Genomic DNA, 72,089 nt, shown 5'->3' with positions numbered 1-72,089 from the left:
AAAGATGTTCAATGATTCCTGGGACTGGCGAACTTTTATCGGAAGTTCATTTCCAATTTCTCCCACCGGATAACACCCATTACCACCTTACTCAAGAAGTCTTCCAATCCGTTTTCCTGGTCCAACGAAGCTGAAGACAGTTTTTGCAATCTTAAGGAAGCTTTCTGTACCGCTCCCATCCTTCAACAGCCAGATCAAGATCGACCCTTCATTGTTGAAACGGATGCTTCTTCATCGGCCATCAGGGCCGTACTTTTACAAGAACGTCAAGGAGTGGAACATCCTGTCTCATATTTTTCCAAAACACTCAATACCAGCCAAAGAACTACTCAGTCATAGGGCGTGAGCTGTTGGCCATGAAGTCAGCCTGTCTGGAGTGGCACCATCTTCTACAGGGAGGCAAACATCCATTCTCCATAAGAACCGATCACCATAACCTACAGGTCCTACGACAATTCGAGTGCTACAACACGCGTCAAGCACGTTGGGCCCATTTCTTTGCCCAGTTTGATTTCGATGTTACCTACATCCCCGGGCAACAAAATCTTGTTGCGGACTCTCTATCTCGTAGAGGAGACTACATGTCCGGACCAGACGAATCACACGATCTGATGTTTCCACTACCCAGACGAATAGGTGTTCTGTCCACCTTTCTAAAGCAGGTGAAAGAGGCATCTGAAGGCAGTTTCAAATCCGAGAACCATCCTCAAGACATCTTCTACGACATCAAGGAAGGGCTCTATTTTGTGGAAGGCAAATTGTATCTACTTACCCCTGAGTTCCGGAAATTGGCAATAAACTGGTGTCACGACTCAAAGTTGGCAGGTCTTAGAGGCACCAAGGGCACTTTGGACTATCTGCAGAGACACTTCTATTGGCCAGAAATGAAACGAGACGTGGACTGTTATGTACAATCCTGCACAAGTGTTCTCGTCTCAGACCATTAGGACTTTTGGAACCAAATTCTGTTCCTGATGGTCCTTGGGAAGTCGTTTCCACGGATTTCATCGTAGATTTACCTCCTTCCAAGGGTTCATGTGTATAATGGTGGTAATCAATTTCTTCACAAAAATGGCTCACTTCTCTCTGTTACCAGGGGTTCCAACAGCGGCGGGTATGGCCGAGACCTTTATCAAGGACATCTTCCGCATCCACGGAGTTCCTAAGAAAATCATCTCTGATCGAGGTAGTCAATACACCTCTCGATTTTGGAAGAGTTTATGCAACCGTCTAGGCATTGAGAGAGCCTTAACGTCTGGGTTTCATCGCCAGTCCAATGGACAGACGGAACGCCTAAATGCCACCTTAGAACAATACCTTCGATGCTATGTGAATCTCCAACAGGACAATTGGGTCTCTCTACTTCCCTTGGCTGAGTTCTCTTATAATAATTCCTTTCACTCTACTCTCGGTCTCATCCCTTTTTTCTGTAACTATGGTTACCATCCGCGGTCCATACTGCCCGTTTCTGGCATCACCACCGGCTTACCTACTGTTGATTCCGCTCTCACCATATTGCGAGACGTTCACCTTCAGGCTAAACAAAACCTTAGCGAAGCACAAATGAGGTACAAGGTTCAGGCTGACAAACACCGTAAGCCAGTCCCTGATTGGGGGGTAGGTTCTAAGGTTATGTTGTCCACAAGATACTTACCTCGATGGGCACACCCTTCCAAACTTTCTCCTAGATTTCTGGGTCCTTACGAGATCTTACAAGCTATCAACCTGGTGGCTTTTCATTTAAAACTACACAAAAGTCTTCATAGGGTTCACCCCGTGTTTCATGCTTCACAACTAAAACCTTTCCATGAATTTGTGATTCCCGATACCGCCGGGGAAGACTGGAATACCTGGTGCGATGGAAGGGATATGACTGGTCGGAAAACTCTTGGGAACCAGCCTCTCATGTCCATGCCCCACTTTTAGTGCGCAGATTCTATCACTTTCACCCTGGCAAACCTGGGGGGAGCCCCCCTAGGAGGGGGCATACTGTCATGCCGCGGCAGGGTTGGCGGGTGTGGAATCGCTGGCGTTTTTGTCCGCCATAGAGTTTCTCCTCACTGCCAGTCACCGCACCGTTCTAGTCGTTGCACGCGAACGTGACCGGAAGTATAAATTACTCCGCTTCCGGGTCGCGTACGCGTTGCAACGTTTCCAGGTTCCCTCCTGTGTTGCTGCCGCTCCCGCTACTGGTGTTTACTCCGCCGGCTATTTGTTGCCTTTTATTCCCGTGCCTTTCTGTTTTTTCCTACTTTTCTCTTGCCCTTGTTTCTGTGCTACTTAGCCCTGTTCCTTCTTTCCTTTTCCTTCCCTGTTCGTCTTCAATTTCCCTCTCTCTTCTCTGGCTGTATCAGACCCTTGCCTGCTTACCGGACTGCCTGTGTTTTGCCCTTGTACCTGATTGATCCGCTGCCTTCCAGACCCTTGCCTGCTTACCGGACTGCCTGTGTTTTGCCCTTGTACCTGATTGATCCGCTGCCTTCCAGACCCTTGCCTGCTTACCGGACTGCCTGTGTTTTGCCCTTGTACCTGATTGATCCGCTGCCTTCCAGACCCGTGCCTGCCAACTGGATTGCTCTCCCATACCGAACTTCCTCCAGCGCACTCTATCATCTTCACTTATCCTACAAGAAGGACACCTTCTAGGGGTTTTTTTGTGCCTCCTGGCTTTTTCCCCTGAGTGGCGCTCCCGGTGGGATAACCCCTGTGCCCCTATTTTTAGAGGCACGGTGGCATCCTATCGAGGGCGTCCTTACCTGCACAAAAAAAAGGAGAAGCCTCCAAGAAGCAAAGAAGGGAAACCCAGGAAGAAAGTGGAAGGTGAGGAGTTGGGGGAAGGGGGAGAATCTGTCTTTTCGTCCGACGAAGAGGACATCACCGACCTTTGTGACAACAGGTGCCCTGCTGCATCAGTCTCCTTGTAGCACTTGTTTTTCAATGGCACAGGTCAGGTTCAAATGTTGCAGGTGCCCTGTTTGACTGCTGTGACACCAAAATCACTGCTGACAGAGGTTGATTTAAATAAGTACCTATGATCAAAACCATAATAGTTGTGAGGAACTATCTGTCTGGAGGCAGGATAATCTCTAGCAATAAGTCATACCCGGGTTATGGTATGGTTACTGATAGTACACACAATTAATTAAAGCCATGGAGGTCATTACAACCTTGGTGCTAAGTGCACCAACTTTACCACCATGGTGTAAACTCTGTTTACACCATGGTGGATGGCGGATTTACCGCCCCATTCCAAGGTGAGTGGGGCGGTAAATCCCCATTTCCCATTTTCCCTTCCCCATTCCCATTTTTGCCCCATAGGGCATAATAGGAGGGGGGAAGGCGCTAATTACGCCGCCGTAAATTACGGCGGCGTAATTAGCACCATGGCGGGTTAGCGCCATGGATTTTAACGCCTGCTAAAAGCAGGCGTTTAAATCAGAATCAGGCGTTAAGGGTTAACGGTGGCGTTAACCCTTAACGCCTGAGTTGTAATGAGGGCCCATGTCTGATTTGTTCCATTCTCATGTCACATGATTTATAAGCAGTACCACTTGCAATCTTGCAGTGGTTTATCCACATGTAATCAACCCGGTTCTTGTAAAGAATTTGCTAGAGTAATTCCGAAGCATCAAAGGAATGGTTCGGTCAGAAAATATTATTGGCCCAAAGATGGACAATAATAAAACAAATAACTAAAATTTATATATTTTGTAGTCCCTATGCAAAGTTTCGAGCAAATGAAGCTCAAACTTTAAAATTGCAAGCACTAGGGGGCATCCATTTTGTGAAATGGATGCCGCCTGTGCTTGCATTTGCGGCACTAATGAAGGAAAAGCCAGCAATCTCTAGTAAATAAAAGCTACCACTGGGTGGCTTTTGCTTCATTGGTGCTGGACTCGGAGGACAGGGACCAGAGACTACAGGCAGGAAAGCTGCAGCTGCATCTCACTAAGAGCTTTTTTTTTTTCTTAAATAAGCACAAGCTGTGGTTTTTTTTCTATGTTTTCCAGGCTGGAGGAGCCCGGTAAACTTAGAAATAAAACCGCAGCTTTTAAAACGTTGTATTTATGTTTGCGGTAGCTTCAGCTTGGAGCCCTCTCGGCTCCAAGCTGAAGCTACCGCAAACATAAATACAACGTTGTTGTGTTTCAAAAATGCGGCGATTTTTCTTTCTAAGTTTCTCATGCTCCTCCAAGCCAGAGGAGCCTGAGAAACTTAGAAAGAAAAACCACAGTGTTTTTTAAACACAACCGCGTTGTGTTTCTGCCTGCTGTGGCTATCACTTTGGGTCTCTGGTGCACTGGATACCCAAAGTGAAAGCCAAGGCAGGCAGAAACACAACGCGGTTGTGTTTCCATGCCGCTGCGTTTCTGCCTACAGCAGCTTTCACTTTGGAGCTCTCGGGCTCCGCGTGGGGAGCCCGAGAGCTCTAAAGTGAAAGCTGCTGTAGGCAGAAACACAACGCGGGTGTTTAGAAATGCTGCAGTGTTTCTGCCTACAGCAGCTTTCACTTTGGGACTCTGGGGCTCCCCGCGGGGGGGCCCGAGAGCCCCAAAGTGAAAGCTGCTGTAGGCAGAAACACAACGCGGTTGTGTTTCCGTGCCACAGTGTTTAGAAATACGTTTTTGTATTTGTAAATGCTGCAGTTTTTAAAAATCCAAAAACGTTGTTATTCTGAATGCTGCAGCTTTCGCTGAGAGTCTCCTGGACTCCCTCAGGGTTGGGGGAGCCCAGGAGATTCCCAGCGAAAGCTGCAGCATTCAGAATAACAACGTTGTTGTATTTGTGATTGCCGTGGTTTTCCAACCACAGCAATCACAAATACAACGTTATATTTTTAATTGGTGCGCCTCGGCTTTTTGCCTTCATTTTACGTTTTCTGTGCTTCCCTGGGCTTGGAACATGAAATGAAAGTGAAGGCAGCCTCCTCAGCTCTGCTTAGGCTGCAGTAAGCAAAAGCTTCTAGTAGGAGGTTTTTGCCGCTTGTTTAGTGCTGCAAAGGCAGAGCCGAGGAGGCTACCTGAAATCACAAAATGGATGCCCCCTAGTGCTTGCAATTTTAAAGTTTGAGCTTCATTTCCTTGAAACTTTGCATAGGGACTTAAAAAAATATATATTTTAGGTATTTGTTTTATTATTGGCCATCTTTTTGGCAAATAATATTTTCTGCCCGAACCATTCCTTTAAGGGACTCCTTGAGGTACAAGGGAGATATCAGGGAAGGTCCACAAAAGTATACATTGAATTAGAACAAAATATATAACTGAGTATTCTTTCAAGGTGGTGCCCGCTCCACACTTCCATACTCACAACAACCCTGTGAGCTCAGACCTGCTATGTGGATTCTAGGCTCAGCCAGCAGAACAGTAGGCAGGACATCTGTGTCTCTTTGATCCCTTGGGAGGTTGAGTAACACCTCTCCTGCAAAGGAAACGCCAAGCAGGAGGACTTCTGGGAACCATGCTTCAAAGGGGCACACCGATAACATAAGGGCCAGCCTCACACAAGGGTGGTGCATACCAAAGGTCCTAGAACAGTGAGACAGAGCAGAAGGGACTAGAGGAAGGGTTCCTCAATCTTAGTTTTCTGAGGGATTTTCTTTCTTTTCTATTTCACTTCCTGTAGAGCAGAACACTTTGGGTATGGTGCAAGAGGGCAAAGGTCACTGGTTACCTTGACAGGGATTGGACCCCTTAAGGCAAGCTTGGTTTTATGCAATCCCATGTGACCGTTTAACTGTATAAGGAAGGGGTCTCCCACTCCTTCTTTGATTTCCTTTTGGACTTTCAAGACAAGAAGAATATGGGTTGACCCTATTGGAAAGAGCAGTTCTTTCCAAAGTCCTCCAGTTGTGAGGTGAAGGCAGGTGTTCCAAGGCAGGGGCAAACTCTGTCCCCTTACCATCTCCAGTGAACTTCGACAGCTGTTGGATGAAAACCTGCACTCTCTGCTAGCTGCACCAGAACCCATACTCCTCACGGGGGTTGAAGGACTCCTGAATTTGCCAGCTAGCCTCCCTTGTCTGGGAGGGATGAGAAAAAGTACCTATCTGGCTATGGCCTATCCTGCTATGTGGATTCTAGGCTCAGCCAGCAGAACAGTAGGCAGGACATCTGTGTCTCTTTAATCCCTTGGGAGGTTGAGTAACACCTCTCCTGCAAAGGAAACGCCAAGCAGGAGGACTTCTGGGAACCATGCTTCAAAGGGGCAAACCGATAACATAAGGGCCAACCTCACACAAGGGTGGTGCATACCAAAGGTTCTAGAACAGTGAGACAGAGCAGAAGGGACTAGAGGAAGGGTTCCTCAATCTTAGTTTTCTGAGGGATTTTCTTTCTTTTCTATTTCACTTCCTGTAGAGCAGAACCCTTTGGGTATGGTGCAAGAGGGCAAAGGTCACTGGTTACCTTGACAGGGATTGGACCCCTTAAGGCAAGCTTGGTTTTATGCAATCCCATGTGACCGTTTAACTGTATAAGCAAGGGGTCTCCCACTCCTTCTTTGATTTCCTTTTGGACTTTCAAGACAACAAGAATATGGGTTGACCCTATTGGAAAGAGCAGTTCTTTCCAAAGTCCTCCAGTTGTGAGGTGAAGGCAGCTGTTCCAAGGCAGGGGCAAACTCTGTCCCCTTACCATCTCCAGTGAACTTCGACAGCTGTTGGACGAAAACCTGCACTCTCTGCTAGCTGCACCAGAACCCATACTCCTCACGGGGGTTGAAGGACTCCTGAATTTGCCAGCTAGCCTCCCTTGTCTGGGAGTGATGAGGAAAAGGACCTATCTGGCCCTTGAGCCTCTGAATTGGGAGACACAGCACCAGAGAAACAAAGGTAGCTGGATTCCTGTGTTGTGCGACTTAGAATCATATTTGAGCTAGAGCTGGACGCCTTTGAATCCTCCATTGCCTGTGGTAATGCCTTTGGCAATAACTTCGAACCTCAAACCTCTGTGTTGCAGCATTGAACCAGTTACCTGCATCGAGCCAGTAAAGCTCATCACCTGCCCAGCTCGAAAAAAGAAGCTCATCACTGCGGAAGTCTTCAAACTGACATGTCTTAGAAGAGCACCTTGAACCACCCAGAAATTCCGATCAAAACGTCCCTCTAACCGGCTTGACCATTGAACCTAACCTGGTGGACACTTTGTACCACACCATTCTGATGCTGCATTGATTAACACAGAGCTTCACATCGAGCCTGACTCAAAACCAACTGGCTGCCTGGGTCGCTGCGACTCGTTTAATTTAAAACTGATTCGACCCATACCCACGTTGCTGCTGAGAAGAAGAGACTAAGACACCGTTTAAGAAGTCTAACCCCCATTGTCCACTTTTGGGACCCAGAGACTGATAAGCCACTCATTTGCATATTACGTTCAAATGTCTTTTTAGAAGTGACAGTGTTGCAAGTTCTTGCTTATCCCCCACCCTGACTGGTTCATTACCTAGTGTGCTTTCACCTTCTCGTTCTGCATTTTCTATTTTCTTTCCACAATGGTGGGTTTTTGCTAGTGTTTTTTATAATCCGTTATCTTGAATATTGGTATGTTTAATTAAAGTATATATTTGTATAGAACCTTGATTGGACATTCCTTTTTTCTGGATTCTTGAGCTATTGCTTCTTGGGTTGCTACTGTTAACACATTCACACCCCTCTTAAGAGTCTATCTTGCCCTCGGTCGACATTCCCACAAAAGGCGAAGGAGGCATGTCTCTTGACTGTGCCTGTCTTGCTTTTGTGCTTGGGATCACTCTTGGCTTGTAGTAGTGTGAGGGCTGAGTAGCCAGTTTAGACACTATTCGTCCGTGTCCTCCTGCGCAGAGGTCATTTCAACACAGTGGTTGATAAACCCTTTCATTGGAGGCCCCCCCTTTCCTACACATGAGCAGACTGAAACCTTGGAGAAGTGTGGTGCAGCCAGGGTTGGTTACTGAAATCAACCCTTCACACCAAGATATGGAGGGAGCCAGCTGACACCTTTCTGCTTCAAATCAAAAGGGATGTGTCCCAGCCTAATCCAATGGGAAAGCCAGTGACCACACAGGGAGTCCGTCGTTGTTCAAGACAAAGTTCAATGCCCATGTCATTAGAATTACACCTGTAATGTAATGTAACCTCGCTATATTGGCGGACTATGTATCATGTTCACATCCTGTAAATAAGTTTCATGTTCATATCCTTTAAGTAATCACTTTGCCTGCCCGACTCCGGGTTACATGTAACTGGTTCTCTCCAGCGCCCTGATGCCTCAGGGCTTGTGTGCGCTATACAAATGAAATAAATTAGTAAATGCATAGATAAACAACATGCTGCCTCACACACATCCCAGATAAAAACACACACATGCACGATAGATACGTCTGTCCTCACCTCGTATACGAGTTGCTTGTTGCCTGATGTAGAATACATTTTTGCGCGCACACTCACTCACAGCCCTACTCCTCTGAGAAAAGAGTATGGAAACCGAGGAAGAAAGTGCACATCAGGGACAATTGATACATATATCTAAGAGAGAATATCATCTTTACAAATCCAATACTGCCACATTAACTGCTAAAGACAGGTCTCACAGAACATGGGGCCTCATTATGAGTTTGGAAGGAATTTGGTGGCAAATATGGCAAATTCCTGCCAGATCTGATTACTGTTACCACCACTTGGTCCCGTGGACTTACCAAGGGATTGACAGTGGCGGTAGGGCAGTGTAATTCCCCATTTTTGGAGTCCATAGTACTCCATGGGGATTTGTGATGTATTTACGGCTGGTGGAATTACCGTGCTGTAAATCCACTGATTTTTGGAGGAAAAGTGGAGGATTTACCTCGAGCAATAAACTGGAGATCAATCCGTCATATTCCTCTAAAAATCTGGGGTTTTACCACACAGTAATTCCACCAGCAGCAAATCCGCCAAAACGTATAATTTGGCGGTGTGAGCAAAACAGTGGTAATTCCGTTATCGCACAAAAAAGTGTTGGTTATGTAATTTCTGCCACTTTTTTCCTGCACTGCCAAACTTGTTATGGGGCCCCTTGTCTGGTGTTTGGTGCTCGAAAATAATAAGTACAGCGTTACAAGGAGATTTGCATCTCCCATGCAGGTGAACAGCTCAATTCCTGCCCTTTCTCAATACTACCCCTAGGGCTGCAAGGCAGCAAGCACAAAAGTCTATCCACACCGTGAATCACAATTTAGCAATGAGACGCGCCTTATCTTCGCCAGGGCCTGTCCCCTGTGGCAGCCAGACTCTACTCAATATTGTCTTAAAGAATCGACCATTCTGATGTGCTGATGGTATTTATTTGAATAAAAATCCAATCTGCAGACGGGTTCTGTGTGACGCCCTCCCCACTCACGTTATTCCCTGTGACTCCCCTCCCCCACTGACAGATACGCATGTTTCTATTGCTGAATCGTCCGTAATCTGCATCTATTATGCAGCTTTAAATTAGCCTGCAGTTACCAGTCTTTGTTTTTTTTGGATCTGCGGGCTTTTTTTTGCGGAGGCCTGCAGGATTCGCAACCCATTCGGTGGCCACAATAAAGGTCGGCTTCCGTGCTGCCCGGAGTGACAGAGCGTGTAGTCTCCACTGAGCACGAGAATTACCCTCAGGGCTCCAGCGAGAAAGCGGCCAAGGTCAGGAGTGACTCATGTCAGCGTAAGATGACAGGAGATCGATTCGCTCTGTGAAATGAGTGTTCGGCTGCCAGATCCCCAGAAACCCAGCGGGGCCATTCATTTAATTGTACAAACCATCTCACACCTGAAAGTCTAGCACCCTTAGCCTGAGCTAAACCAGTCACACCAGAGAGGGGTATATGTTGGTAACCAAAGTCCAGTACAAGCTTGGAATTTAACAAAAACACACACCGGTGCAGCATAGCTTGCACAACAGAAGACTGCATATCACGAGGCAATCTGGCAAACAGAAAATGGCAAGCAAGAGCTTGCTGCATATTGCAATCTTAGCATGACTGAAATGTGATAGCTGTAGCTGGAAGGTTTTGAAATAATCATAACCACCAGCATGGTTATGGCCAAACCACCAGATAATTGTTTTTCAGCCTGCTAGACCATCACATAAGGGCAAAACCCTTATGCAATTCAGGCCTGGCTCCACCCAGAAAGGGGCAGTCCAGCTCAAAATGCTAGTCCACACCCCTTCTGCACGAGATCACAAGCAACCTCAGGCATCTTTTGGCCTCACTGGTCATCATCAGTGAGGCGTTGCTTTTGGCCGCTTTCGACACAGTAGACCACCAGGCACCTATGGACAACCTACATTGGCGCATGGGGATCAGCAACCTTGTCCTACACTAGTTCAAGTTCTACCTCACCAACCGCCAGCAGTTTGTTCAGATGGACTCCTCTAGATCGCCAATGCTTCCCGTCACCTGTGTAGTCCCGCAGGGTTCCGTCTTCTCCCCAGTGATCTTCTATCTGTAGATGGAGCCGCTGGGAGCCCTCATAGCCACACACAAAAGCCACATCCACCAATACACCAACGACACACAGCTATACCTCAAGATCGACTCCATCAAGGACAGCCATTGGCCCAAAACCTGCCTCTCGCTGATACAGTCCTGGATGTCCAGTGCAAACTTGAAGCTCAACCCCTGTAAAACCGAATTCCCACTCCTCATCAACAACACCGAACACTGAGACATAAAGACCTGGCTATCAACCATAAACTCTGAGCGCTTCACACCCAAACTCACCTCCTGCGCCAAGTCACTCGGTTTTCCACTTCAACAAACACCTTTCCTTCAAGACACGAATAGCTAAGAATACTCAGACAGCTTGGTATCAGCTCTCCCTCCTGTTGAAAGGCAAGCCCTTCCCCCTTCGGGAGAGCGTTAGATCCCCCGTTCAAGCACTGGTCCTATCTCACCTGGATGGGGGCAATTCACTCCTCAAAGGTCTCCCATCGTCCTCCCTTATGCCCCTGAGACGTGACCTACATGCAGCTGCACACCTCTCCAGAGGTCTTTGCAGAAATGACTACAACACCCTGGCCCTCATTGACCCTAACTGGCTCCCACTGCGCGCACAAATCACTTTCAAATCTTGCTGCATCAACTATAAGGCAGTCATCCTCAAGTCCCCCAGATACCACGCAGAGAAACTCAGCATCTCTGGCAGACAGCGCACCACCAGAAGCCAGGACACATGAAGACTTGAAATCCGCCGCTGCAAAAAGGAAAGGACCAGAAAACAAGCCTTCTCTTCCTACACCCCAAGACTATGGAACCTCCTCCCATCAGTATCAGACTCGCCCCTACGCTCCTACAATTCAGAAAAGAACTCAAGACCTATCTCTTTATGGAGTCTCTCCTCCTCAATACTTAGGCTGTCACGTCGCCCCTCCAACACCTGACTCTATAGTCGCTATCTGCCCCTCTCCTCCCCGCCACCAGTTAGAGCTGTACCCCTCCTCTGTGCCCCTCAGTATTCTACCCGCTGCTGTATATCTGTTCTGCTGTTACCTTTGAAACGTGCTCTGTTATGTATCTGTATTGTTGTATACCTCTATAAAGCACACTGTTGCTTCTCAAAGCGTGGTCTGCACTAAAAACAAACATAATAATTATAAGAGCTTGGGTCTCTGGGCAAAGCACTTGCAAGAATAAACACTCTGACCTTGACTAAGTATAGTCCTTGATCAAGGACCAGAAACTGACACTGATACGGAAGCCAGACAATGGAGATTCCAGATAGTCATCACCCGGATCTAGACCAGACCAGCACCTAATCTAAACACCAGCTGCAAACCAGAGAGGGGCCGAGAAGAATCTGGTCATGCAATTGATATTGACACTTCCCTACACCTGCACCAAAATAATGATGCATCAAGAAGAACTTAGGGCATAGGTGGTGGGAACCACCAAAAAATCAGAACCCTCTGTGGGAGAGGGGGAGGCATTACTGGTTGGGCAATGCCTTGTGGCGATCGTTAGAAGCCTGAGCAAAGTACCAGGGTACTAATAGTACATTTTCGTGAATTTAGAAATGGCATTGAGACCATTTCTCAACTCGAGAAGAAAAAACAGAACAAAATGGCTGCCAGGGATCAAGGAGACTGCACATAGTCCCTTCTCCCTTGCTATGGTGGCCAGACAGAGAACATTAAGGAACTTCCAGGGACGAGGCGTGTGTCCCTCAAAGTGAGGTAAGTCTTTGTCAGCCAGGTACTAATATAAGATGGTTAGATGTGAGGAGGTCCAACCAAAAGTTGAAACAATGGCTTTGACCAAAAAATATACTTGTCAGGAGCAAAGTATTGCCATGTGGCTGAAATCATGCAACCCAAGCAGCATGGCAACACACTGAGGTGAAATTAGAAAACCTCTGGGGATCTTTGACACAAATGCACCCAATGACAGAATAGACAATAGTTTTAGAACCTGTAAGATCTGCATCACTGATAGAGGCTCAGGGAAGGATCCACAAAGCCGAAGACTGAACATGGCCAGGGATAGACTAGCAATTCTAATAGTAGAGTATTCATAAGGGACTGGACACAAGTCTGTCATCAACAAATCCCCATCAATTTTGCAATAGAAAAAACAAGCCCAACGATACTCAGTCAATAAAGTCTAAATAGGAAGAGAAATGCTTCTTGACGACCCACGCAGACCATTGTGTGTCAAATTACTGAAACAATCGACACAGTGTGTGCCTATAGTTTAATACGGACGGCTCACAACTACGAATTTCTGCTTGCCAATATATGAAAATTCATCCCCTACCAGTGCAAGAGAACTAAAAACAAATCTGCAGAAGGGCACTTAAGCAGTAGTTATTGATACATAAACACATGCAGAGAAAAGGGCTGATGCCATGTTAGTCTGTTTTTAATAAAGCAACAGAACCCAAGGAGTGGGGGGGCATTACCGGTTGGGCAATGCACCTGGAGTGATAGTTACAAACGAGAGCAAAGTGAGAGCTTTAACATATCCCTGGGAGCATTAACCAACTGGTAATGACCCCCCTGCGGGTTCCATTGCTATTAGTACCCCCAACACGTGTTTCTCAACTCGAGCAAAAAAAGCTAAGAAAATGTCAGCCAGGGATCGGGGGAAAAAGGGACTACACCTAGTCCCTTTTCCCTTTCCATGGTGGCCATTAAAAAGATTTTAAAAAAAGAAAACAAAGAAAATGGCTGTCATGGAATGGGGTGAAGGGACTACAGGTAGTCCCTTCTCCGTTTCCATGGTGGTCTGAGGAAGAAAGGAATGGAACTCCGAGGGATGCAGCACTGCAAACCTTGGCAGTTGAGTCTTTGTCAGTCTGGTAGGGACTCAGCAAGAGCTATTCAGATCGATTGGTACAATCTGATCGTCCCTTGCCAGGTACTAATATGAAACAAAATCCACATTTGTATATCTTTTATTGGACTTACTGAAAACATTATGCTGAAATGGTATATGCATTAGCTTTCAAAGTCCCATAGACTTCTTCATTGGATGGTAGCTTATCAGCACAGGTCAATTTATCATGTTATCACTAGCTGATGAAGATGTCGATGGGACTTGGAAAGCTAATGCATCTACCATTGTAGAATAACATTTTCAGTTAGACCAATAAAAGGTATCAAAACGTGGATTTTGGTTTGATAAACAAACATGAAACTCAGTTTGCCAAGTTTGCTTTAGATTAATTAAACATGTATAAATGACAGAAATGTTGCAATGACGGGCATAGGCACCACTGAATCCGAGCTTCGGAAGTGCACAAACTATGCCTGAGCGAAGAAATACCCTTGGACAGTTTCAATCCCAGCTGAACACACCACATCCATGCACATTGTGAGAACAAATAGAGAGTGGCGAGAGGTGTGCAACACAGAAGACTTGATCCAGCAAAGAATCAAGCCTGTAGGACAAATAGGCATCGGCTAGCCCAAGGACTGGTAACATTTAGCCTGGGGGGCAAGTTTAGTTTTCTGGCCCATAGTGCAATGGCCCAAGCTCACAGTGCAGCGCTCCCAACTTGCAGAACAAACCTCAATACCAACCTGTCCCCCACCCACACATTCTCAAGTGTATATAGAAGACCTTATTTACATCACTTTCCTATTATGCAACATATTTTTTAGTAATGTTTTTGGTTTCTTAGAGACCCGGACCGCTGGAAATTCTCCCACTTACCAAAAATAGTAAACTCATTTAACCAGGAGAATATAATTGGTGAAATGGGAAAGCTTGGCTTTTATCACAGTTTTTAATGTGCTACAGTTTGTAATTCGACAACAGGCTACATGTCCTTCTATCCCACTTTCGTTGTAGAACAATGTAAAGAGGTGGCAAAGCTAGACACTGTATTGGTAGAGCAGATCCATTGCTGAACCAGGGGGTGTGGTCTCACAGCCAAACAAGAGCTGACATGGCAAAAGACCCATACTCGGTTCCTGCCGCCTCAGACCACAACAAAAAACCCATAACTGGCCCCTCACTTGTCAACTTCCCTCTTCGCAAGTATGCTGAACATACATTGCTAAAATTATAATTAGCACTTTAAAGTATAAATTCATATAAGTGATACTTTCTCTACATATAGTTATGGAAAATATGGCAAAGTGATTCGCCCAGGATCACATAATGTATTAAGTGTGGGTTGTGGGGATTTGAGCCCTGTCTTCCTGGTTCCATAGTTTCCAATTTAGACTCAGGGGCGACTTCATCTCCTTTTATTCCATCTTCAATATTAGAAACAAAAAAATGCTTTCTATAAAGTTGTTTTTCAAGGGCTGAACTAGCATACTGTTTAATGAATCTGTTTTAAAATCACCAATGTATTTCCAAGAGGGAATCCTATTAATCGTCTATATCCTGAGGCAAATACATCTGAGAAACCGACTAAGGTTGTAATTATAATGAAAATATACTATCATTATAATCTTAGTCCGTACAATAGTGTGTACTTCCAACTCACCAAGTCACATGATAAAGCATCCTGAAAAAATATAAGAGAAGTAGTAATTGAAACATATGTTCATAAAGCAAGTATGCATTACCTAGAAAAAAGAAAAGGGGGTCAGGCATATATCTCAGAACAGTCAACCTGCTGACCTGCCATTCCAGATGTTTACCTCCATTTCATTTACCCTATTACCCTTACCCATGATCCTCCAGTGTCCTTTCCTTGCACCACATTCTCAATGCCCAAATTGCTCAGTCAACAATTCCTTGCCCCTCATGCCCTTTAATTGCCCTTCACACCAATCCCATTTGTTGCCCTTCATCACGTTCCATTGTCCTTGCTCACAGTTAGACAGTAGACCACTATTATTTGCCAGTGAACTTCTGCAAAACGTGACAAGACGACGTGGTCAGGGCTTGCTGGTAATTGTGTCTATGGGGTCTGCAGTTGGACAAAGCAGAGTGAAAGACGGCTAGGGCACGTGGCTTTTTTGTGCTCCCAAGTTGCACTTTCTTGGAAAGACAGCTGCATATTTGAACTCACAGAAGAAGAGAGGACGGCAAGTGAAATATGCCTTGGACCTGGTGATGTAGCGGGAGCAAGAGCTGCCTATTTCTTTAATGTGTGTTTTGAGATAAGGTGGAATGAGTGTGTGTTTCAGTTCTGAGACTGGGGAAATGTGTTTGAGTGTATTTGTGACAGTGTAATGTATAGCTGGAACTGTGACTTTGTATCTAAAACTGGCCCAAAATGTTTAAAATCTTTCTTTTTACTGTATTGAACCGAAGCACAGTTGTTTCCCTTCAATAGAGTGACACAAGGTTTTACAAAGGGCTTTAATGAGGGGGTAGAAAAATGAGCCTCTCTGATTGACTGCTCTCATCAACATAGCCATAGAATGCACAAAAGGGCCAGCATTTAACTTTTTGTACATATATAGAATCAACAGGAGTGATATGAGCCACTACTGTACATAATCCATTTCTCCCGTCACATTGATGCTGAAAATGGCTGGAAGGAAATGTTACAAAAAACCTTTTTACATTACCACCATCGGAGGTGGTATTCCTGAAATAGTATTTGTATTTATTAATTTTTATATAGCACTGGAGGTATTCATTTTGAGTAGAGCGGATTTTCAGAAATATCCCCGGGGAGCTGGTAACTATCTTCAGTGGCATTAAAAAATCCTCCCAACTCTGAATGACCCCCTTAGTCCGTAGTCTTCTAATAATTAATACATGAATACTATATCTTTGTATAAGTGTTTTTCAACTCTGTCCAAAGGTAAGCACCACAAACAGCCCAGCAGCCATTTCTATAACCACTATATAAGTAAGATTTAATGGTGCTATTCAGGGTGCTGTTAAACTGTTTTTGTTTGAAGACACTGGCAATCTGAATTTCTCCCGGAACATAAGGGAAGCATTCGTACAGAATCAAACCGAGGACAAACTCTAAGATATGGACGCTTACTTCCTTGGCAGGTAGGAGTTGTGATAATCTGCCATGGACTGTTACAGACCATGGGGAGCAGTGGTGCCAACATTATCATCCAGGGTCGCATAATCTGTTATTTAAATGCATACATTGCCACCGGGCGCTATGAACATGCCCCTGCAGCGTAGACTCCTCTCCCTCCACTGTGGGGGCCCATGTGTGGGGGCCGCCAAGGCACATCTACAGCATCGCTGAATTCAAAACGAATGCATCGCCCCATTTACACAGAATCTGAAGAGGCTTTGCAGGACTAGGTTCCTTTGTGGCAGGTTAGATTCTGAAGGATTTTGCCTTTTTCAATATTGTTTTTTGCATTTCTGAGCTCTGGCCAATGTGGCAAGAGCCCAGCCAGCCCACAGGGCAATTGCCCCTTTGCCCCCCTTGCCAGTCCACCCCTGCCATTGCCCTTTCCCCAACTATCCAGGATTCACCGGAGCAACAGGTTCTTTCTAGCATGTGTCTGGCAAGGAGACCATTTCACAAAAGTGGAAGAAAAGGTGACGAGTGAGTGATGGAGAGTTCTTCTCCCTTTAACTACGCCCCTCTACACTTTACAAAACAAGTGCAAAGAGCCTTTCGCAAAACACCCAGCAACTGGAGATAGACTTGAAATCAAGCAGCCACTACAGTTATGCTTGAAATCGACCCAGCCCAAGAGATTATGGAGGTAATTCTCGTACATCCTCATGTAGACATTGACTACTTTTCTGTTTTTTTCCACTTTTCACATTCTGTCCCCAACTTTCGGGCAGATGTGAATGAACGGCTTCGACTTTATAGAACGTAAACGTGTCCCTTTTGTTTCTTTTCGTGTATCATAGAATTCATGGTTTCTTTTTTGTATTGATGTGTAGTGTGAGGATGGGTCCTCAGGATGTTTCTGCCTATGAGAGACTGTGACTGCCTCTGCTCTGAGAGTGCAGAAGGGACAGTGTCTTGTAACATGCGAAGATGCTAATGAGCCACTAGAGGGCGCGCTTTAGCAGAATTTAGGAAACTGCCTCTACACGTGGTGGTTAAACGTGTGCCTTCTTGAATACATCACGTATTAACCGACAACAGAGACGTTCAGTGCTTTTAAATGGATTCCCGCAGCAGAACAGCCTTTAGGAAACATAAATAAGAAGCTCACGGTGGGATATTAATCCAGAGGCAAGTGGTCTATTTTAGCTTTATTCGCCTCCCAATTTGAGAAATTATAAAGCCGAAGGCAGCCCGAAGCAGCGCGTGAAAGGGGTTCCAGTGCCAAAGCCCGCCAAACCTCTCACCCTTGAACGGTGCTGTGAATGGGCAGGCCATGCCATTCTTGAATACCTGCACTTCTTCTATTTGAAAAACATAGTACCAGCACTTCTCATCAGGAAGCCAATCCTTGTATTGGGCGAGCACCACCACTTCTCAACAGTAAGTAGAGACACTGGGATAATGAGTGCCCGCACTTCTGGCTTCCCATTTCACGAACTGGCCCTGAGTGCAGAGTATTTAAGTGTAAACAATCAGTAACAGGTGGCAGAGGACAGAAGCCTTCCTCTTTTCCCATGTATACGCCCCCATGACCAATAACGTACCCGCTTTGCTACGCTTTCAGGTGGCTTAAACCTCCCAATGATCACCATCTCTTTGTGAAACTAAACATCCTCTGAATTGGAGTGAACGGTGGATCTAATGAGCCTAATCGATATTCAGTCTTCTGCTCTCGGAGGGCAGAGGGAGGGGAAGTTTGACCACACAGTGGGTTAATGCACCTACTGCAGATATCTATGCGTAACACATCTAGTACCCGGTGCGCTACGGGTGCAGGTTTGTGTGATGACCTCGAGAAGATGCCGTGTTCCATTCGCAGCACAAGTCAAATGTCTTATCATCAATGACCCATCATTGCTACACTTTTGTCAGGACGTTTTGGAGTAGAGACGCTTTATGTATGAGGGTTACCAAGACCAGGGTGCACATAGCAAAGGCACAACGGATACTGGGCGTGCAGGTGTTGAGCGATCACTCAGGGCTCCATCCCAGTGTATTCGGTAAAGGCTTTATGCGCATAGAATCCAAAGGCATGAACGGTACAGCCCCAACACACAGATCTCTACGCTCTGGGTTGGCTACTTGGGTTGAAGCAAAAACCAGACTTAAACCTGTCCTGCATTTTCAGAAGCCATGCCCACCCTGCCACCGCGCCCCCCACCCCCAGCACACCTCTTTGATAGATTGCAATACCGCCGGTCAATAGTAAGGGGACTGGACAAATCAAGCTTGCACTGGCTTTTTCCTTTAACATAGCTATTTTTTAAGCAATCTGTATTATTACAATACAAAAAATATGTAAGGGAGAAAAGGACATTTCACTAAATGATAGACTGTACAGTTTCTGCTCTTGGAACAATAAAAAGGTACGCTGGTTCTAACAGAAATGAATGCAGCGGCCATCAAGCTGTTCAGATTGCAACAAGATGTGCACTAACCCACTTGCTCTTCTTGCCTGATCAATAGATGTCACAGATTATTTATTGTGTGAAAATGTTATTAGTTGTAAAAGCAGCTGTAACCATCTGTATAGAAGTTTTATTTTATGCTGTGAAAGCTAGTAAATCCTTAGCATAGCTCAGTGGGTTCAGAAACTGCAGCAGAGAACTAGATGCAGTATTCACACAAATCACGGCAGCAGATATTTTAACCCACTAGGCCCACATTCCAAAAGAATGTCACAGGGAGAAAAGGCGAGAGCGATTCTTTAACCATTTTATAAAGTGCACACCAATGAAAAAATGGTTTATTGCAATTTTAGAGAAACATTGCCATTTTTTCCAACTGAATTCATTTTATACGAGCAAAACATATTGAAAGGTGGTTTAGGCCCATCTCGCATTAAGCTCTCTTTCCAATTCCTAGCAACCTTTTGGAGCCATAGACCAGTTATACATTCTTGCCAGATGATTTCCGCCAGAATCATGTTCATTTTGTCAGATGAGATAACATGCAGAGACAGCTACCCTGGGTTGCCGCTGACATGTCCTCCTCCCTCATAGCCTTTCCCAGAGGTTCTTCGTGATCTGGTCAAAATTATTTACTCGAGGGAGAATTGGTTGAACTTTTCTTTTGTTTAAGGACATTTGACCGCAAACGTATGCGGGGGAGATCCCCGTCCATTCCCCCGTACTTTTATTATTACCCTAACCCAACCCCCACATACATTTGTAGTACAATGCAGCAGAAAAAAATGCGACCAATTCTCCCTCGACAAAATCTATTGCGGCCAAACCTCCCGTTACCTTTCCCAGAAACAGGCCTGTTATTAAATCCTCCCATGTTATCTTTGTTGTTGTACTTGTTAAGCATATCACACTACAATATTATAGACATCTTGCTCCCTTACGCAATAGTGAGGTTCAATTCTTCCAATGGAAATGCAAATCTTCCAGTCTCAGACTTGGAGGTTGATGTGGGGCTGTAAGCTGTGAATGGTGGAACTACCGCTTGAAATTGGCTAGCTTGATAGGTCTACAGAGAGGGGACTACACTCCAACATGTCTTTAAATATTGAAAAGTGGCCCCATAACAGGTCTGACACCCCTTGTCCAGCACTGGCGGTTCATCCAATGGCGGTTTGCTTTCTGGGACTGTAGTTTAGCTTTTCCCAAATGAATGTGCTGCAAATCACCCAATGCATGTTGCATTGGATAACAAGCAGACACTGCCCAGTAGTCATCTACTTTCCCACCTCTGCCTCTTTACTATATATGGTGGCTGTGAAGCAGAGATCCATACTATCTGAAACCATGTCAGCCCGGCGCCAATGGGGCAGACTGTGCTGAGGGTTTCTCTGCAGTCTGGAATTCATAGTTTTGCTTTTCATTTACAATTATGGAGCTGTAACTGCACAAAAGTAGTTCTGCCCGGATGCCTACTCACATGCCACACCGGGCCAACTTCAGGGGTGCCCGTGAAGTATGCTGTGGGCTGCTTGGATTTTGGTCGGATTCATTGTTTGAAACAGGTTTCCAGCCTCTTGTGTTTTGCATAGGGGTCAATAAAAGGTGCAGTTTTCTGCTTTCAAACAAACAGGAAGCTTTGTAAATTTCAATAGGCATACAATTGTCCTTTTCTTTCAGGCACAAACCAAATAGCTGGCGAGGCCTGTTGTGTGGACCTGGCTTTAAAAGAGAAATGGCCCATCAGAATGAACAGCCCCAACATTAGCACTTTGCAGGAGGAGTTTGAATTTTGCATATGAAAGGTTCACTGAAGGTGAACTTGCCCCATAACCCACCTTCCATTAATCGCTACCCACTGGCCAGCCCTTATATGACAAAAGGGCTGTAAGTCACAGCTTCAAGGAAAGCCACAGAATTACATTTCTTACAGGAAGCCCTTGCATGACAACTTTGGCTGACAAACACCTTGAAACCTCACAAGCCACTCCTGCTATGGATTCTGAAACGAAATCTGGGCAGGTGGCAACCCTGCTCTGCTCCCTGCATCCTGCAGTCACCATTTTAGGGATACTCCTTCATAAAGCAACACTAATATGCAACAGCTCCTTAAAGTCTAGCATCTATTAAGCACTTCCTGGCCAGCGCTTTCTGTGGGGAAGGGCTGCAAATGACAGTGTCATGATAGACTCCTTAAAGCCACTACATTCATCTGCGCCAGGATGCCAAATTCCTTCAAAGAGCCGGCCAAAGGACACATCCTTTAGGAACTCACATCATATTGGTAATGGCGATCAGGTAAACAGCACCTTAACTGAAACTGAAGCCAAGACCTGCAATGCCCGAGGGGGTCAGGCAATTGATCATCACTCTTGACCTGCTGATGACTGCGGTCCCCGAGAAGTGCTTGGATCCATACTCAGCTCATGTGCCGTTAGAGGCTTTCATTCTATTCAATTAAAATGGCTCCCAGAATGTGGTGGCCCCATGTGACTTAACAACTTTACTTAAACGGCCATTTCGAATTTCCACTTGCCCGCTGGCTGTCTTGTTGGTCTATAGAGAACAAAATTAAACTGCTCCATGATAATCTGCAGCCACTCACCTTCTCCTTCGATTGCTTTAGCTTGGATATTGCAATAGAATGAAACCATAAGGTGGGCTTTATTTTATTATTATGGTATTTATTGAGTGCAGACCTGGCTTCTAGAAGCAATGGAGTGCTTTACAGAGGGATACAACAATACAGGTGCTTTACAGAGGGATACAACAATACAGGTGCATAACGGAGTGCTTTACAGAGGGATACAACAGTACAGGTGCATAACGGAGTGCTTTACAGAGGGATACAACAGTACAGGTGCATAACGGAGTGCTTTACAGAGGGATACAACAATACAGGTGCATAACGGAGTGCATTACAGAGGTATACAACAATACAGGTGCATAACAGAGTGCTTTACAGAGGGATACAACAATACAGGTGCATAACAGAGTGCTTTACAGAGGTATAAAACAATACAGGTGCATAACGGAATGCTCTACAGAGGGATACAACAGTACAGATGCATAACAGAGCACTTTTTAGAGGTAACAACAGAACAGATATACATCAGGGGTGGGATACAAAGAGGCACGGAGGATGGGTACAGCTGTACTGGGAGGCGGGGAGGAGAGGGGCGGGTGGCGTCTAGCGAGTTAGGTGGCACGAGGGGCGATGTGATGGCCCAGGTGTTGAGGCGGAAAGATTCCTTGAAGAGGTGGGTCTTGAGTTCTTTTCTGAATTGTAGGAACGTAGGAGTGAGTCTGATGCTGACAGGGAGGAGGTTCCATAGTCTTGCGGCGTAGGCAGAGAAGGCTGGTTTTCTGGTCCTTTCCTTTTTGCAGTGGCAGATTTCAAGTCTGCACGTGTCCTGGCCTCTGGTGGTTCGCTGTCCGCCAAAGATGCTGAGTTTCTCTGCAAGGTAGTTGGGTGACTTGAGGGCAACTGCCTTATAGATGATGCAGCAAGACTTGAAGGTGATTTGTGCGTGCAGTGGGAGCCAGTCAAGGTCTATGAGGGCCGGGGTGATGTGGTTGTATCTGCGTAGACCCTTGATGAGGCGTACGGCCATATGGAGGACAGTCGAGGAGTGCATTGCCCTCAGGTGGGATAGGACCAGTGCTTGAACAGTGGATCTAAAGTTGTCTGAAGGGAGGAAGGGCTGGACATTTTGCAGAAGGGAGAGTTGATACCAATCTGTCTGACTTTTCTTAGCTATGTGTGTCTTGAAGGAGACATTCCTTAAGGAAGCATGGCCAAAGATCACCCTATTATGGAAACACATCCGCCATAATAATTGATGCACTACACAATTACCTCCCCCAAATTATGTGTGTTACCCATGCTGCACTTAATTCATTCTTCCCATTCCTTGTAATATATTGATTGTGGGTTCATATATGTGCTCAAGGGATACAACTGCACCAACTGAAACTGTTTTTGTACAAATACAATATTTAATTTATTTCGACAGCCCTTTTGTATTTGAAAACAGTAAGCTACATCAAAGCACTGTATTTCTGTTGGTAACATTTGCAGGCAGGTTTTTCCCAGCTGTAGGGGCGGAATCCCCAAACATCACTTGGAAATGGGCTGCCACCCATCTTCTGCAGCATACAAAGGTGTGCAGGGCTCCTTGAACAGACCTCAGACATAGCTAAGAGGGGGGAACCTCCCGGAAAGGACCAGCCTCACCAGGGCATTGGGGGTCCAGATGAAGATGATTACGAGCCGGACTGGTGCATAGACACTAGGAGATGATCAGGGTTACAGAGAGACCCAACAGGTTAGAACCACTACCCATAATTCACTGATGGATGACATTAAGTACTTCCGCTGTTGATTCACTCAACTCGATCACACACCACCAGGTAGTAGGGAGCACCCGACCCATGTCAACCAGTTGAAGCATGTGGCCAGCCAAGAGATAATAGGAGTTCCCATGCCAGCCCTTCAACATAGGAACTTGTTCAGTCTTTACATCTGAGCAACGTCCTCCATGGCAATTGTCAAAACCTGGACAGTTCTAACATACAATCCCCTCCTAGCCTGGAGCTAACTTGCAACCAGACTTTCCTCACAAGAGCGCAGTCTTCAGGAGTATAGTATACCTGACAGACCAGGGGCTTGAGGGAAAAGACAGGAGCAGCAGCAACAGAGCTGGAGGAAACAACAACAACAGCAGTTCTGTACGGTAATCAAGGATACCAACCTTGCCAGCCACCACCCTCTGCTTCTCACTCTTACCTGCTCCGTGAAGGAAAAGACCCAAAACCTACTTGGCCTCACAGGATACAGTAGGATGAAAAAAAGGTAGCAAAACCTCTGAAGAAGTAACGTGATCCCAATAGAATATTTCCACGGTAGTAATTTAACTTTCTGCACAGCGTCCCGATGTTAAATGGAGGAGTGACCAGCGAAGAAATCAGGAGAGCGTCCACAGTAGTCACACTTATGTCCAGAAAAAGGATCCTTGGAATTCAGCAAAGCGTCCCAAAATAATACAGGTGAGTCCTTGTTTGAGGGTCTGAAGAGAAAGTAAAAGCAAGGTTGGAAGGTAAAGAGAAGGAGACTGAAGGAGGGGAAACAAAGGTAGACCAAAATGATCCAATCGGAAGTCGGGAAGTACTCGACCAGGTTTCAGAAGTTGCCACACCAAGGTACAGGAATCCGAGTATCAACGTAACATAACACGAAGCGAGAGGGCAATCCAGGTAAGCAATGCGGCGTCGGGGAAACCGGGGAATCAATCCGAAGGAGCCGGGCACCGGAAACCAAGGGCAATCCAATAGAATAGTCTGTAATAGCAGGCCAAGAAGACGAAAGCAGGAAACAAGACGTAAATATCAGGATACAAAGCACTACGAAACTGGCAACAATACACAGTTAAGGAGCACCAGAGCCGTGTGTGAGGTCAAAATAAATAAACTACTCGTGTACGGATGCGAGAAGACGGTCCGTGCTCCTCACGTGACCATAGTGTCCAATTCAACTACTAACACGGAATGCTGGAAGTTGTAGTCCGAACAGGACCGCCGCACTTTCAGCGTTGACCAAGACGCCAAGGGATTTTCCAGGTGATATAAGGGGTGCCGTTGCCGCATATGGAGTCGCGGCATGACAGTATCCCCCGCAAAGGGCACTGCCACTTGGAACCCCACAGGCGCTCACGCCAGAAGGAGCACAGAAGCCATGGAGCATGCAGATTGGAGGCCGGTTCCCAGGTCCTGCCTCAGGACCGTATCCCTTCCAATCGATCAAATAAGAACATATCCCATTCCTCACTCGGGTGTCAAGGATATCGTGCACCTCATATTCCTCCTCCCACTGCACCACCAGTGGAGCCGGAGTAATAGGGAGCCGGGTACCAGAAACAAAAGGGCGGAGCAAAGAAATATGAAATACAGGGTGTACACTCCAGTGTGAAGGGATACGTAACCGAACAGCAGAAGCATTGATACACTTCAAGACCTCATAGGGACCAAGATAACATGGCAAGAGCTTCTTCTTTCCCTGAATGCTAAGGTGTTTGGTCGACAACCATACGCGATCACCCAGAGTGTAAATAGGGGCCGGGGAGTGATGCTTGTCCGCTTGTTCTTTAGCACGTTGCTGAGCGGCTTGGAGGTGACAAAGAACAGAGGTACGGATAGCAAGTAGAGAATCTCTCACATTCTTAGCAGCAGGAACCTGGTCTAAACAGGGAAGAATAGCTGGAAGAATTCTTGGCTGTAGGCCATAGAGAGCATAAAATGGGGAACAACCCACCGACGAATGTCGAGAATTGTTGTATGCGAACTCAGCAATCCCCAAAACAGACAACCAATTCGACTGGTGTTGTAGACATAAACAGCGGAGGTACTGTTCCATGGTGGCATTAGTACGTTCTGTCTGACCGTCTGTTTGTGGGTGATAGGCAGAGGAAAGACGAGCATCGATGCCTAGTGCGTTGGTTAACGCATGCCAAAAGTGTGATGTAAATTGTGACCCCCGATCAGATAGCATCACTGTGGGAAGTCCAAAAAATCGGACTACGTTGTCAAAGAATAGGGAGGCCAACAGGGAAGCGGTCGGAACACCTGGACATTGTATAAACCGGGCCATCTTGGTAAATGTATCCACTTCCACCAGTATGGCCGACATACCCCGGACCATAGGAAGGTCCACCACAAAATCAAGGGTAACCATGTACCACGGGTGCGGAGGCAAGGGCATATTCATCAAAAGTCCCACTGGTTTACCTGGTTGAAGTTTGAACTGAGTACAGATGGCACACGTAGAAATGTACAGATCGGTCTCCTTTTTCATCCCGGGCCACCAACACCATCAACGCAATAGTTCATAGGTTTTGGTCCGGCCTAGGTGTGACACCAATTTGGAATCATGAGACCACTCGAGAGCCATTATTCTCGTTTTATTGTCCGAAAGAAACAACAGACCATGAACATAAGGAAGACCCGACACAAGTGTAGCCCCCAATCCTTCAAGAGAGGAAACATGATCCTTGGCCCACTGTCATACCTGGTCTAAAAGAGACGAGGAGGCCGAACATACACAGACCACTGACCCAGATGGTAAAATCTGTGTTACCGGTTTCTCAGCGGTGCAATCGTTACCAATCCGTCTGCTTTTCCATGTAATGGACCGGGGCGATAAATCACTGTGAAGTCAAACATTGTGAAGAAGAGGTGCCAACGTATTTGCCGGGCATTAGTGCACTTTGCTTGAGATAGGGCTTGTAAGTTCCTATGGTCGGTGTACACCGCAACCGGATGTCGGGCACCCAAAAGATGGTGCCTCGATTCTTTAAATGCAGCCCGTATAGCCAAGAACTCTCTGTCCATTATTGTATAATTACGTTCAGCAGGTGATAATTTACGAGAGTAAAACACCACTGGGTGCATCTGCTGCAGAGAGGGGCAGATTTGTGAAAGGATAGCCCCTACTGCAATGGCAGAGGCATCAGCCTCTACAATAAATGGGAGAGACGGGTTTGGATGTTGTAAAACAGGAGCAGTTGTAAAAGCCTCCTCCAAGGCTTGAAAAGCCAATTGTGCATCAGAATTCCACATGAATGGAATATTAGGGCTGGTAAGGCGTGTAAGGGGGGGCCACAATTTCCGAAAAGGAGACAATAAATTTGCAATAAAAGTTCAAAGCCCAGGAAAGATTGCAGGGCTTTCACAGAAGTTGGGACAGGCCAATCGAGTATTGCCGGAACTTTGGAAGCACACATATGCACCCCTTTCGCTGATATTTGGAATCCCAAGAATTCGACCGATGATGCATGAAAAACACATTTCTCCAGCATTGCATATAAGGAGTGTTCCCGTAGATGTTGTAAAACAGAGCAGACATGCTGGATGTGTTGGGGGCAGATTGTCAGAAAAAATCAGGATATTGTCCAGGTATATCACTACATAACAATCCAGCATGTCTCTGAAGATATCGTTGACAAAGTGTTGGAAAGGGACTGGGGCATTACAAAGACCGAAGGGCATAGCACAGTATTCATTTAGACCAAATTTGGTTTTAAATGCGGTCTTCCACTCGTCCCCTCTTCGCATCCTGACCAGATTGTATGCCCGTCTTAAATCTAGCTTGGTAAAGATGGTGGATGAGGTTAATTTATCAAGCAGTTCAGATATCAGAGGCAACGGATACTGGTTTTTAACATTAATTTTATTTAGAGCTCTGTAGTCCACACAAGGGCATACGTCCCCCTCTTTCTTAGGTACAAAAAAGATTGGGGACACTGCAGGGGACCGAGATGGCCGGATATGCCCCAGCCGTAGAGCTTTGTTTACGTATTCTCGCAGATGGTCCTCCTCTTTTTGTGTTAAGGAGTACACTCTGCCATGCAGAATCACTGCCTCAGGAACTAAACCAATAGGGCAATCATAACTTTGGTGCGGAGGGAGGATTTCAGATAGTTTCTTATCAAATACATTGATATACTGTTTGTATACCGCAGGTAGTTCTGAGGAGGGGTTATGCAATATGGCACTGACCGAGGAAACATTAGCAACCATGGCTAAGCAAGGCGAGAGCTCCAAAGCAAATGGAGAATCAAAACAGCGCTGACTGCAAAACTCAGAAAAGAAGTGCACCGTTTGTTGGGTCCAGTCAATGACAGGATTATGAGTCTGTAACCAAGAGAGGCCCAGTATAATCCCGAACTGTGGGGCTGAGATGAGATCAAACGTAATGTACTCAGAATGACCGTCTGAAGTTGACATCCGAAAAATCCCAGTCTGTTCTGTTACCTGACCTGAAACCAGACGGGAACCATCGACAGCATGTACTTCCTCTGGAACCTCTTTGATGGTAATAGGTAACCCATGGTGACCAGCCAATTGGACATCCATATAATTTCCGCTTGCACCAGAATCAATCATGACAGGGCTGGAAAATGACACAGAACCAGGGGCAGAAAAGCACATAGAAAGAGCAAAACAGTTGTCTCCTGAGTCTTGTATCTGTTGACTCGTCCTGCAGGCTCGGGTTAAGGACGAGTCTTGGAGTTTCCCGCCAACTTAGCTGGTCTTTTGGGGCAGACACGAATGTAATGACCTGCCTGGCCACAATAGAAACAGAGGTTGTTAACCACGCGTCTTTCCCGTTCTGCCTTGGATAACGGTCCTCTGATAGCCCCTATTTGCATGGGTTCCGCTTCACCGGAAGCGCTAGGAGTACCTGCGTCCGACTTCAATGAGATGCGGAGATCCGGAACCCGGCATTCTCCACGTCTCTGTCGATGTCTGGCATCAACCTGCAAGACTAGGTCCACCAGTTCCGAAAAAACAGGCGGTACTGCTGGTACTACTGACAAAGCATCCTTAAGTTCGTCTGAAAGACCCTTGTAGAAAACGGCAGCTTTCTTTTGTTCTGGCCACAAGGTTTCGACCACTAATTGGTTAAAGCGGGCAAGGTAGGTTACAAGGTCTGTTCTCCCCTGAGTGATGGTAAGAAACTCAAGATCCGAGGCCTGCGCCTTATGTCTCATGTCAAACACTGCATTCATGGCTTGGATCAGGGCCTCAAAATCATACAAAACTGGGTCATCTGCCTCCAAGAGAGGGTTCCCCCAGGCGGCTGCCGTCCCGCCCAAGTGGGACAGAAAAAAAGCAGCCTTAGTTGTGGCATCTGGGAATGCCAGGGGTCGACAAAGAAAATGCAAACGGCACTGGTTCACAAAAGTGCGATAGGCTTTAGGGTCTCCCATAAAGTGTTCTGGTGGGGCCAGAGGAAAAGGCTGAGGCAATACAACTGGAGTCGCAGCAGGAGGTGTAGCTTGGGGTGCTGTAGGGTCTGCAACTGCTGCACCCTCACCAAACTCCTCATCAGGCGGTAATGGTTGTATAAAGTTCTGTAACACATCCATACATTGATGTAAAGTCGTATGGGCAGATGCCACATCAGTGCTTGCATGAGTGCCTGCACTGGATCCGGCCCCAGATCCATTTTCACAGGTGTGTAATTGGGCTCCTTTATCTGTCAAAACCTGGACAGTTCTAACATACAATCCCCTCTTAGCCTGGAGCTAAATTGCAACCAGACTTTCCTCACAAGAGCACAGTCTGCAGGAGTATAGTATACCTGACAGACCAGGGGCTTGAGGGAAAAGGCAGGAGCAGCAGCAACAGAGCTAGAGGAAACAACAACAGCAGTTCGGTACGGTAATCAAGGATACCAACCTTGCCAGCCACCACCCCCTGCTTCCCACTCTTACCTGCTCCGTGAAGGAAAAGACCCAAAATTTACTTGGCCTCACAGGATACAGTAGGATGAAAACAAGGTAGCAAAACCTCAGAAGAAGTGCCATGATCCCAATAGAATATTTCCACGGCTGTCCTTTAACTTTCTGCACAGCATCCCGATGTTAGATGGAGGAGTGACCAGCGAAGAAATCAGGAGAGCGTCCACAGCTCCTCACGTGACCATAGTGTCCAATTCAACTACTAACACGGAATGCTGGAAGTTGTAGTCCGAACAGGACCACTGCACTTTCGGCGTTGACCAAGACGCCAAGGGATTTTCCAGGTGACATAAGGGGTGCCCATACGCTGTCGTTGCCGCATATGGGGTCGGGGCATGACAGCAACAAGCACCATGGCCAGTGAAAAAAAGCCAGACGACGTATAACAGGTCTAGTTTTTCCATGACTAGTCCCCAATTGTGCTCATCTTCAGCCAACAGTTAAGCAGGCAGCCAAGGGAGGTTGGCTGCAAGGATTTCTGTTGGTGTTTCACCTCTCCCCCGATTCCCTACTTCCAGAGGAAGTTCGGGAGGCTGATACATGTCTGATCAGGCTGGTCCCATTCTCAGTCAGGATAGAATGGTTTCCCCCGTTAACTAGCTGGCATTAGCCAAAGAAGGCATTCTTACCTTTCTCGCAACGCCAGTGTGATGGCCAAGGTTAACATTGCAGACACTGATAAGACTGACACTATTGGTGTGAAGCTAATCAGGATGGGCTGGGGAGAAAGACAGGCTGCCAGGGGGGTAAGTTGTTTGGCAGTCTTGCAGTCCCTCTACAAATGACACTCAGCTTCAACCTGTTCATAGTGGGCTGCTAGAAACTTGCAAGGCCTTTTTTAACAGATGTACGTCCTCGATTCTTTGAGGGATGGGTGTATTATGGGTATGCTGGTATCCTCACTCAGGACCAACCTGGCAACTACCAGGCAATTCAGAGCTTCACAAGGGGCCATTGCGGTGGTTAAGCTTCCATGTTCCCATTTCCTTAGCTCTTTCCTTTCTAGGAATCAACGTCTTGGTTTGTAGCTCCTGTAATGTTTGTAATGAGCCTAAATCTGAGGTTTCTTGGAAATTGTTATCTTTAAAGGTCTTATTTTTACTAGATTTCAACTTGGCCCATAGATGTTGGGGCTCTTCTCAGCTCAAACTGTTCTTTGCCTTAATATTTTGGAGTTCTTAATGCATACGCCTTCCACAGCATTTGCTTCAAATGGGCACACTGATTTCCGTTTTAATCGCGACATGGTCCTGCCCTCCCTTTGTCCAGACTTGGTGTCGCTGGAAGAGGAATGTTGGGACCTTATTGCATGTCAAACCCATGCATGGCTGTTTTAGTCGATGAAATTGGCAAATTATTGAGCTCACTTATGAGCAGGAAATTGTACCCTTGCCACAAGGTATTCAAGCTTGTGTTAACAGTGGCATGCAGATCTCATGGAACAGGAATACATTTTGACTCAGATATTGTTGGGGCTACATCTTGGCTTCTCCCAATCATTTAAGAACACCTGCAAACTATGGCAAGGAGCCTAAGAAATCCCCTGCACCTACAGACAAGCAAAGGCTTTGTGCTGAGTGGGTTGTGTGACGATGTGACCACTGCTCTGCAGGAGTATAGGGATGAGTAGTGGTTTCTAAACTCCTGCTCAGCCCCAGACTAGCACAAACCGAGCAGTGATTTCAATCTTCAAGAGGGGTGTGAGCCGGCAAGGAAACATCCAAACAACAATAGTACAGTGGCACCATAATAAAATACTCTGTGTTCAAAGACTTCTGCCGCAAGCAAGTGGAGCGAGTGCGGGAGGATTTTGTGGCTGTGTGGACTTTCTGCCAGTTCCACAGTCTTTCTCCTGTGTTCTGGAGGCGTTCTCAGTGTTCAAAGACTTCTGCCTCAAGCGAAGCAGAGCGAGTGCGGGAGGAGTGTGTTGCCGTGTTCCCGGTCTGCCCGGCTGCGGCAAGGCCCAGGACTCCTGCCCTCGCTTCATTCTACTATTTTACTATGACTGCTATAACAACAACAACAACAACAACGAAGGGGATCCAACAAACAACAGCTCCGGCGCCAGGAACTCGAACTCGCAGCCAAACAAAGCTGAAAAATGAAGGTAAGAGTGCAGGTGTAGGTAGAGTGTTTGACGCGGGTGCAGACTTGGGCGTCCCGCAAGAGACAATATGTAAATCTAACCCTTCCAGTTCCATCAGCAACACCCACCTTGCTTCCCTGCCCTCCCCTTGTCGTTTACCTTCTTATAGCCCCAAGCGTCTAACACCGACTGAGGTGGCCGAGAGTGGCATCCTGAAAGAGATGACTTCAATGTCCACACAAGCTCAGCTGCACGCCAAACTGATTGTTTGCAGCAACGCCAGGGATGACATGTGAGAGGATCTAACTTCTCCCAGCAGTGGTCTGCTTACAGAGGGAATTCATTCCTTCTGGAGCCCTGAAGGACCCTTTACGTAGATCGCTGACACAGAAGCCTCTGCCTCTCTGCAAAAGAGTGGAAGGGGTGAGCTTGAGGGCCTGGCTTCTTGTTGTGCCATCTATGGATGGCCTGAAATAGGAGCTGAAGTCGCCCCTCAGCCCCCCTTCTTCCTCCACCCGCTTCAGTGGCAATGGGCAAACCTCAGCCCCCTCAGTTAAAGGAAACGGAAGGTTCCAAGGGAAAAAGAAGCAGCTTTTACTCTCAGAAAGTGAGAAGCAAACCATTCTCAGAAAATAAAAGCATCAAATGGCACTTCAGAGTGAAGGTGCCGGCTGCTTCCCAACCAGCCCTCAAACCCCAAACCCAAGAGGATGAGGGCTGGGACAGCGCCATAGAACTGGATGTGTTGAACGCTGTATCCCCCTATCTACCACCACCAAGAACCTTTGCTACAAATTAGTCACAAAACCAGACTCAGAACCCTAATATACTTGAGCAAGAGCATTTGAATTCTCAAACAACATCAGAAACACCAGAAATTCAGAACCCTTCCTGACAATTGGAATTGACGACAGAATCCATTCCACCAGTGGAGAGAGTGGTACCTAACATGCTGACCCCTGAAATCAGGCCCTCTTACCAGGGCTCAGACACTTTTGGCATAACTGGGTGTTTGCCTCCTATGTGCTCAATCCAGGCTCTGGTCCAATTCCTGGAAAGCCAAGGCAAATCATTGGCCTGCAACTCTATAACATGTGAAAATTCTGGCAGACCGACAGACAGCAGATAGTACCTACTTACAAATGAGAGGGCATCACGCGCATTTGAATATGCCAAATAAGGATGAAAAAAGATGTGTGCAAGCCCTAGATGAAAACGACTCAATGAGTACAGCTGTTCCAGCAAACAAACTTGTAGCCTTCCTTGCAAATAGTCAACCAGAAGGCCAGCTCCTTGAGCCTAGGAGAAACCCCAGTACGGCTACACCAATAAGCAGAAAGCAAACAGTCTCGAGCATGGACGAGGAACAGGCGAATGACTCAATGAAGGACGAAACTGAATCAGATAACGACAACGGGTGAGACCACACGCCTATGATCAGCAACTCACGGTTGTCATACAGAGGAGCACTCAAGTAAAAACTCTCTCGCAATGCCAAGCTTCGCCAAAACTCCACCCAGACTGGCATTACCCAGAATTGGCAAGAACAATGTGCCCAACTTCAAGCGTCAATAGGATCGTTTGTCACAATAGCTCTTTCACCATTCCTGAAGCTCTACGAGAATTTAAGTGAGAACTACAAGGACTAATCTACACTCCTCGAATTGATGCATACAAAACTGGTCTTTATAGAAAAGCACTTTGAAGCTTCCATAGAGAAGAGACTAAGGGAAAGGGAGTCGGAGGGGTCATTTATAAAACTCTCATTGACCTGATAGAAGACGCCCGTGAAGACAAAAAGTCCTTCCTGGCGTGTTTCAGGGAAACCATTTCTATATTGAAAACCCAAGATCTGGGGATTGCCAGCCCTTCGACTAATCAACCGAAAGCCAATGCCATTAATCCATTTAAGGCTATTGTCCTAGACTCTGAAGTAAAGGCCTCTGACACCATCCATGGCCCCAACCTTGATGGAAAAAACAAAGAGGAGGCCCAGAGGCCATCTTCTAGTGGTCTACGGAAAGAGTGCCTGGAGCAGCAATTACCCATATTGGTGGAATCCTCCACCCCTCCGGCTGAAGGCCAGGCTACCTGGAATAGACCACAGCAAATGGAATCTCTACCAGGGACGGCCTTTTAAGATCCATGCATAAAGCCGGATACCTTTGAAGTCTTTGCGAAGGACCTCCAGAAGACCCTGAAAGCCCCATAAAAGATGAAAGACCACCCACTGCAGTTAAAAAAACTAAAAATATGACTTTAACAAAATCTGAAAGAGGTGGAGGATCAGGAACCTTAATCAGAAATGTAAGAACCATTACATTTTCGGCCCCTGCTAAGTAGCCGGGCTCATCTTCAGAAAAGATCGTCAAAAAGGATGGCTCCCATCCTGTCATATAAATTATACCAGAAAGGGGCAATGAACTAGATACAACAACGGAAGACGAAGATTTGGACCCTCGTACTGATGAAGAAGACTTGATGCTACTCTCAACTTATGAAGACTCGGAGGGTGACGATTTGGTAGCGAATGGTGTGCCCTCGATTCCCCTTAGAAGCTCTGTTACTCTAACAAATTCAGTGGAGCCTGTTCAACATCACGAAATATTCGAAACTTAAGCAGAAAGAAGAAAAAAAAACAGTGGACAGGGGCCAAAAGAACCCTCAACCTAACTCACGGGTGGATCAATGTCCCATAAAAGTGAACAGCAGAGACCAACATTTGAACCAGACAAGGAGGCCTTTTGAAAGGAAACCGAGGCTTAACTCATCTGTTAGGCTGGGGATTGAGCGGCGTACCCACAAACAGTCACGAGTAAACAAGGCCTATTACAAAGTCTCAGGGGAAAGCAGGGTCGGACTGGGATAAGAAATATGCCCAGTCGCCAAAAAAAAAAGTGGCCCACCCCTCGCCTCAAAAAAGTGGCCCACCCCTCGCCTCAAAAAAGTGGCACACCCCTCGACTCACGACCCTTGACCTCTGGTGACATCACCATAAGTGTTATCATTTGACCCCACCCCAAAGTGACATCCCGGCAAGCAGTGAAACATGACCTTTCACCCCTTGACAAAACAGGAAGTGGCATCAAATAGCATTGTTCCTAAGTACACTAAATTACTGTGAATCCAAGCAGACGTCCAAGGCCAAATGATAATATGTTATTGTGTAGCACTTATGCTTAAGATCTTTTTTATAGAACAAATATGCATACAATATCACCCAACCTGTGTTGGTACTCATTTATTGACCTAAGCAGGATGAAAGGCTTTTTGGAAAAAGAAAAAAAAAATGTGGAAAAAAAATTCTTTTTTTTCTAACTATTTTTCTACAAACCAGCCCAGGCATGGCCAGACACCGGCCCCCACTCCCCAGGGACGATTTTGGCCCGGCCACGAGGGGCCAATCCGACCCTGGTGGAAAGGGTCTTGAAATCTAACGATGGCCTAATCTTGAACCGTGCCAACGTCATGACTCTCTTTTATTCCATCCCCCAACTGAGGGTCATCTCATCCGATGACATAAAAATCGTAGCCTTTTCAAGTGAGAGAGAATCAGACAGAGTGGAGCTTCATATGTCATCCCCAGCCCTAATAACTTTGCTGATTAAGGCAATGGATGATCTTAGGACTCGACATAAAAGAAACAGATTGTGGAGACATCTCTAAATTGACTAACCATTTACACCACGAAAGACGTACCGGGAGCACCTATAAAGAAATGTTGCTATTGTAGAAGATGGAAATACAAAACCTAATAGAGATGTCCCTTTTGCTCTGCAAGGACTGAACAACCTAAAAATGACTATTTATAGCACGAAAGCAGGAGAAAACCAGGAACTTGAAGACCGAATGGACGACAGCTCCACCCTGATCACTAAGATTTCAAATGAAGAATCCTGGAGCTGGTTGGCTAGTGCTCTATCAGGTTCAAAGGATCATTAGAACGAGAATGATCATAATGGTGCCCTTTTTAAATTGGTTACTGGAATACTCAGGGCTCGGCGCACCTGTTGAGAGCTTTGACCCAAGTTTGAACAACATAGATATCATCTGCCTCCAGGAAACTTGGTTGCAAGAAAGCCCTCTGCTAGATGGCTATACCAGCTATCTGAACTCAGCCATAAAAGGAAAAAGGGGAAGACCAAGCTTGGGTGTGTTAACCATGATTAAAAACAACAATATCGGCACGGTCATCAAGTGGATTCACCCTATCCCCCTGATCCAAATCTTGTTACTGAAATTGGACGCCCAGGCTCCCGCAAAGGAGGGTGTATTAGTTCTTTTCAATCTTTATTGGAGCTCAATGGCCAAATACTCTGGTAGATTCATCCAGGAAACAACAAAATGGATTGACAAGCTCAGAGCAGATCTTGTTAATCCATGGATTGTCCTTTGCGGAGACCTAAATATAAATTGCCTGTCCTTAGCCACGATAAATAACAGAGAAGCTGGAAAGAGCTTAAATAAAGCCAAAAGTTCAAGGGCTCTACACTGGTGTGAAGAAATGGAAATAGGAGACTTGCAAATTATAAATGGGCAAGTGAACAGTGATCGTGAAGGTACAATTACATGGCACTCTTCTCTAGCTAGTGCCACATTGGACTACTTCTTCACAGATTCAAGAACATACTCTAGGGTTACGTACTTATGGATCACTTATTCCGACAAAACTGATCAAAACCCAATGATCCTAACCTGTCTTAGACCTAATATGACATCAGAAGAAAAGGAGAAAACATCACTATGGCCCTACAGGGTATCACTGGAATCCAACTGTGGTAGGCTAAGAATAAATCAGAAATCAATCCTGGCCTTGACCTGTTGTTTGACGGAATGGAAACCAGAACAGAGGGAGACTCTGAACTATGAATCATGTTTAAATATCTTTAGGGCAGCCCAGCAAAAGAACAGAAACGCGCTTTTTAAGTCCAGGCACTTGATAGTGCCATGGCATCGAAAAAGTCTCAATTACAATGAGACCTTAAAAAACAAAACCATCTTCCATTACAATCCATAATAAAATGAAACAGCGTTTCTGCAACTGGACAAAAAACCATAGATCAATTCTCTTTCAGAACAATTCAGAACATATGTTACAGTCTGTATGGTCCAAAAATGGTAGAAATCTCTGGGTTTTGCTTTAAGGTAGGGAAGAGGTCGACACTTCCCTCCAATTGAATCCTATTCCTGAAGCAACACGGATCGCACATTTTGAGGTACTATTCACTCAACAAGTGGAAAGAGAGAATTTCTCCTGGCAAATGGACTCTGGCCCCTGGAATATAAAAATCGAAAGAGACGAAGTTAAGAATTTCATCACTCGAGCCAGTATGTCAAGGGCGCAAGGCCCAGACAGAATGGCAAATTCCATGTTGAAACTCGCTCCTGATCTTTGGACGGATTTCTGTATGGACCTATTTGGTGAAATCTTAGGTTAAGGAAAAGCACCTCTCATGGAAAAAGGCGATCATAGTCCCGATTTTCAAGAAGGGCGATAGGTTCCTCCCGAAGAACTATAGACCTTTCGCCCTCCTGGACGTCCTGGGCAAGGTCTTTGATGGAGTTTTGCTGAAGCGCCTGAAAGAATGGATTACTGAGTCTGAATCACACGACCCCAGACAAACAGGTTTTGTGACTGGAACAGACTGTGGCCTTAACCTGCTGATTCTGAGCTTATCAAAAGCAAAAACCCTGAAAGCAAAAGAGTGCCTGTATGTGGCCTGCATAGATATGGAGGCCGCTTTTGATTCCATCGATAAAGAGCGACTCTGGCTAAAGGTGACGAAACGAGGATGCCCTAAAGACCTAGTGGCCGCTATAAAAGATCTATATTCAGGAACAGCTTTGCAAGTAACGCTAAACAAGGAGGGACTTCTTACGCAAGACACTGCACTATGAAGGGCCTGAAACAGGGGTGTCCCTTGCACCCATATTGTACAACTTTTTCATTAGTGATATGATGTACATATTGGACCCTCCAAGATCCTGTCCACTGAAGATTAACACAAACTCGGCGGGATAGCTCCTATAGGTGGGTGACCTAGTCCTGCTGGACAGGACCCCCCTGGGTCTTCAGAAAAAATGGGATGCCTTGCAGGTATATGTTACCCTGAACAATCAAAAAATAAATGCGGCAAAAACAGAGATCCTTCGAATTGAAAACCCCGGAAGAAGAAGGTGGCCACACATGCGATGGCATTTAGACAAGAGCTTACTTGCTCCAACTCACTCCATGAAATATCTTGGAATTATGCTAAATGCTAGTAGAACGGAGACGGCATGGTTTACACATCTGGTCCTGAAAACAGACCAGTTGAGAGCGCAAGCTCTCGTGATTATTAGAAAATATGGTACACTTTCTCTTCACCCGATAATCCAATTCTACAACCAGAAGGTGGTGCCTGCCTTCACTTGTGGCGGAGAAGCAGTACTCGGTCTACCTTGGGAAAGCTGGGAGAAGCTAGAAAGTAGGTTCTGGAAACGTGTCTTGAGACTTCCGAATACAATTCCAACGGCAATAATAAGACACAAACTGGGCCTCCTCTCTATGCACGCAAGAATAACCTGGAAATCGCTTACTGTGTTTATGATATGATATGATCTGATATTTTATTTATATCGCGCTCGTGTTTCAGAGCACGAATTGAATCCCGGGAATTGCCCCCCGCAGTACATCATCATTAAGAGACGGCCTAAAAGATCTTTTGAATGGACGTTAAATGAATGGAATATCAAATGTCTTGAAATCCTAACTCAATTGGGATTGTCAATAAAACCCGTTTGCGAAAACACATTACTGGTTAAAAGAACATTATGGGCGGTCGATTGGTCAGAAACAGAAGCTAAAAGGTCTGCTACTCCACACCACACTTTAAGGTTTTGACCAATAGCCTCAACGTATTACCCGCATATCTAACAAGAGCAGCGAGCCCCAGATCCAGAGACTTGCTCTTGAGATTTCGTCTAAACGTCTTGCACACGAGATCAGTGCTATGTCGATATGGAGGGAGGAAAAGAGCCAAAGTGTGTAGACTCCGTAAGAAGCATGATGAAACACTACAACACTTGACTCTCTACTGCCCTGAATTAAGAAAAGAGAGAACTTGCCTACTGTACGAAAGAATGACGAACTTGGCAGGTACAGATGCAGATCTCTGGTGGGAACTTCTATATGGAGGAAATAGTCCCTCCCTGAATAGGCTTGACAGTATTCTTAGAGGAAGTGTTAAAGAAAAGATTTAAAGACTGTACCCAGAGCTAAAAGTCGAAGCTAGGGAATCCTTTCATTGACCCTATAGAATAAAATGTGTTTTGACAAATGTATAAAACACGATAAAATTTATTTATTTGTTTATTTATAAACATATATTTTTATTACAAAACTTGTGTTCAGTGATCATCATTCAAACATCAAAAAAAGATTTAACATATGCAAGTACTAGGACCAGCCTCTGGTTCCCATAATGGGCTCCTCCCAGTCACAGGTGCTGCGGGAACAGAGGGTAGAATGCTGACTTTGGCTGTACTCGAGGGCATACGGGGAGGAGCAGTGATTCTATTTAAAGTTACCTGCACACGTGTTGTTTGTGTGGAAAAGAAGCTGGCTGTACAAAAGCCAACAAGCTTTGCAAAGGCTTTTTTCTTTGTGCCAAAGCAATCACGAATTCTGCCCGTCTCCATGGCTTCTTAGAATCCTGGAGACGTGAATGGCACTTTGAGAGTGGTTTAGTGGTGTGAAGAGGACTTCCCGTTAGGTAGGCTGTATCGATTGAGTTCATTAGGAGGCCTTTGCAGCTTTTAAAACCTCAACGGGGCAGACAAATAAATGCCCTGGCCTACAAATCACCTTGAGCTCCCTTTTAAAGTGAAAGGCCCCTGGCAGCACACCCCTGGTCAAAATACCGAATTTTCACTGAAAGTTCTAAACATGTAGGTTTAATACTGATTACTTCTAAAAAATTATAATGGACAGGCGAGATTCTATCAATTGCCGGGAGGCGAGTGTTATGGACTTCTCTTTTTTGGTTTATTTCCAACAGCCAAAAAAAGAAAAAAAAAAGAAAATAAATATCAAGCACTCAGTTGAGTGTGAAACGCGTTGTGTGTGGGTCGCGCTCATGGGCATCCTGCCTCTGTTTTTTCTACTGCCTTCCAGCCGTATTTTTTATTGATGTCTTTTTTTGTATGACTCATTAAATAACTTTCAGACCTTCACTTTGCTGTGAGCTGTGCTTCCTTTTTCCATGACCATGGCCTTTCAATCGGCCGCAGAGAGTGCGGTTCATTTTTCCTCTTTTTCCTTTTCATATATATATATATATATATATATATATATATATGTAACTACATCTCCCATAATCCTCATGTGTAAGCACTCTGAATATAGAACTACATCTCCCATAATCCTCATGTGTAAGCACTCTGAAATAATGGTCGATTTATGAAGACGCTTGCAAGACACTCTCTACTGTAAGTAAGTTTTTTGTCCTGTCTCCGTCAGGTACGTGAAATCCATTCCAACGTGCATAAAATGAAATGGACAGGACAGAAACCACCAGCTTCCCTGATCTAACTGACACCTTTGGAACATTCACACCAGTCACTCACCTAAGATTCGATTGTGACCCCACAGGATTCCACCCATTTTCCAATGACACAGAATGCATCCACAACCCAAGCTACAACATTTCTCCCTCCATCAATAATCAATAAACCAGCAAAAAGGAAAAGACCACCAACTGAAGCAAACAAGACCTCTTTCTTAGTCCACATGTGGCCAGCATGTAAACTAAACCAGAACTCTGAAGCAACAAGCTAAAATCAAAAATAGAACCCACCATATACAACAATAGGGCAAGCAATAAAACCAATCTGCGTTGTGTCAACCTTGAATGGAACAACCTCTGTAAAAGCCTGGCAAAATAGAATACAACAGGCTGCCGATAACTCCTTCTTACACTACAAAATAGACATACACACAACGGAAGCACCACGTATAGCACCTCTCATATCCGTGACCAACCTCCAGTCCATCACCCACAGACATGTCACTAGATGTAAAACCCAAAGACCAAGTCACCTAATCACACCACCAAACTGCCACCAAAAAACGATAGGATCACAGCAGTAAAAAAAAGAAACAGTAACTCCTTTTGCTCTGGGCTGCCACCGCTGAGGTCTGGCCTGCCACCCCAGAGCTTCAGGCCACCCCCACCCTAGCAGTAGCTGCTCTCCTCTATGCATAGACCACCTAACAAACTCAACCAACAGTACAAAAACTAAGCACCTTTTGCTCTGGGCTGCCACCCCAGAGCCTCAGGCCTGTCACGCCTGAGCACCAGCTTGCTCACCTCAGAGCAAAAGAACTCCCCGACAAACATGGCTCCTGCCGTACTACCTCTCAACAATATCTGAAACACTGTGACACTTCACACACCAAAAATAATTCCTCATAAAGGATTTTAAAGAACGGTTCCTTAACACAAACAGTTGACCAATGCCAACTATAATCCAAACAATAGGACAACGCCATACTGTAACCAAAAGTTGGACTGAGCCATTATGTACCCCGCAGTTGCGCCATGTCATATTGCACCCACAGTTGTACTGCGCCAAACTGCACTTCACAAAGACCGCAACTGTAAGCCACAGTCACAAAAAACTCCAAAAACCACAAACCTGACTGTAACCAACAGTAAAACTAACCTCCAACCCTGACTTTAACCACCAGTCAAAATAAACCCAAACCTGACTGCAACCAACAGTCAACTTAAATATCCAACCATCACCACAACCCAACTGTGACCAACAGTCACTAAAGTTCCAGCCACCACACCAACCTGACTGTAACTAACAGTCCCAATAAAACTCCAAACCCTGACTATAACCGGCAGTCATAATGCATACTCCAACTGTAACCAACAATCTCCTTAAAGCTAAATGACTGTTTCTACAGCAAACACACACCCTGACTGTCACCAATAATCAACAAATACCATGCACCTCACATGGGGCAGCTTACCCACTCAGATCCTACCCAGCCATTCAGCACAACCACACATACTGCCAACATAACCCAAATCAATGCAAACAGGGGGAATCCACCCCCCTACGGACAACACTTACAAGACATCACAAACAGATGAGCTGAATATAATGTAAAATAACAAACAGATGGCAAAGGACATTTTAGGATCTTGACCACCACCCCCAGCCGCATCTCCAATGTCCTCCAAAAAGGTACTCATGACCATGCACACACTTTCCCGGCACTCACATGCCCAGGTTTCCCCTTATAAAGGTAAATGACATGCAATGAGCACAATATATACTCCCTACACTCACCGGTCCAAGTTCCCTGCAGTTACTCCAAAGCCAAGCTGAATAGACTCTTCTAAAGAAAAAGGCCACAGCAAAAACACAACAGCATGAATAACAGGCCTTAATACCGGAACATTATCCTGTGTCAACCCATCTGATATATTCCTACTACTGCTGAGGCCACTACATAAAACAAACAACAAATGAAACACCGGCCTCACCCCCACGCTTAACTACTCCTCGTCACAAATGCTAAGCCTTGCGATCCTCAGATGAAAAGCCCACAAATCGGGATCCAATTCCCTCAAATTGTTCCTGAATCTGCTACAACCTTGCCTGAACGTTAAGCTGGTAAATAAACCCTCCATTAATATTGAATAATCTTGAACTCCAATTTGTCCGTGAAGCACCCAACTTCATTTTCCACACACCCCTTTGCATGGGCACTCCCGGTGTGCCCGACCAGCAAGCACCTCAGGACTGTTCCACCTAGTCCAGACCCCAGTTGTCCTCAAGGGAGATGGATGTTTGACCAAATGTGCAGTGTCCTGTCGGCCTGCTGCCCCATCCTCAACAGTTCTTCCAGAAACCTCTTTCTGCACCTTTAAGACCACCTCGTCGCCAATGAAATAAGGGTCATGGATTTATGAAGACACCTGCAAGACACTCTCTACTGTAAGTATGTTTATTGTCCGTGTCTCCATCAGGTAAGTGACATTCAAGGTACATAAGATGAAATGGGCAGGACAGAAACACAGGCACATCCACAACCGCCAGCTTCGCCGATGTAACGGACACCTTGGGGACATTCACAGCAGTCACTGACCTAAGATTCCATATTGACCTTGCAGAATTCGTCTCATATTCCAATGACACAGAATGCACCCATACCCCAAGCTACAACACACTTCCCTTGCACACCCTCCACCACATTGTCCATCTTGCCTCTAAATATTTTCAGTTTGTGACCAACATCTGTGATAAATACAAAAGGTCCAATGACACCAAGCCCATTGAAATTGTCTAACTTCCAAGACCACCCATCAAAAAAGCACTGGGGTTGAGACACCATGGATTAAAAAAAAATAAAACACAGCGTGAAAGTACAGGGAAGGAAGGGATAAGGCGCACCTATTTGTCATGAATAGAATCTCCCCTGTCCATTATTACTCACCACGACTAATCCGTATTTTATGACATGGCACGAAGGCTCCATTTATGCACTGCCTTTTCCATAAAAAAGAAAATAAATGTATTAAAAAAACGATATCTCACACAGTTCTCACGTGTATCCCCCCCACTTTTCCATCCTTCATCATAGGTGTCCTTCTTGACCCTATATCATTTGTTTAGGGCTGGCAGTAAGTCTTCTGTTTCCTTCGTCGCAGATGAGTATTTTTGAAAAATGTATTTGTAGCTTCTGGTGACTATGTTAATTCTCATTGTATGTGAGGAGCGGTGAGGGTGCAGTGTTTCTATTGATTAAAAAAAACTATTTTACAAAGTGCATCATACTACACCTCTTAGAGAAGAGGACCTTGCATTCACCGGTGTTCAATCCACAGAGTGCCAAAAAGAAACATTGTTGTAGCATTACCCCTTCTTCCGGCTTCCTTGTCACAGTCCTTACTTCATTGAGGCACCGCCACTCCTGACAGACCTTTCAAATCACCCTTTCCCTCTCAACATGGAGGATCCTGTGGACTGGGTTAGTCCTTCCTCCATGTTTCTGTATGTTTTGTGCTTTCCTTTAACACTCCTACAAGTTCCCGCCTACCCCTATCTATGACCTGGTTTTCCCCAAGCCATCTCAAAAGTACAAGTAGGGAATCAGCACTGTGACGAGGAAGATCTGGTCTCAGAGTAATGGAGATTAAGGGTAAGGAATCGGGTGAGTATTGTTTGTGCATAACTAGCAACCCCCAATCATTCAAGCAAATAAATGATTTGCTAGCATTATAGGGGCTATGCAAGATTCAGACCTTGAGATAGATATAAGAAACATCTTGATTTTTGCCTCAACTCCAGCCAATGCACTTCCATCGTAAATGGTTTAATAAGGCTGCTAATAATTATTACTAAATTTACCAATGTTTTGCATGAAGTGTAAAGAAAAACCAGTACTGGACAAGCAGCTACCAGATATAATGTTTTTTTGGCATGTATGCAAGACCCATACCTAGTGTTCTACTTCCTCATCTCCAACAACACACAACCCATACTTGCCACTAGCCACCCCACACCCCACACCCACCAGTCCCATAACTGGCATTCTGTGCCCCCACAACATAAGACCCATGCATGGAATCCTGCCGCTCCACCCTCATAACCCAAGACCCATACTTGGCATCCACCCCCCACAACTTGCAATGCATAAACCATGCCCGCCTCCTCACTCTCCACAACACAGAAGCCATATCAATTGTCCCTGCTCACACACCCTTCATAACACAGACACATACCTGACCCCCTGACTCCCATCCCCTTGCACCACACACAACTCTTAACCCTTATTTGGCTTCCTGCCCCCCTAACCCCACAACACAAAACTTTATATTTTTCCAGGATCCCGCATTGTAGTTGAGAAGAAGCTGTGATTTGAGCTCAATCTGCCAATTTAAGAAATGTGACTACATATCTTTTTAGCTCTCAATGACCGAAATATGTGGTAATGATTGGCTTTAAAACACTCAACCAATGACCAATGGTAGGATTGAGCATGACCCTGAAGCTCCAGGCAGCGAGGAGGTGAGAGAGAAGAGGGAGATTTTAATGTATAGTTAGATGGCCGCCTGGACAGATTAGGGGGAATTGTTCACATGCAGAGGGTAAAGCCATGGGGCCTACTTTCATTATTTGACTCAACAGAATTGGCCCACTTCTAGAGGACATTACAGTCATCAGGACGGCAAAACGCCTTATGCTCCAATCCCCAGCTCATGTGGTTACCCAGCAGGTGGAAAGTTGCTTATTTTATACATGACAGGCATTCTGGGAACATAGCGATATGAATGGGTCATGGAAAGATTAGGATATCAGTAGCACCTTGAATGCTTTACATGGGACTCTTTACAGGAAGAACATCTTAGTAGACGCTACATTGGTAGATTCCTTTCCGGGTGATCTTGATCTCCTGAGTTTATCAGCAGGAGAAGCGGGTTGCCATTGTTACTAGTGAGTGCATTAGTCTCAACATGCAATTCATGCAGATAGGGAAAAGTCTGGTACCGGATGGATCTCCAAATGAGCTTTTTAGATATTTAGTGAGGTATTGACAACTCTCCTCAAGGAGCTGTACACAGAAATAAATTAGAGAGATAACATTCCAAAGACAATTCAGTTAGGCCTCATTACTACGATCTCCAAACCCGATACAGCCCACATTGATTGTGAAAGCGTCTGCCAGAGCTCATCTTGAATGCAAATGTAAGACCCCTTACTAAAATATATGCTCTACCTCTCTGAAGGATCTTTCCCAGGCTCATTCACAAAAACAGACTGGGACATGCCGCTATAGCTATGCTAACAGAAGACTTGATGGATGCTATTCACCTCCAGAACTACTCACTGGAACCTTCTGCAGTCATTAGTATTGAAGCAGAAAAGGCCTTTGTTAGGGGTAGTTGGGACTATTGTAGCACATTTCTGCATGCAATTCAATGTGGCCCCTAATTTCCTGAGTTTATTTTGTGCCCTGTATAGTACAGCTAAAGCACACATGGCAGCTAATGGTGTGACATGTGTTTGATTGCGGACTGAAAGGGGCCATGGCAGGGTTGTCCATTATTGCACATCTTATTTGATCTTATCATGGAACCTTTGATGACATTAATCTGATGGTGGTGCTGGGCTTTTGGGTGTTATTTGTTGGGATTGTACCTCAAAAGTGCCGAGGCATGCAGATGACCTGCTAGCTCTATTAACAGACCTGGAAGGTTCCTCTAGATACCTGTTTCGGGTTTGGATGAGTGCCTAACTTAATAGTAAATCCTTCTGAAATGGAAATATTTCTTATAACACCAGTCTGTCACTGGACCCTCTTTGCCAATAGGACAATTTAGTTAGGCTAATCATAGATTTAGGTATTTTGTGATTCATATTACAAGAGATAGAACCCTCCTACTTTAGAATAATGTTTTGCACAAAGATGTTTTTTTGAAAACACTTTATTGAGTTTTGTTTATAACCTGTTAACAAACAAAATATACATGCATACAACAGATGGGTGTGTCATACATCATAGTATATCGTCTCAGAGCACATTTCAGGTCATTACGGCTTGTAATGTTTATGTGATCTTGTGTAGATCATGGGCAGGGGGTGGGGGGCAGGCCCCATCTGCAGACAGGCTAGGATGAGCGTGTACTTCTGCCCATTGTCCGGGGGTGCCAGTGTCTTTTCTTTTACTCGCTGGGGTTTCTCTATTCCAACTCTGCTGAGGGGGAGAACATTGTCTACCAATGTGTTCCAAGCATCAAACCTCACACTGCTTTTGTGAATTTCCCTTTGTAGTACATTATGCACACCGCCGATTCGACCAGTGAACAGCGCCTTAGGTCTGCCCACCATACTTCCATCTTCGGGCCTGTTTTTGAATTACAGTCTATCGCAATCTTGCGTTTTGCCTGGATGTAAATTGGGTCCTTCGTCTTAGCAAGGTGTACGAACTGCTTGTTGCCTCTCTGGAATAGTCCCAGCAGGTAGGATTCAGGCAGCCAGGTGTGAAATTGGATGCCGCCAGTGGCCGCTCTTGCTTTAATCTCCTCCCAGAATTTACGGACCAGCAGACATGACCAGAACATATGTAGCATGTTGGCATTTTCTGTGGCGCATCTTGGACTTGCCTGCCCTGTCTTGCTTCCCATTTAGGATAGCCTCTATGGGGTTAAGTATGCTCTCAGTGTTACGTATAATTGTGTTAGTTGGAATCTGGCGTTTCTGGAAACCTTTTTAATAGGGCTCTCTGCCATTCCGTGTCAGTTAGTGTTCTCCTAGCTCATTTTCCCATTTGCTGCATGCAGGAAATGCAGTGGTGTTATAGCTGTGAAGGAGCAATTCGTACAGTCTGGACACTGTGGGTCCTCCTTACGCCACATCAAACCATATGTCTAGCTGTTAGGGAGAATTCTCCTAAATGTGCTAATTCCCCTCACCTTAGAGACCCCCAGCAACTTTGCTGAATTTTGAGGACTTAATTTTTTTACCTGGAGAGAGTGTGAGCCTTTTTTCTCACTCTCTCATGTATTTTGATGTGTGTTTTACTCTTGTGTTCTTTTATTGTGGAGTTTTAGACAACTCCATAGGCATCCTCTTTTTATGTGTGTTACACAGCACCCCCAATGCAGTAATACTGGGAGGCCTATTAGGCTGTCCCAAGGTGTAAATACCTTCTCTGGGATAAACTACCGTTTCCCAGAAAAAGTAAAGTTAAATTGACTTTACTAGTCTTTTTAAATTCCTAGACCCAGCACACACCATCTTACAATGGCGTGCTGGAGCGGTTACATAGTATTCCCCTGTGTCTAAATACTTAGGTAGCGGTCAAATGCTACCCTTTCCTCTTGAAATGGCTGGTGGCAGTGGTTTTACAATGAACTACCATGATTTTTCCGGACTGCGAACACCGGTAGCGTTAAATCGTGGGAGCCATGTTTTTCAAGATGGTGTCTGAGCCACCTTTGTGTAAACGGGTCCCGGTCTTCTTTTTTTGCCATTTCTTTTTGGAAAGGTCCTTCTAGAGTTTGTCTCTGCACACAAAACCAGGTTTGGTCCCTTTGTTCCTATCACTTTGGCGGACTTCAGGACTGAAGACCGCCTCTGGCGCCTGAGTGTCTGGGGTGGGCAGGAAGTGAGGGAAGTGCCTGAAACTCCCTGTGCTTAGTCTCCTAGGAGACCCAAATGTACTCTGGCGTGATTGGCTGGCTGACTGTCCGGCAAGGACAGCCACCCTGCTGGGTGAGTGGCAGTTAGGCTGGAATGAATGGGGGAAAACTGTTTAAAAGGTGAGTCTCTTGGCTTGGAAGGCAGAGTCGACCACTGGAGCGAAAGAACCGAAGAAGAGCTGGAAGAGGACGGCTGCTTCAACTCCTGGACCGTTGGTTTGCCTGGTGAAACCCTGCTGCAGGTCCGAATCACCAAGTTCATCTCGACTGAGAAGCCCTTCAAGGACAACTTCTTCCTTTGAGTTGGTGGGACCAAACAACTCATAAACCACCTGGATACCATTCTCAGAGCTGGTTGTATTTTCCTCAGAGTGCTGCAAGAAACCGAATAGCCAGGGAGAAGGACACTAATTTGTGTGCTTCAAGACAGCTACCAGAATTGAAGATTTGCTAGTTCGCCAGCATTGTGACCAGTCCCCTGCAGTGCAGGAGTCCCATGACGTCCTCCCTCGTGTCCTCATGACTGAGGCCCAGGAACAGCGAGATCTGCAGGAACCACCAGGAAAAGAAGTCCTCAGCTGCATCTCTTTCTTCAACTGAAGGTACTGTGAAAACACGACCAAGAGAACTTACCTCCCACTGCGAAAGTGCGTGAAACTTTGGCAACTTGCAGGCCTAGTCAGCTTGTGACCCGACATATGAATCTTTCTTCTATGACCGTGGCAAAGACTTTTCCATTTAACTACCAGAACCGTTTTTACTTATACAAGACCCTAGCCCATTGACTTTGGCCTACCTATTGCATTGGAACAACTCCTCTGGTGAACTCAAACTTTTTGCACTGTTTAATAATAATTATACTATTTGTTTTATTAACATATGCCTTTTTGCTACTACTGCAAATGCTATGAATGCCATTTTGCTCCTCTTTCCAAGTAGTTTAAATGCCTCAGAACCTGATAAGGTGAAGTACTATAGTATATTTTTGAGTGATATTGATTGCCTCCTTTTAGTGAATGTTTTCTAACTGACTGTGTCATAACTTAATAAGTGTTTTTACCAAGAAATCTTGAGTATAAGAGTCTATTTGAATACTTGTAATTGTAGACCTCTGTGTAACCTCCATACAAGCTCACATTCCCTCTTGAGATAAGCCTGGCTGCTCAGCTCGCTACCAAAAATGGTGTGGTACAGACCTATATCAAAGGTTGGTTTTGCTTACACCTGTAGTCATAGTTGTGTGTAGTGGTACCAGAGGATACTGCATGCAAACTCTGCCTAACACAAGCACTTCATGTGTTCTCTCTCCCATTTTTAGCCCTGGCCATCTTTTGTTTATTATCTCTATCATACCATTGTACAACATGAATTGACATGAATTGGCCTTTATGTATGTCGTGGTCTTCCATTAGCCTCTGAAACTCAATCCACTTTCGTTCCTTCCACAAGGCGCCCATGTGGGCAATTCATTTGGCTTCCCAATGCCTCCAGGAATGTGCATAGCGTTCCCGGTTGGCTATTAATGAGTCCCACCAGGGGATATGTATGAAGCAAGGGTCTGGGTTTTTAAAATCTTCCATGCTCTTTGCCATAGGCAAGTCCTAGTGTGATAAGTAAGGGGGGTTTCTGATTCGGGGTCTTACCTATCCATATTATCTCTTTCAAGTAGAAGTGGCTGAGTGTGGGTTGTAAAAGAAGTGTATCTAGGGAGAGCTCACCTCCTAACCAGCTTGCAACAAACTGTAATTGGCCTGCCGGGTAGCACAGCTCAAAATGCAAATCCTACCATGGTCATAGTCTTTCTGTAGTGTGCCTAGGGCTACTTTTTTCCTGCACACTCCCCACAAGAACTCTCTGATGGTCGTGTTCAGCGTTTGGAGGAACGCTCTGGGTATATTATAGGGTATGTTGGTGAAGTGGTATAATAGGCAGGGGAGGACTATCATTTTCAGCAGCGCTGCCCTGCCCGACATCCCCAAGGGAAACGTCTTCCAGAATGTCATGGAAGTAGTGACTCGCTTGAGCGCCATCAGGGTGTCATTCCGATGTGATGCCTCTGGGTCATGGTGTATGTTAATTCCCAGGTACCGAAAGGAGTCTCGCGTCCATTTTAAGCCCAGTACTGGTAGCTGCTCCCGGTCTTAGTTGCCTTAGTTCTGCTAGGGAGAACAGACAGGACTTGTCTTTATTGACACATATGTCAGGCATTGTGGCAAATTCTGCTATGATGGCTAAAAGGTGCAGCAAGTTCTCTTCCTGCTGATTGACATATAGAAGCATGTAATCCGCATAAAGTTAAATTAGGTGGGTGATATTGTCTATTCTTATCCCTGCATCAGCATATTCCTTCCTGAGGAAGTCTGCAAGGGGTTCCAGGGCCAATATGTAGAGCATAGGTGATAACAGGCAGCCCTGTTTGTCCCTTTGTGGATCTCCCATTCTGTCAAGACTTGTCTGCCTGTTTTGATCCTGGCTTTGGGTTCTGTATAGATCAGTTTGATCCATTTCAGAAACCTTGGGCCTATCAGCAGCCAAGATGAAGTCTCCTCAGGTTCCACGTTGTATTGCAGCCTAGGACATGTCCCGGTTGGTCTTTTTGTACTAGGGTCGTTATGACCTGTTTTAGTCTGTTGGCGAGGGCCGCCGTTAGGATCTTACTGTCTTGATTAATAATGGAGAGGGGCCTATATCACCCACAGTCAAGTGGCTGCTTCCCTGGTTTCAGGACCGGTATGATTAGTGATTCTCGTATGGTGTCAGGTAGCATACCATGTTCATATGCTTCTTCGCAGACTTCCAGAGTTTGGGTGCTATTGTCTCTTTATATTTTTTGTAGAACTCCCCCAGGAGTCCACCAGGGCCCGTGGTTTTGGCCCTCTGGAGGTCAGTGATTACTGCCTCCAGCTCATCTAATGTCAACGGGCATCTAGGACTACTGGTTGCTTTGCGGTGAGTTTTGGTAGCTCAATTTGGGTTAAGGCCTCAAGCACATCCCTTACTTCAGTGCTCAGAGCTGGCGAGTACAGTCCTTTGTGGAATTCGGAGAAGACCTCATTGATGCCCTTTTGGGTCCTGATGACCTGTCCTTCCTGATTCCTTATCGCGCTGACCGCGTCTCTTTGTGTCTCTCGCTTGGTGAGCCAGGCGAGTAGCCTGCCAGGCTTGTCGCCCTTGGCATGTAGTTTTTGCGTGTATTTTTTGGTCTAGTTTCCATAGCTTTTCCCAGATGCTGATCCATTTTAGTCTCAGTGTTATCAGCTCCTCTGTTTCTACCCCCTTTAGTCCCACTGTTCTCTCTTCCCTTGCTGTGTCTTCTTCTATGTCCGATAATTCCCTCATCATGCACCTCCGAAGACCCCCTATCTTCCCAATTGCTGCGCCCCTTAACACCACTTTAAAGGCGTCCCACAGAGTGCTCGTCCTATCTATGCTTCCGGTGTTAAACTGAAAATATTCCACTATCGCGTCTGACATGTGGCTGTGGAATTCCTCTTCCAGCAGGGCCTCTGCATGCAGTCGCCATGGTGGTATAGGAGTTCTCGTGGTAGTGTGCATCCATGTTGCCATTACTGGGGCATGGTCTGAGAGGGTCCTTGCCTTAAATTCTATTTCTGTAAAGTCGCCTAGGGTCTCTGTTCCTGTGAACACGTAGTCTATTTGTGTGTGTGTACCATGTGGGGCAGAAAAGTAGGAGTTTTCTGTGATCCTCGCCATGTTTTTCTCTCCAAATATCAGCTTGAACCCTTGAACATTTTTTGCATGTTGCACCCTTTCTGCCTACTTTGTCCCCCGCCTGGGTCACAGTTCCAGTACATTTTTGGTACACTTCTACCACTGGTTAAATCATATTAGGAGGAGGTCCTTTAGAGGATTGACTTGATTTTGGATGTTTCGTTTATGGGGGCCCCCATTTCTTGTGCTCTGGGATTACGGAGCACTGATTGCTGCCAAGAAACACATAATAAAACATTGCACATCTTGTGATGATGGGCTAGAATTTACGGTCACACTTTCGGTGAAGGAGAAAATGCCCTAACAGATGAACAATACATTGGATTATAAACATTGAATAAAAAAAAAATATAAACGTATATGGAGTTGCGTAAGATGTTATAATGGGTGGGTAAGGGGGTGGGGTGGGCTAAAAGACATAGGGAAATTGGGGCTTGGGAAGAGGAAGCCCCAAATAAACATAAATACAAAATCTGGTGATTTATTCGATATTATATTTTCGTTATAAATTACTTCTCTGATAATGTTTTCAATAAAATCACATTGAACCCAGCAAATCATATTTTAAGAAGACTAAAACAATGCTCTCTTAAAAGGATTACTTGAAAGTATGCAAGTCACTTTAGAAACCAACACGACTAATATATGAATCTTCATGATAAGCAAAAAGAGCATGCTAGAAGCATTGGTGTGCCCTCCCTGAATGAGGGCCTACAGGTACCAGAATACAAAGTAATGGCCCAAAGACAGTTCTGGATTTTGATACAGTACTTTACAGAATTCAATGACCAACAACACAACTGTGTGACAAGGTCACCATTTTGTAGCCATTGAACGATACAGGCCATCAGATTTGTATACATGCTATAAAGAAAATGTGAAGTTCCAAAAAGCCTTTTATTGCCTGTGCGAAACTAGCATACATTATGTAAAGGGGCCTTAGTGTATCTCTGTGCTGTAATAGCAGGAGTAAATCTCGTACACAGGTGGTTGTTTTGAACTTGTATTAATGTAAAAGACGGGTTGGAAAAAGACCTATCTCACCCTATCACTATGAGGGGTTTCCCTGCCTCAATGAAACTAAAGGATGTCAGTGTCAGAATGTCCAAAAATAGAGTTCTCCATCCTGTGTCCAAAATCCTATCCTGACCCTTACTAGCTAAACTAAAAGAAATGTGCAAAGAGGCAAAGTCTTTCGCTTGGCCCTATGTAGGCTTTCCAATGTTCCAACACAATGTTCAAAAGGTGCGCAAATAAATAATCCAAGTTCCACAAGGTTTCACAATCCTCAGGAGGGATTTGGGGGTTCCCTTCCCATGAGTCTCTCAGATTCCTCTCAGCTTTTAACCACAATTCCTTTTCCCAGAGATGTGCAATTATCCAATACAGGGGGTATGGCTCCCTTCCCCTAGACTTCAGGCTCCCATTCCCTAGACTTCACACACTCAAAGGTTATTTTCCTTTCCTTGACTAGCTTAGTTTCTCCTCAGTTCAATCACCTTTTCAGCCCAAGGTGTATGGATCCTTCCCCTCAGTTTCACACACTTTCAAGAGGCTGCCTTTCCTCTTCGGGCACCTCTTATTTGTAATTGGGTTCAGATCCCAGACTCGCAACCATACTGCCTGGTATCCTCTCCTGTCAGGGCTTTACCAATGTTCTCTGTCCTTTTGGGTGCGGGTCCTGCCAGGGCTTTCTTAATGTTCTGTTTCTCCTTCGGTGCAGGTGTCCTGATTTGCAGTCACATTGCCTGGTATACTCTCCTGCCAGGGTTTAATCACTTTGTACTTTGGTTGCGGGTCCAAGTCTCGCAACTGGCTGACTGGTTTACTTCCCTGCCAGGACTTCTTCGAAATGTTACATTTCCGTTTTTTCAGGTACTGGCTCTTTAAACCCTTTTCATTTGTCTCCCTTTTTAATGTACACAGCGTCCCAGCTCCCTCGCTCAGGTTCTTTCTGTGAGTGTCTCTGTCTTTCCTTAGCATGTGGTGTACGGCTCAAAGCACCTTGGTGTCCCGCTGGAATTGATTGCTGTAAGACATTGGCCCTAAATTCAGATATTTGTGAACAACTACACATGTAATCCTTCAGTGGAACCAAGAATGGCGTACTGTCCTTCTTAGGATGCAAGCATGTTGTACTGTTCTTCCTAGGAACCAAGAATGGTGTGCTATCTTTCTTAGGAACCAAGACTCTCATACTGCCCTTCCTCAGGAACCAACACTGGTGTGCTGTCCTTCCTAGGAACCAAGAATGCTGTACTGCCATTCCTAGGAACCAAGCATGGCATACTGCCCTTCCTAGTAATGAAGAATGGCGCACTGCCCTTCCTAGTAATCAAGGATGGCGTACTGCCCTTCCTACAAACCTACTGCCCTTCCTAGGAACCAGGAATGGCTTACTGTCTTTCCTAGGAACCAAGAATGGTGTACTGCCTTTCCTATGAAGCAAGAAGGGTGTACTTCCCTTCCTAGGTAGAGTGAATGGCATAATGCCCTACCTAGGAAGCGGGAACGGCCAACTGAGGTTCTAGTAATCAAGAATGCCATACTTTCCTTTCTAGGACGCAACAACGGAATACTGCCCTTGGTAGGATGCAAGAATGGCGTAATGCCCTTTATAAGATGCAAGAATGGCGTACTGCCCTTCCTAGGAATCAAAAATGGCGTGCTGCCCTTCCCAAAAAAGCAAGAATGGTATACTTCCCTTCCTACATAGCATGAATGGCATGCTGCCCTTCATAGGGTGCAACAATGGAGTACTACTGCCCTTCATAGGAAGCAGGAATGGTGTACTTCCCTTCCTACGATCAATAATGTCATACTTTCCTTTCTAGGAACTAGGAATGGCAAACATCTGAATGCCAAAAACCAATATCTAGGCCTGGGTAGTGTTAAATGTAGATTATTATTTATACAATAATTTGGCAAACAGAAGAGGTATGGGAACTTTGCATCAATGTATTGTGGAAATATACATTTATGAACACCAGTACTCTGTCTTTCTCTCTGTTACAATGTCACAGAACAGTTTTACTTTGGTCCACAAACAGCAACTCAAACAACCCCTGTGTGTGTTTTAACTTGCAGACACTGCTCTCAAGCTAGGAAATGGCTGCCGTCAAAATAGCACACACACATACCTGCAGGTGATGACCTTTCCCCTGAGCTCAAGCCAAGGATCGAAAAGAACACATGTTCAGCCTCCCCAGCATCTTTATTTGTATGTAACTATTTTTACTCACCAAGCTTTCTGTTCACCCTGTCAGTGTGTTACCTTTCAAGGACCCTGTATTATTTACATGTCATGTTAACACAGCTAAAATGAGATATGTAAGGACCAAAAGATTTGTGAAGACAGAAAGCCTTAGCGAAGCATGTGGTATTACCTCTCTCTGCTCAAGTGCTTTGTTGAAGCTAAATAAATGTATCTTTGTGTCTGTTATTCTGTGAAAGTGTCTCATTCTTGGTTTATATTCTAGGCTAGAAGGACCTTTTCAGAGGAGCGTACAGCCTCGCTCCAATTTGCACCTTCTGGCGGATGGAACCTCGTTGGCTAAATCCAAAGGGACTGTGTTCCATGGTTGAGAAAAGGCAATAGATGACAAACGACCATGGAGCACACTGCCGATTTGGACTCTGTTTTTCTGCAGCCACGGTCTAAATTATCCTCGCCAGATTTCCTGACATGTTGATTTAGCTCTACCAAGGTTCTCGCCTGGAATAACATTTTTGTTTTAGGGACACCAGCACAGACTGGATTGAGTGAGTGGAAGGATGACAGAATAACCAGTGAGATTGGTGTTGATAGAAAAAATGATATGAATACATGCTATATTCTTCTTTAATATTGCAATATTTGGGGACCATTGTTTTAAGTAAACCTAGCCATATTACAACCTTGTGAACACAGGGGCATTGATGCTCTTAAAACATGGGGAATGTGAGCACCAAATGTTTTAGGTGTAGAAAACGCTTAAATAAACTTGAACAGCATGTTCTGACTACCCCAGAAGGTTACCCGCAATGAGAATTAAAGGTAAAAAAAAGGACTAGGGGTGCTGTTATTTTTGAAGGAATGGCACCGATATACTGCTGACAATCCCCATTTACAAATTCCAGAGCATGGAATGTTTGACTTAGAAAAATTAGGGTACCTCAGGCAATGGTTGTCAACAAAGGGGCCAAAGGAAATTAGATCGCTTCAATGTGAAATATACAATAAATGGGAAGATTAAGCTAGGCAGAAAGCAATGAGGGAAGCACAGCTAAAAAAAGGAAGCCACAGCCAGAAAAAGATTAGGCTAGAGTATACGATCAACAGAAGTTAGAAGAGGAGTGGGAACAGGATGACAGAGAAATACATGTGGAAGAGAAAAAGGCTTATGTTGCTCATAGGTCACAGACAGAGGCTTCAGCACCCCCTGAGTATTCATAGGCAGAGCCCTTGTTGGAACATTTATTGACTAAATGACCTCTTCCGCCTCGATAGAATATGGATGATAAGATAGACATGATTGGCGAAGATAACAAGGGACCCTCTACTCGGGATTCTGTACTTCCAGAAACTCTGGCGTGTATTAAAGTTGGAAGAATGGATCAGGGCTGGAATGAAGGGACCAGCTCTGGCATCTAAAGTTATGAAACTCAGGCCCAATGGGCAAATAATATTATTGTGCATGAGTTATCTGGATTAGTGTTTGAAAAATATAAAGAACATAATGGCAGTCAGAAGGGGTCTCTTGAGGAGTGGTCTTTGATTGACCAGTATGAGGATATAGACTGCAAGAGCAATAGCTTTAACTTAAATGAATTGTGGTGTGAACAGGGAATTCAAATCTTACTGGAGTGGCTCACAAAACCCGCTGTCTCCACTCATCAGGCCACAGTGAGGGAAGTTATGGTATTTTGCCCAGACCATTCGACTCACCATGTACATGTACCATGGAATAGGATGGAGCTGTTGTCTTTTACCAAAGGTTTTCCTGACATCAGACAGAACCCTGAACAATGGTATAATCAGACTAACAAAATTATACGCACAGGCCCATTAAAATTAGGGAATATTGACCAAACATTTTCATGCATGTTACCTCCCGACATATGGAGACAGTGTAAGTAACATAATAGTGAAGAACCGTCAAATTAATTGGGAGGATTTGGAGAAGAAGGAAGTAGTGAATTTTAGAGGGGAAGCAGGACAATTGCATGAGGACATATTGGCCCTACCAAAGGGCTGTTATCAAAAGAATTGAGCAAATAGTGTCCTGGAAACAAATGAAATGGCATAAAGGAATTACCTGTAGAAGGACGAAGGCGAGTCGGTAGAACATTACTTTGCAAGGAAGGAAGAGGTTTTCTCCTCCTAAAGTGGTATGGATCTAGGTACTATAGAAGGACAAAAAGCCTTTTCTCACACTTTGGCCCAATATTGCGAATAGGCATACAAAAGAAAAGAGTGAAAAGGAAAGCAAATTAAAAGATTTAAAGACAAAAGTATTAATGCAGCAAGCATTTCCAGAACAAGGTAGACGGAGAAGTATGTCACCGGGAAGAGGAATATTGAGAGGAATGTGTAGGGGGATAGGGGGCAAGGGCTCCTCCAGCATACACAGAAGGAATAGTGGATGATTGATGACATTATTACAAAAGCCCAGATCATTGGATTTGGGAATGGCCACGCTTCCAAGAGGACGAGTAAGGTCTATTGGATGAGGAATAACAAGAGGCAGTGAGAGTCAGCTTGATGGTAATAATGCGGAAAACCACTGCTGTAATAAAAGTTACCAGCAGGTGGCTTTTGTTTCATTAGTGCCGCGAGGGCAGAGATTAACTCAAGCACAGGAGGCTCATCCATTTCACAAAATGGACACATCCTAGTGCTTGATTTTAAAGGGGTTTAAACATTATTTGTGAAACATTTTACATAGGAACTTTAATTAAAAATATGTTTATTATTTTTTTTTGTATTATTGCCCATCTATTAAGCCATAAACTTTTTCAGTGCACTATTCCTTTAAGACCAATGCCATACTCCCAATGATACCCCAATACAAAATATCTGGTTAAAGGGATAGTTAATGAAATAGCAGCGAGCCAATGCAAAGCCCAATTTTGCCAGTGATAGATATGCGCAATATCAATAAAATTGTGGTTCCCCAGTTCCCAGTTGTTCTACATATGGCATCACTTTTTACTATGGTTTCTCCCTCTGCAAAATTCTTTATGGTTGTGGACTTAAAGAATGTATTTTTCAGAATTCCAATACATTAGCACAGCCAGTACCTTTTTGCCTTTAGCATAGACGGTCGCTCTTATACATTTTGTAGAGCACTCCAAGGATAAACAGAGAGCCTGAGTATTTACAGCCAGGCATTAAAAACCCAATTGGACACTTTTACCCCATCTCCAGGCACTGTGTTATTGCAGTACGTTGATGACTTACTTTTAGTGGCAGATACCAAGGAAGGGTGTGTGGACTGCAGCACATGCCTGTTGGAGTTTTTAGCTCCCTTGGGACATACTTTTTGCCCAAATAAGCTACACTTTTGTGAGCAGCAGGTTACTTATCTGGGTCATTTACTTACTAAAGGAGAGAAAAGATTGCACCCGTAATAAATACAAATGATACTTAACATGCCAGTACCCAGCACACAGCTAGAGGTTAGAGGATTTGTCGGGATTACTTCATTCTGTAGACAATGGAGTACAAACTTTTCTTTGTTAGCTAAGCCTTTACTGGAATGTACGACCTGTACTACTGCTGTAGCTCTCCCCAGGACTCCATCTCATCAGGAAAACTTTTAGGCGCTCAAATCCACGCTATGTTACTCTCCTGCGTTAGGAACACCAGACTAAACTAAACTCTTTTCTTTGTTTGTGCATGAACTAAAGGGGTGTGCCTTGGCTGTACTAACTCAACCAAAAGAGGAGAAAAATAGTGTCACAACCCACATCCAGAAACCCCCCTGGCAAGCCCACGGGCCAGGAGGGGTCTTGGCTCGGGTCTCCAACAAATGTAGGCATCCTTTGCCTAGGCCCTCCTGGGGCTAGTTCTGGCGCCTTTGGCGCCAGGCTCATGCTTAATAAAGAAGTGTGTGTAGGGAACTACTTTATTTCAAGTGCCAGCCAACATGAAGGCATCCACATAGATTGGCTCCTTGGAAACAAGCTATGTGGTATAGTGTTGTGGGTGTGGTACCCTAGGAACTACTTTACCTGGACTACTTTCTTGAAGCTATTTAAACCACCCCCGACTTGGATAACACGCTTGGCGTTACTTTGCAATCCTGCAACGTGACGCTCATCGTGTTCAGCTGTATCCGCGAACCTCGGAAGAACAGCATCTGTAAAGAGACAAAAGGACATTGTTAGAAGCAGCAACTTACCTGTAATTTTCATCATTAGCTCCCCACAGCTCCTGCGAACTGCATCCTAGGATCAGCGCGCCTACCGGATCTGCAAAAAAGGAAGAAACAAGACATTAGACACTTTTACAACATAACGAACTGTACCGAAAAGCTTACCTTGCAAGACGCCCCTCGACCAGCATCGCCTCGGGATTTCATACACCGGGTTAGCACCCCGATCTATGGGAAAGAAAAGACAACAGGTTAGCAAAGGCAAGGCATCGAAGCGCTGCGCTTAGCGCCTACTTACCGCATCATAGCGCTTTTTATATGCCATCATTTATTGGCAAGACCCAATTCAGCTAATGCATCACATTGGATTTCCGCGCACCTAAGGAAGAGAAAGAGACATTTATTAAACCAAGAAAGGGATGCAAGAATAACAACAATATACAACAGCAATAAGACCTACCTGAATGACTCAAAGCGGGCCGGCATCAGTGAAGTAACTAGATTGCATTTGCCCACAAAGGACAACGCGCCCCTGCCAAGAAGGCAGGATGGAGAGCACACCTGAATTAACAACAAGGTGAGGAGAGGTCTAGAGGGGCTGCGGGCATACAGGGTATGGGGGGCTGCTTACCCCAGTTGCCCAGTCTTGAACATTGCCCACCTGTATTCCAGGCAGAACTTTCCCGCTGGTCACACCTGCGAACCGCAGAGAAGGATACCAGAGTCCCTACAGCTGGGTGGCATCCCCATGGATACCAGGTGAGCGTAACAAATAGGCCATGCGCCTATTTTTCGACCACCCTAGATCTTGTGGCTAAAGGGGGTAGAGGATGCTGTCCTTTCTGTGAAACAAGCAGCAACCATAGTATTGGGCCATTCTTTAACTGTTGTTGTCCCCCATGTAATAGATATTCTCCTGAACAAAACACAAATGCATTATTTCACTAATGCACAGCTCACTAGATATGAGTTGGCTCTGTTCTCACCCAACATTACTTTGCGAAGATGTAATACCCTGAACCTGCCACCTTGTTGCCCCTCCCTTCTGATGACCTTGATGTCTTGCATGACTGTATACTAATAACTGACGAGGGGACAAAGGGACGGGTTGATTTGACTGATGTTCCGATAGAAAAGCCTGATGGCATTTTATATGTTGCTGGCTCTTGTTTCAAACTACCCAATGGCTCTTCCGCTGCAGGTTCTTCCATAACTACATTAAAAACAGTTGTGGAAACCTGTAAAATACCTAATTATTCAGCACAAGTTGCTGAAAGTATAGCGCTAACCAGAGCATTTGAGCTCAGCTCTGGACTTGCAGGAAACATTTACAATGATTGCCAGTATGCATTTGGGGTTGCCCATCATTTTGGGAGGCTCTGGATGGAACGCAGCTTTCTTACCTTTCATGGCACCAAAATTCAACATGGTGAACTTAACCACAAATTGCTTAATTCACTGGCCTTGCCAAGACAGAATGCTATTATAAAATGCAGCGCACATAAGAGAATAACTGACGACGTGAGAAAAGTAAATGCCTTTGCGGACGCGATTGCAAAGACAACTGACAAAGCCCCTTACTCTCTCACTTATGCTTCCTGTCCATGCACAATAGACCATCCCCCTTTTGTGAATACACTTGACATGATTGTCAGAATTCAAGCAGGTACCTGTCAGGAATTGAAACAATGTGAGATTGATGCAGTTTTTGAGGATCAGTGTTTAGTGGACAGGGGAAACAAAATGAGATGGCTGTTGCTAAACACATATGTCCCTATGATGATATCAGTTGCCCATGGAGCGGCTCACATAGGGGTAGATGGTATGATTAAATTATCAACTGCACTTTGGAGCAACCCAACAATTTGCAAAGCAGCAATAGCATTTTGTAAACATTGCATTATATGTGCCACACATAATCTTGGGAAAGCAGGAGGAGTGCCAAGGGGTAATTTTGGTCCCCCATATTTCCCATTTGAAACCCTACAAATGGACTTCATACAGTTGCCTCCTTATCAGAAGTACATGCATGTTTTGGTAATTGTCTGTATATTCAGTGAATGTTTAGAGGCATTTCCCTTGAGAGATAACATTGCACTGAGTACAGCCAAAGCCCTTGTCAAAGAATGTTTTCCAAGATATGATCTGTCCGCTCAATATGGAGCGATAATGGGGTTCATTTTGTCAATAAAACAATGGACCTGGTATGTCAGGCATTGGTATAAGGCAAAGGTTTCATGCAATTTATCACACACAGGCGGCTGGTTTAGTGAAACTTTGTAATGCCACACTAAAAAACAAACTATCCAAAGTTTGTGTAAGTAGCAATTTAAGCGCGGTGGATGCCTTACCTTTAGCTTTAGTCTCTATGAGAACTCTTGCACATTCTGGAGTGGGTTTGTCTCCCTATGAGGTTGTTATGGGCCACCCAGCCAATGTGTGGGGCTTGCCTCACCCACAAAACATGCTGATGTGCCTTATCCTATACTGATTGAGCTTAATAAAGCATTATCCATTATTCATAAACAGGTCAAAACTGTCTAACCCAGCCCTTGGTGGGGCCAGGTCACTCTATCCTGCCTGGTGACTGGGTGCTGACTAAGAACTTTGAACTCACCTCTGGTCTGCAACCCAGGTGGAAAGGGCCAGTGCAGGTGCTCCTGGCAACACAAACAGCAGTCAAATGTGATGGCCACAGACACTGGATCATACCAGCCATGTGAAGAAAGCATCTCTACCCCTGCTGCTGCCACACGAACAGCCCAAGGACGGCTGTGTTGCTACACCACTTGTCTTTTCTTCGGAAGAAACATCTGCTGGGAAAAAGGAACTTGGATTGTTTTCTCCAACTACAGTGTGCTGTTTGGAAGGCATGGTTTCAAAGTAGTGAAGACAGACACAAGTGACCGGAGTTCAAGGGTGTTTACTGAACTTACACACTGGTTTGCGTTAGAAAAGCAGCTATCTAGACCTAAATCTAAAGATGGGAGCAAGCTATGACCATCAAATAATAATAATGCAGTCCTGGTGGTGTCTTGTCAAAATAAAAGGGCATATACAAAACAAAAATAGTACCAATCCTTACCTCTAAATACAGAAATGTGTACAGATAAACAGGTTTCTTAGAGGAAAATCAATGTGAAACATAAATGTCAGAATGGCAAGTATATATGGTGCTATGTCTCCCCTTCCCCACGTTTTTTATGGCGCAGGGATTTAGGGTGTGACACTGGTACTTGGACACACTTTGCTTCCCAAGCACTACGACAGCCTGATTTGCCCTTCAGAGTCTCTTTGGGTTCACAAAAACAACATCTCTTCCATCTCTCAATCGTTCACCAATGGCTCCCCTCACTCGGGCTCACGCCTACAATATCTCTCTTCAATTTCTTGGGGCTCCATTCCCCAACGCTTTTGCTAGCACTCTGGTATTTGTAGTTTCACAAACACAGTTCACTTTCACTTTCGTTCCCCTCAGTCGGGATGAAACAATTCAACTTTGAGCATTTTTTTTAGCCTTCCTCAGTCTGGGATAAGTCGTTATTCACACTTTCTTTGGCTTCCCTCAGTCGGGCGCGAGCTGTTATTTAACTTTAACCATTTTCTTTGGCTTCCCTCAGTCGGGCACGAGCCGTTGTTGAACTTTAACCATTTTCTTTGGCTTGCATCAGTCGGGCACTAGCCTTTATCCATTCACTATGGTTCCTTGCGCTCGAACCTCAAGTGCTGTCTTGGTACATTGCTTTCACTCTCTTCAAAGTTCATTAGACACTTCACCAAGACTTTCGAATGGGCGGTTTCCCCTTCACCTGACCATTTGGTTACTATGTATCCCTCTATCTGTACTGGCTTCACTCACATTTCACTTTTACTCGGCTTTCCATTTTATTTATTTATTTATAGCATTTGTTACACGCCCAAACCCGGAGGTATCACGGCATAAGTTACATAAGATTGCTTATCTGGATGCAGAGGAAGTTACAATACAGGTAGGATTAGTTGCATCATTCGTTTTAATACAGGCACCACAGTTCGGAGACAAAATAGTTACCTTACGGGGCTAAACATTTCAGGATGCGGTAATACTGGTTAGAATTTATTGAATAGCCAAGTTTTAATAAGACTCTTAGGGCATTGGTGGGAGAGCACATTTCTGATGTGCTTGGGGAGGAAGTTACAGATCTTCGCGGCTGCAACTGGGAAGCTGGCATCCCCTGCCCTGGAACTCTTGAATCTTGGGATGAAAAGGTGTGTGCTAGAACCTGATCTGAGGGGTCTAATTGATCTTTTTTGGGTGACAATGTTGTTGAGGTATGAGGGGGCATCATTGGTCATACATTTGTGTGTGATGATAAGAGACTTGAATAATGGATACTCTCAAAGTATGCTCTGATAGGAATGATTTGACCCATAAGGTGGCTTCTGTAGAGAAGTTGACATTTTCTGACAGCGTATTACATAGCTTATCATGGTCCACCAAATCAAATGCAGCAGCAAAATCCTACCTTCAATTCCTGATACACTTTTTCAAGCACTCCGCTCTACACAAACCAGGCTTTCATCTCCTTTGCTTGACTCACAGGTTGTGATGGGAGACTTGTCACTTTTGCGGCTTTCCCTAAGGAGTCACGACTATGACTCTTGTTCTGCAGTTACCTCCTGAACTCTGCCGTTCAACCGAGAGGGCTGCTGTTAACCTTGTGGCACTAGATACATTTGTCTGCTTCATGCTGGGCTGACTTGAATAACCTTCTTGGCGTCCTGGACTTCTCGCTTTCTGGCAATAAGGGGATTTTGCTTGCAGCTGCTCTCCCCCGCTTCTCTGTCCTCCTGCGTTTCTCTACCTGGTTAACCACCTCTGTGCGCAAACAACTCCTTCCTGTGCACCACCTTGCTCAGTGTGTGCTTTCGTACTCTGCCTTTTATTCAGGGGGCGGGGAGTCAATGGGTTGCAGGTGTAGATGATTGGGGTGGAGTGCCTGATCCTGCCTGGCCTCGTTAATGGGACAAAATGGTGGTGGTCCATAGGAACTAATGGCCCATGAGTTCCCATGGGTAATCCTCATTGCTCCAGGGTTGTTCTTCCTGGTCTCAGTCATGTCAGTATGGTAGGAAGGGTGAGGATTATGGAAGTTGTAGTGTTTTGAAAAATGTGGAGAAAAATAAGCCAGAAAGTGTTTCAAATAGAATGGATCTTTCAAAGAATGTTTCTAAGAGTTATGTCTGGGAAGGGGGAATTGGGATAGTGAGTGGGGGACTTCCTATTGCTACATGTAATGGTGGTTCTACATTTTAGAGAAGGACATGGTTGGGATGAGGTTGAGGTAGAATGACAGCATCCTGCAAAAGCTGAGGGGACACCCTGTCTTGACTAATGGTCTCCTCCTCTTTTGGTATTCTTTCTGAACCTTCTACTCAGCTTGGGAGAAGGGGGACAAAACCCTTGGGTTTTTCACAGTGCCCCAAAGATATTTTAGGACCAACAGAGGGGCCACACTATAATCTGAGACCAAGAAAACCTTAAAGAAACTGTACAAATTGATTATATGGGAAAACTATCAGGGAAGAGCAGCTACCCCGGTGGTCAAGACCGCCAACTTTAAGGACTACCTGGGGGTGAGGTATTTTGGACACTCCCAAAAAGATGTTTTACACCACCACGGATACACTGACTTGATGCTTTTGTATTATGTGATATGCATTGGTCCCTTTCAATAAAATCTACACCTGTACCCTTTCCTAATGTTACGATGGCAACTTTACCTCCTGATCAGCATTATCATCATGAATATTGTGAATTAATTAGCATAAATTAGTTTGTTACCCTTATGCATAATGCACACAAAATGGTTCAACAAAGCAATTGCTATGTATGCTCACAGCTTCCTGCATTTGTGGAGGAAGGGCTCCTGCTGCAACGGTTGCCCCTCTCGTTCTTTGCTTCATGTTATGCTTTACATGTGGCTATATTACGTATAGAAACTATAACTATATTCAAAGTAATAGCCCAGGGAATAGCTAATATCTGCTATGCCTGCCATTCCTCCTCCTCCTCTTTGTATGCTTAGTTACGACTGCAGGTGCTGCACAAAGGAGCCTGTGAATTTTGTTATTCTCCCAAATGCTACTTTCCCTCTGTGAAATGTGTTTACTCCTTTTACCTACCAGGCTGTCTTGGTGACTGCAGCAGACCTGGTTAGACCTGGTTATACCTACTACACAGCTATTTGATAATAACCCTCATTCATTTTCCATCCCTTCCCTGCATCTACGGGCCTCCAACATAACAGGGGCTGTTTGAATTGAGAACGCTGGTTCTAAATTCCTAGAATATAGTGGCAACTGCAACATGACACTCACCATTCCTAGAGATGACACTGATGTTCCCCTTTGTGTTGGTGACTCAGTGTATTTCATTTGTGAGCTTAACGCTTCCACTTGGCTACCTCCACATTGGAGTGGCTGTTGCCATTTAGGATTTGTATTTCCAGCCATATCTATTAGACACCCTGTTATTGACAACCCTACCATGCATCGCTGAACTGTTATTCAGGACGATACTGGTGCACAAATATTTGGCGATCTCATTAAAGCAATCGATACTGGTGTACAAATATTTGGTTATCTCATTAAAGCAATCATCCCCTGGTATGGCCCTGCCATAAACTCTAGAGACATCTGCTGCCTGGTTAGATTGTTAGAAGCAACTATTCATGACACCACTGAAATATTGAGTAATATCACTGCAGAATTACAGGCGGTACGCCTTGTGGCTTTACAAAATAGATTGGTTTTAGATATACTTGCAGAAAAGGGAGCTGTATGCAAAATCCTAGGGGTAAATTGCTGTGTCTATGTTCCTGACACCTCCACTTCTGTTCATGAAGCTATAAAGAAGCTGCATGGTATTGCTAACAAGCCCACGTGCCCAATAGCTCCATTTGGTCGATCATCAGCTCTTTTGGCTAAAAATTGGTGCTTTCCTAATTATAGTTCATTTATTTTTCTTAGGGGCCTGTTTTCTTCTACATTGTCTACATGTTTGCTGCCAGGTAATTGCCTGATTTCTCAAACCTACTGTTTCATCTGTATCGGTTAGTAATGCATTGATAATGCAAGATGTAGCAATACAAGGAATAATGGCTATTGACATTAGTACTGAGTCTCCTTTCCCTTCCCAACCTGTTTATCAGAACTCATGCTTATAAGATACCACATATAGTAGAACTTATGTTCAAAGGGCCGTTTGTGGAAATATACATTTATGAACAACAGTTCTCTATCTTTTCCTCTGTTAAATTGTCACACGACAGTTTTTCTGTGCTCCACAAACAGCAACTCAAACGACTTATGTTTTTGTATTTTAAGTTGCAGGCACTGCTCTCAAGCTAGGAAAAAGCTGTGGTCAAAATAACATGCACAAATACCTGGAGGCGATGACCCTTCCCCCGAATTTTTGTTTTTAGGGGGGACTTCAGTAGAAGCTACAGCGTTACTAGAAGTACATTACGAACCCGCGGAGAGCGCGAGTATAATGACAAGCGCCTTTAACTTTTCTATAATAAGCCTCCCTTGCCTATGTCTTTAGGTATAAACAAGTTGTTTCATTGAAAGGAAGCCCGGACATGACATCCAGTCCAGTTCAGTGAACACTAGCGAATACGTGGTCCTATTAAAGCAACCCATGGTAAGACCAAAGACTATTCCGTGTACTTATAGTTATTTAAAGAGTTCTGTGACTATTTAGATACTAAGGAGCAATTATCTCCACCTCTCTAATAGTATCTACCACCGATTTAAGCAGAATGATCGCTACACAGTGAGCCCCTCAAACCCATATCTTCCTTAGGATCCTAAAATCACAGCAAGCCTAACCCTGCAGGTAACTATATGTTGGAGATTTTTTAACATAATTTTTTTTAACGAATTTGATATCTTAAAACCACTGGAGTGACCTTGCCCCTCGGGGCTCCCCCTAACAACCTCTCAGGATATCTCTAAATTGATTGCAATTTTTTGCAGGGTGTATATCCCACGCTTGGGAATTCTCATCCACAGAAGCCCCTTCTTGCTTTAATCAAATCTGCTTCTCGTTTGACTCCACAGATTGGACAAGGTAATTTTTATTCCTTATCCCTTCTAGAGATAATTATCTCATAGAGACCATAGCAATAATAGCTTTTCTCTCTTTTGTTGTCTTTTTACCAACAGTTACAACTACCCGAAAACACGCAAGAAATAGCGTGCACACTACCCACAATCAGTCGGAAGACACTTCGGCTTAATAGACTCAAAGTATAGATTGTGTGTTTTTAATTGAAGTGACAATAATCCTGATGAAAGTTCTGCACATATAGATATTGAACAGAAACATGTCGAGACAATACAATGGCTAATTAAATCACCATTGTGAGATGATGACTTTCTAGATAAGGACAATACTAGACCAGAGGCTACAAACTTAAGGCCCTCTGGAATACTATTGATCAGATTTACATTGATTTTAGTCTTACCTATTTGGTGACGGTTTGTCACATTTTTATAGTGTTTTATCAAGTGATTTTTGATGAATTTGTAATTATTTATGTCTTTATTAAATACTTAATGTGTCTTAATTAACAGTTGATGTTTAATGATTATAACTGTTGTGTAAACTTTAGCTATCTATCTCTTGTTTAACTAGCCTCTATTCCCCAGAAAAAGGTGGTCATTTGGGAATCCCCCTTTATATATTGTTTAATTTAGTGTGAGACTTAGATTGCTCAGCCACATTAGGCCATTTGTCAATGAAAAGAACAGTGCTACTATTGGGTTACTATTGCTAGAGTAACTATTTTTTCAAGGCTGGACTACGGCAAAACCTTTTTAATCTGGGATAATAGCTCTTGCCTGGCAAGTTGTCAGACAATCCAGAACAGCACAGTAAGAATCATCAAGAAGAAACCAAGGGGCAAACACATTTTGTCGACAGAAGAGACTTACACTGGCTTGCGGTGAAGGAACGGATTACATTCAAATCTATTACCATTATCCACCGCTGCCTTGACAGGACGGCTCCATTCTACCTGAAACCTCTTATTTGCCAGTACGTACCAGGCAGAGCCCTGCGATTGGAAACTCTGGGTCAAATTACTAGTACAAGTTTCAGACGCTCGAATGGGCTGGGCAGATCTTTCCCAGTAAAGGCAGCTAAAGCATGGAATGACTTTCCAGTAGCTATTAGATTAGTAAAGGGTCAGGTGTGAGAGGTTGTGAAAGGAGTGTACCTGACACAGGACGAAAAAAGGCACCATGTCCTATTCCTGAAGATTAAAAAACTTTAGTAGAGGGAACGCTAGAAGTTCCCTAGGGAGTCAGGTAGCCATCATATTCGGGTAAACTCCTGAAGAGTAGAGAAGTTGAAGACAGTGAGGAGCTACCTATCTGTAGCTTACTAACAGCCCGATAGCGAAGTCTGGGGCTGGGAGGCGGAAACTAAGCCCGGGGTGTAAATCAGAGAGGAAAGGGCCGTCCCTAGTGCCAATCATCCCTAGTCCCTTAGACCCCAAAGAATTCAGCCATTCTGACCATCAAATATTTACCCTTGATTTATACTCAAAGAGTCTGCGTGGTTATTTGTAACGGGCCACCCCATCACAACATACAACATGGTACATGAGTGACACAACAATGATACACCCTGTATATCAATGGAAGAAAACAAGCACCTACAAAGTCCAGGGCACTGTGCAAAGAAGCTCAGAGCCAGTTCTAGAATGGGAAGAGCATACAATGCGACACTCCGCGATGCTGCCAATGAATCCCCTGGCACATATAAATATACACAGTTTCACATACATACATATACATATATATTCACTAAAGAAACTTTAATTAAGGTGAAGTTAAGTTGAGCACGTTTAACGTGACACAACCCTTGAAATTCAGAGGATATGGGAAGTCATGACCAGCTTGAACTCTGTATGTAAATAACTTCAAATTGGGCGCCCTGATGCCCCCGGGCCTGTGGGTGCACGTTATAAATAAATAAAATACAAATACAAAACAGCTTAACTCGGCTGATTCCCGCTGGAAAGCCCATGTGCACATACATATTAAAAGAGACGGGAGTCACAGTGACATACAAAATGACATTATGGGGGACATAGCATTATGAAGGACATTAACAGGAATGTGCTGAGCTAATCTGGCCTTGACTGCCCACATCCATTGAATTTTAAGGATTTTGTTGTGTTAAATCTGCTCAATTTAAATACAACTTCATTAAAGTTTTTTCAGTGAATTTCAAGGGTTTTGTTATACCATAGTTTTTTTAAGGGCCACTTGCCTACTTTACTTTTTGGCCACTTGTAGACCTTCATTTTGAATGGAAACGCAAAAATGCAAGTACCAAAATACAGAAAAGTAAACCGTCCAGTTTGCACCACTCTCACCCGACATGGGGCATAATTTGGTTATCAAACTGCTGTACACTAACTGCACTCTAGACCATTACTTAACATTCTAAACACAATTTATGCTGTCTGATGTCACCTGTGAGCAGTAGATCCAGTCCATATTCTTTGCACTTGGAATTCTGGTACATCTTGTTCTGCACTTCAGGTGGAATATGAAAAGAGTTTAGGTGGAAAAATGCAAAGAAGCAAAGCAGGACGAACCACGCATGCCTGACACGGTGTGGGGGAATAGGACTCTCCTCCCCTACTACCTTATTTAGTGAGTCAGTAGTGGGACGGTTTTGCTTTCTAGGTAACAGCAATTTGCAAATCATTATTTGTAGATCCATACTTAAGAACCTGCAAGTCCCAAAATGCAAACCATAATTGCCAAACGCCAGGGATGGAGGTGCTCTGAAGTGACAATATTTCACGTGTTTGGTACCTTACAAGTCAACTCTAAATAAAGAGACATGTCATTGGACCACTTAGTGAAACTTAAAACATTGCTAGAATTCAATTCTCTCTCAAGAGCCTTCTGTCTTGTTCATGTTAAGCTTGAAAGATAACCAATACATGTGATGAGAGGAAGGTTTTTAATTTAACTTCATCACTGGCATTGTTCTGGGCAACCTTACACACCACTGTATTTTGTCCTGTCTAGACCCTTTCAAAGGGTGATCTGCCATACACAGATCAGTAATAGAACCGCCACCAAAAAGGAGCAGTCCAGCCCAACCTGCTAGGGCACACCACCTCCGCACAGAAACACAAGCAACCCAAAACATATTCAGCGTTTGTAGGCCTCATCAGTGAAATCAAGCTTGCTATCCTATGACACAGTGAGCAATAGACCCATCTCTGTTGTCAAAACATGTCCTGGGCTTCTTGTAGTCTGAGGCAGAAGAACTGTTGCCTAGCACTTTAGGCTGGACTGCCCTTTTGAGGTGGGACCAAGACTAATATGCATATGGTCTTTCCCCTTCTGAATGGCTTGCTAGGCTGAAAAACAATGGTAAGAAAGGTTGCTCAAAGCAATACCTGTGGTTATGATTAATCAAAATCTTCCAGCCACCACCCTTCTGTTTTATTATGTCACCCCTAGTACGATGGGCATGCCCAGTTGTGTCCCAAACCTGCTGGGCCAGCAAACCACGATACACCTCAGCGATAATGCCACATGACGCTGAAACTTGTCTCGGGATGCTCATAGTCTGGTGCAGAATGGATGTGTCCTAGCAGTTTGGGATGGACTGCCCCGTTTGTGGTTTCAACCAAGGCTGATTTCCATATGGTCTTTCTGTAATGCCATTCCAGGCTGAAAAACAATGGCCTGGAGCAGGGGTCTGCAACCTTTGGCACTCCAGATGTTTTGGACTGCATCTCCCATTAGCTCTATCCAGCATAGTCAATGGAGAGGGATCATGGAAGTCAAAGTCAATAACATCTGGAGAGCCAGAAATGGCATTCCCCTGGTCTGGAGGGTTGCCCAGCGCAATGCCTCTGGTTATGATTAATTCAAAACTCTCCAACCATCACACTTCCGTTTTGTAAAAGTATGAAATACTGCACCAGTAATGGTCTGCGGGTCTACATCACTCTTCACATCTAATATGTTTAGTTCTGCACTTATAAAGGGAAAATGAAACTCCCATATTGCATAAAAGTGTAAGCCACAAAAAAACTAACCAGCAGAATGGCTCAAATCGTGACTAAACAACACCGCATCTCTCTGCATTTTTTAAAGAAAGAGTGTAAATGAATGCGTGATGTTAGATAGTCGTGGCAGTTGATTGTCGTCTTTACTAGTTTTATTGGCCTTCAATATGGATCGAACCTGTGTTGCTCGGCATAGTCTTGAGTCCAAGGCGAGGGGGTTGCCTCCCGAAATCACTGCTATACTGTGATTGTTATTAATAGTACAACGGCACCTAACAGACAGCAGAGTCAAAAGAAAATATAATGCGACTTCCTTACAGTACACTGTTTATGGCTTACTAAGGCGGATCTTTCCGAAAATCATTGCCAGTCATTCAATCATGTCACTTCCTTCCTTTGAAATCATCGGGGGTCAATGGTCACATGACATCACTTCCGATACCCCTCCCATTTGGTGATTTACCGAAAAGGAGCAATTGCAATGCAGCACGGAAAGGGTTTGAACCGGGCAGGCTGCTAATTTACAGCTGCACCCCGTGATACTTGGAACATTATATGCAGCTGCGAACTAAGCGGCGTGGACGTAAGAATCTAACATCCCAGCCCTGTGAAGTTAGTAAAACAAATGAAAGTAGCTGCTGGGCAGACACTGGCCTTGCCCTGCCGGCCATTAGCAGGAGGTCCCAGGGGGAATACCCTGTCGCGTGCTGAAGTATATTCATCATGCTTTAGCAGGCCCCAGCCCGACCCCGAGCATCATGTGTTTGCACAGAACATTGCGCGCAGCTCTGCCGGTGCTTTATTTGAAGCCTGCAGGCAAGTGCAGTCCAGAGCATTTTTAGCTAATACAGATCGTTTCAATTCCACTAAAATTCGCAATTGCAGGACTTAATGAGACTTCGTGGCTTACACAACGCCAAGGGTTGTGAAGCTCCTTGTAAACTACGTATGGCTTGGTAGTCACAATAGTGAAACCTGTTGGTAGGACCCCCCCCCCCCCGCACCCCTTGAGCAACCTGCGTAACAGCACAACTTGCCCTTCCAAAGTCCCGCAATTGCATGACCACATATGATTGTGGGGTGATAAAGTGATCCTTGTTAAGCCCACAAAAGTGCAGACTTCATGGGAGGGAAAGGGATCAACTCCCCACTGCTTGCAATAGAAATGCTATAGAGGAGGGGAGGAAGTGGGGAGAGGGAATGGCTAAAGCCACCAATATCTCCACCCTGTGCCCCTGCCTTACCGCATATTAGCACCCGGCTGGGGCGTGGCTTTGTCCTCCCAGCCAATGGGGAGGCTCACAACAGGGGCATTACCATACGTTAATCCCACAGCTCTGAGCCTCCTCAGGGCTGGAGGCCACTATCTCCCCTACCAGGGAAAAAGGTAAGTGGCTTCCCCCGCCTCCCTTCCCCTCCTGCCCCACTTACCTTCTCCTTTCTACCGAAGGCCCGAGCTAGGG

The 72,089-nt window shown here is 44.9% G+C and overlaps 1 long non-coding RNA gene across 1 annotated transcript; it reads left to right on the top strand.

Annotated features, from left to right (window-relative positions):
* The first annotated feature begins 17,549 nt into the window (after nucleotides 1–17,549).
* On the top strand, nucleotides 17,550–54,944 carry LOC138504778 (uncharacterized). Its single transcript, XR_011279964.1, has 3 exons — nucleotides 17,550–17,827; nucleotides 54,261–54,393; nucleotides 54,653–54,944. It is a non-coding gene; the product is annotated as an uncharacterized lncRNA (long non-coding RNA).
* The last annotated feature ends 17,145 nt before the right edge of the window (nucleotides 54,945–72,089 follow it).

Source organism: Ambystoma mexicanum, chromosome 11 (genome assembly GCF_040938575.1).
Source record: "Ambystoma mexicanum isolate Mex_15411 chromosome 11, UKY_AmexF1_1, whole genome shotgun sequence".
Taxonomy (NCBI): Eukaryota; Metazoa; Chordata; class Amphibia; order Caudata; family Ambystomatidae; genus Ambystoma; species Ambystoma mexicanum.
Note: the sequence above shows the minus strand (reverse complement) of the source record. Positions and strands in the feature narration are given on the sequence as shown.